Here is a 72,089-nt window from a genome sequence, read left to right as displayed (position 1 = left end):
TTTGCAGATCCTTGCCTCTCTGCAGCCAGAGTTGAGAATGGTTGTTAGCAACCCATGGGATCAGTGATGTCACTCTACCAGTCATGTGACCATGGTTGGCTGCTAGGCCTTTGCATCTTCCTATTGAAGCAGGTCCCCTGCTCCTCCATACCTGTAAGAACCTGGGACTGTTGCCAGCTACAGAGGGTATAGATGTAAGGTAATTAACTGGGGGGTCAAAGAATGCCCTTTCCAGAGACAGTCATTTTGCCCTTTTAATACTTTTAAAAATACTGTGTACAGTTCCTGGATGCTGCAGAGAAAGGTACCACAGAATGGTGATCTCTCTACTGCATTCTCTGATCAAAAGAATGTGTTGTGTTTGCGGTGGATCACTCTTAAAGAGGAAGTAAACTCTCCCACTCTGATGCTTCTTTTCATTTAGTCCATTATAATAAGTAATTATCAAAGTATAGCCACTGTAATCCAGCCCAAATTGCATATTACTTACTGTTTAAAGAAACTTTAAAAAAACTTTTTTTCCAGGGGTTAGGCAGCACCATCTTAAGTATTGTTTTCTGAGTCCACAGTGGAGTGTATTTCGGCCCTTACATTGAGCACTTCCTGTACTGTTAACCAAGCCTCCTTCTCAATCCAACGTTTCTATGGCAACCATGCTTCCTTGTTCATAGCTTACTTGTTTATTTCATAGTATTTACTTGTGCCGATGTCTAATGTTTCCCTTTGTCAGACTTATCAGCTTCAGCTGATAAGACTGCAGTAATGGCCAAGTTTAGACTGTATGTGAGGTCACATGGTGTGTAGGAGGAAGCTCTGAATGATTAGCAAAGTTCAGTGTTGTGCCGCAGGAAGTCCTGATAACAGAAAGATAAGACACAGAGAGTGTGCCTTAAATCAGGGGAGATCTGGGCATGCTCAGTGGCTTCATTATACAGAACAACACTAAGCAACTAAGGCGATATCTACAAGCAGTGTTCATTAGGGTTTTTTATGCTGATTTACATGGGACAAAGTTGTGGGGGAGGGTTTAAAACCACTTTAAGAGGACATTTAACAGGAGGTGATACGTCATTATGTGGCACTGGGCAGTTGCGGCGCAGCCCCATTTAGATGAAAAGGTGGCGTTTGGCAGGTGGTACTTTTGGTTAGTGGTACTGCTTACTGATTGTATGATCATTTGTCCCCTGTTGGCACTAGGGGCGCACTTTCGCTGCCGGAGGCACGTACGCGTGCCCGCTGCTCGCCCCCGGAGCCGATGCGAGTGCCCGGGGGGGGGGGGAGGTGACCGCCGGGCTCCCGCAATTGCTCGTGACACAGTGAGAACCGGGATCTGCATGTGTAAAAACACAGATCCCGGTTCTCTGAGGGGAGAAAGTATGAACAGCGATCTGTCATCTCCCCTGCACAGTCCCCTTCCCCTTCAGTTAGAACACAGAGAGGGAACACAGTTAACCCTTTGATTGTCCCCTAGTATTAACCCCTTTCCTGCCAGTGACATTTTACAGTAATCAGTGCATTTTTATAGCTCCGATCGTTGTATAAATGCCAATGGTCCCAAAAAAGTGTCCGATGTGTCCGCCATAATGTTACAATCCCGATAAAAATCGCAGATTGCCGCCATTACTAGTAAAAGAAAATAATAATAAAAATGTTATAAATCTATCCCCTATTTTGTAGACGCTATAACTTTTGCGCAAAGCAATCAATATATGCTTATTGTGATTTTTATTACCAAAAATATGTAGAAGAATACATATCCACCTAAACTGAGAAAAACATAGCTTCTTTAAAAAAATAAAATGGGGATATTTATTATAACAAAAAGTACAAAATATTGTGTTTTTTTCAAAATTGTCGCTCTTTTTTTGTTTATAGCACAAAAAATATAAACTGCAGAGATGATCAAATACCATCAAAAGAAAGCTCTATTTGTGGGGGAAAAAAGGACATCAATTTTGTTTGGGTACAGCGTCAGACGACGGTGCAATTTTCAGTTAAAGCGACGCAGCGCCGAAGCTCAAAAAATGGCCTGGTCATTCAGCAGCCAAATCTTCCGGGGCTGAAGCAGTTAAGCAATATTTATTTTTTTGAACTGTAATTATTAGGAGAGAATTATCACAGAATAAAATAGAGGATGCAGGTATTGGTAAAATAACTCATCCCTGTTGGTGAATTATATCTCTATTTTATAAATATTGGTACACGATGCATTTTCAACTTTTTCAATTTTTTTGACAATATCGTTTGATGGCTTTAAATGGCAGTATCATATATCGATAAATTAATTTTTTCCACTGCTTGAAAAAAATGTCTTCTCTAGACGATAATCTATATATAACTCTGAGAAATGTTAGATTTCTCTTTATATATTTTTTTTCACACCAGATATTTAAATATTCATAACCTGTCAAGTTGCTAGCTAGCATACAGCATGAACATACACAATAACAGAAATAAGCTGTAAAACCACAATTTCCGTGATAAAACCATTTTAATTCTTAAACCCGGCACTTCATTAGTCCACATGGACTAAGCCATGCCCCCGGAGTATTCCATCAATTACCATCTTCCTCTAAGTGAGAGGCTAGCGCATAATTACCTACTAAGATATACACAGATAACAAGGAAAATATTGCAGTTTTCATGGTGTCCCTTGGTAACCAAAATAATAAAATAAAACGTGTTAAGGCCTCGGTGACATTGAAGTGGTAGTGTCAATTTTTTTTTTTTTCATTTGTCATTTGTTCCGTTTTTTTTTTTTCACATCCCAAAACACCCATCCTACACTTAATCACATTTTGTAAAGCCTTACATACAAAGGCTACCCATAGAGATCCATAACTGCCTCTTTATTGGACCTACTTAACGTTGTCCTGGGCCTTCAAGGTCCTCCAGTTCTGCGCGCTGGTATTAAACGCTGCATTTGTCCGCTTCCAAAGCAATAACCGCGATAGAATGTGTTCTATTTTAAAAGATACGTTTAGGATTTAGTGCTTAGCTGTATGGTTTGGCACCAGAGCCAGGCACAAATATTGGCATCGGAGCATAAACACCTTGACTTGTAGCCTCTCCAAGTTTATCAGTGCCGTGGGAGACATTCGGTAGAGTCTACACAATCTTCCGCAATGAATGAACAGCTTGCCGCTACAGATTAATCTACTTCATGACTCCAGTGAAGTGCAAGGAAAAATATTATCAGAATGTCCCAAGTCCTCATTTAAATAGCAGGCTATTATTAACAGCTTGGGCTGCGATGAATGACTACGCTTGCTTTTTATTTGAGTTTTTATGGGCATTTTTTTTGAAAATTGGTTTACATGTCATATTAGCTTTCATTAGGGCAGTATAGATGATCTGGCTCTAGATAGGAGACGTGCTGGTTCAGCTGTCCTTGTCCTCAATATCTTCAATTCTAGTCCCTACCACCCCATTACAAACATCGAAATTCTACTGATACCTGGAACTGAGATTCAAGGAAAGGAGGAGCCATTGGTTAACATTTGTTACTGTGGTTGCTACAGTTATGTACTATGCTATGAGCATTTTATTTCCGGAGAAGGACAGGCTGTCCATTACAGTGGTAGTAAACCGTGGGATTTTATTTTTACCTACAGGTACAGTAAGCTTATAATAAAGCTTACCTGTAGGTAAAATGGATATCTCCCAAAGGTGCATCATTTAGGAGATCTTCTTACAAGCAGCCGCCAGTGACGTCACCGGCACATGCCCTATGAAGGAACGGCATGCCCATGCTGTTCCTTCAGAGCTGTGTGAAGGCTGAGCATATGCAGGAGTGACATCATCGCGGTTCAGCCAATCAGACGCCGGAGTCCCTTAACCTGGAAAGAAGAACCGGTGAAGATGGAAGCCTCAGCAGCGTTGACAGAGCGCCTCTGGAGGGCTTTGTTTTAAAGTACGTTTTGTGCTAGCAAACAGTTATTACCATAGGTGGCCCGTCCATTAACATGCCCCCCTGTCCATTGCTGCCCCCCCCATCCATGCATCCAGCCCCTTTCAGGACACCGGCACATGGATTCCAATGCGTGGGGGGGCTGTTTTTTGAAGCACCGATTAGAATGAGAGGCTCTAATAGGCTTCAATATAGGGTGGAGCCTCATTGTGCCCATTTGCAGCCTCATTGTGTTCATTTGCAGCCTCATTTTGCCCATTTGCAGCCTCACTGTGCCCATTTGCAGCCTCTCTGTGCCCAGTTGCAGCCTCTCTGTGCCCAGTTGCAGCCTCTCTGTGCCCTTCTTCAGCCGTACCTTTGATTACTAAAACAGCGGGTGTCTCCCGCTGTGTAATGCACTCTGTTCGGCGGCCGTCCATTTTAACGAAGCCCCGCCTCCTCCTCGCCCGTGATAGACAGAACACTGATACAGTTTCCCAGCATTGTATCATTGTTCCTCTATCACGGACAAGGAGGAGGCGGTACTTTGTTACAGTGGACGGCCGAACAGACTGCATAACTCGGCGGGAGACTGTTTCAGTAATCAAAAGTATGGCTGCTGTACGGCTCACTCGAGTATAAGCCGAGGAGGGTGGGGGTTTCAGTCTAAAAAAAAATTAGCTGAAAAACTCGGCTTATACTCAAGTATATACGATATATAAAGCTATGTTCACATTGAAAAGCCAATCCTGTGCAATAAAAATCGAAAAAAAATGATTTTTGCTTGACATGATTGGATGATTGAACTAAATATCCCTTCATTGCATCCGCTAAGATTAGTGAACATTCAATATGCAGTAACAATAAGTAATAAATAAACGTTCTCCTCCATTCCTTTAATCATTTGACTCCTTTGAGTCAGTTGACTCATTCTTGTTCCTCTTTCTTCGCAGAAAAATACATTTTGCCTGCCACTCACCATATCCCTATATCAGCCAGGTTGTGGATAGAAATCTCACCCATCCCTGGAAATGTGCCAATCCAAATGTGAATATATCTCACCACTTGCCATTCTTTAAGGGAGAGATCTGCCCTAAAATAAAAACAATGAAGCAAAAAAATATTTTGAATAAACCAACACTTTCAGGAGCGTCGTTCTCCTGTGTCCCCCGCAGCACTCAGTGGTTGCTCCCACTGACCCCTATGTCATGACTGTGTCCCGTAATGAAGCGGAGGTTGGTGGAAGAAACCAGTGAGTGCTGCAGGGGACACAGGAGATCTAGAATGTGTCCATTTCAGAAACTTCACCCAGCTACTCCTTTTGATTGGGACTACATTCAGCAGCACAGGCAGCAGGAAAAGTAGGTACAGTATATACATTCTATCTTACAGGGGAGGGTTTCAATTCAGAAATTGCTGTCAGATTCACATTGAAGTATCATTTAGTATAACTTAATCAATTTGAAGAACATGTTACCCTAGCATTTTATATTTCTGATTTTTGCGTACTGTAACATGCATTTGTATGTAAATGTATCCTGTCCTCTTTGTATTGCTTCCTATATGTGGAATCCCTGGTGTTTCTGCCAGTCCCTCTGCTTTCCTATTAAAAACTGACCACACTGGGCATGAGAGCACAGCGTGGTCAGTTTTCTGGCTGTGATGAGATTGCAGCCTGATCTCCCCCACTGATCGGATTTGTACTGACAAGTCAGCATCCCCCCGCCCATGCACAGCCATTCACTGGGAAGATTTGTGTCCTGCTGTTGCTCCTCCCCTAGCACTCTGAGCTCAGAGGTTATGAACCTAAACCAAATTTAGGGTCTCCGCTGCGGCATCTATGTCCCCCATTCACTGTGTTCCACTGAGGCTTGGTTCACACTGATGCAGTGCGAATTGATGCGATTTCACTTTTTTCAACCGAATCAATGTAAACAGCCTTCATAGAAAACAATGTATTTTCAGATGATATGCAAATTCATAGAAAACAATGTATTTTCAGATGATATGCAAATTCATAGAGAAAAATTTATTTTCTGGTGATATGCAAATTCATAGAAAACAATGTACTTTCAGATGATATGCAAATCTATGAAGTTTGCATCAGATTTACATCAGTGTGAACCAGGCTTTAGGGTGCAGGTCAGGCTAGGATTCCACCCTGACTCCATATAGTCCACAGAACAACACACCATACAAGCCCAGTATGTAATAGGTGATGGCAGCCTCAGCCTACCTCCATCCCACCACAACTCCCGATATGTTTCGCCCCCGACACGCCCCAACATGTTTCGCTCCACACACAGGGCTTTGTCATGGAGGTAAGCAGAGAACAGAGGTTATAGGATCACTATAAAAAGGGGAAAAAAGGTATTTATCATTTTTTTTAATATGTATACACAAATGTTTTGCCTTACATTTCTATTTTAAACGGTATAGGTTGTTTTACAAGGTGAGGGTTCACATATATTTAACTGCATGAAGAATTATGCTTTGATCCCCATAGCACATCTAAAGCTTCTATAACGTTGTAGGACTTTGGTCATCAGCTTGTTAGCTGTAAATACATACAAATAAATGCTGTCAATGTGACACTAATGGTCTTGGTTTTCCATTTTGGAAAGCATGTGTGTAGGGTCTGTCACTGTTCTTGTACACTCTAGTCACTTAACCATCCCCGAGGACGTGAAAACTAGGTTACATGGACGTCATCTACAGTTATTTAGTTATTACAGTTAAAAAAAGACATGTTTATCAAGTTGAAACCATAATCAAGGAGTACTGTCAGGCAATCCAGAGGGAGGCAAAGACATGAGACCTTTTTAGCAGTAAAGAATTCTTACAAAACCATGTTTCTTTCTCAATATATTCACTGGGTCAATACATTATCATAGGTATTATGGTCTGGGAACCAATTTTCTATGTTCAGTAAAACTAGGGAGACTAGGATCTGCTGTAAAAGAAATGTACAATCAGGTCATGGATAATGGTTGGCAAATTTATTGACAATGGGACATATGGGCTATATCCATATGACCTGTGGCAACCATAAATTTGCATGTTAAATAGCCACTTGTGCTCGTTGTTCTAGTAGCCTATTTTGCAATCCTTTCTTCTTGATAAGGCGGTTCTTTTTCTGGGTGGACTAAAACCGGCCATTGACAGATCGAAATTCGGCCTGTTCAGCAGGAACCATCCAAATTTCCATCCGTCTGTGGGCGGGCTGGTTGTACTGAAGTCAATCTATAAATTTACTTCAGTACAACTAGCCTGTCATGTTTTTTTTTGCCTAATTATTGTTGGTGGCTATAGTCGGCAACAGTGATCATTGTATTCTATAGGTAGGGAAGGTTCCGGTGGCAGAAACAAATAGGGCTGCGGGGGGGGATTCGCCCATCAACACTGACCGTTGAACCCGTGGTTGAAGAAAAGAAAATTGCATAATCTATGACCTGCTTAACTCTAGGTGGTCATGCATAGATGGAAATATCTGTGGTCATAGCTGACAACATTGTAAATATTTAACCTTGTATGTACCGGTTAATACAGTTACCCTTGTCCCTGCCCCCTACCCATCTCTGAGCATTGTCTCTTGTTACTGCCCCCTTAACACACCTCCCATTACCACCCCTTTTGCAGAATACAAAACCAAGTATCATTTTGTGGTGCTAAGTTACTCATATAGAATTTGTTAGGCTACTTTCACGCTTTACAGGCGTTTTAGCGCTAAAAATAAAGCGCCTCTCCTGTCACTCCAGTGTGAAACCCCGAATGTTTTCACACTGGAGCGGTGCTCTTGTGGGAAGTTAAAAAAAAGTCCCGCAAGCAGCATCTTTTGGGGCGCTTTAGCGCCCCTGCCCATTGAAATGCCTGCAAAGCGTTTTGGCTGCGGCGCTACACTGGCGCTATTAACGCCTTTATCAGCTGCTAGCGGGGGTTAAAAGTAGCCCACTTGCAGCCGAATACCGCTGCTAAAACGACAGTAAAGCGTCGCTAAAAATAGCGGCACTTTACCGCCGACACCACCACCACCTCAGTGTGAAAGTGCCCTTAATGATAGCAAAAAGGCAGAAAATAGATCCCCTTCAGCCAGCAACAATAGACCCGACTGCAACAACTGCCCCCCCCCTAGTGAAAATAATTTCTTTACCACCAACAATAGAACAACCTCAGTTGCAATAGATCCACCAACATCCAGCATTAAAGTGTTACTAAACCCAGGACTCTGCATTCACTATATCTGGCCTCACACGGTACACAGAACATGGAAATGCAATTATTTTAGTAAATGTAAACTGCTAAATACCTTTTCTCATCAGCATTTAGAGCAGTCTTGTGACTTCTAGCCCCACACACACTATCAGTTTTTTCTGCTGAATTTTTCCTTCAGGTTTACCAAAACCATGTAGTGCAAGGTCCTGCCTGATTGCATACAAATTGAAACTCCTAAGGTTTGAGCTCATATTATATGGTTTTGGTAAATCTGAAGGAAAAACTCAGCAGAAAAACTGATAGTGTGTATGGGGCTAGTGCCTGTTTAAAACTTGTAGGAGGAATTTCCATTCTCCTCTGACTGTCCTATGAGGCTGCAGGACCCCTGACCCTCTGTCTGGACAGTGCTAATTGGCTTTGTGCTGATCACATGCACCCCCCTAACAAAAAAGAATCTAGCAATACACACCAAACTGAGCATGTGCAGAGTGCTCCCAAGACTCTGTACTATCAGCAGATGGATTGGGGACAGTGGAAGGAGGGGAAGATCAGAGAAGACAGGATCAAACAGCCTTTTTACACAATGCGGAGGATTAACCCTTTAGGTTTCACAGTGAGTATAACAAGCATGCTTTACTGCATATACAGACTGATTTTACTGTTGTGGGTTTAGTAACACTTTAACCACTTAACAACCGCCCATTGCCGATTAACGGCTTCAGGGCGGTTGTTTAACTCTGAGAGGCCGTTAATTAACGGCCTCCCAGAATTCTGCTCTCGCGCGCCCCCTGGGGCGCGCACTCGAGAGCATCCGTGACCACCGGGTCCACAGGACCCGGCGCATCACGAATCACGGTAAACGGCCGCTCAGCGCGGCCGTTTACCACGTGATCGCTCCGTCAAATGACGGAGTGATCACTTGTAAACAAACCGGCGTCATGTTATGACGCCGGTTCCTCCCTCCCCCTCTCTGTACCGATCGGTACAGCGGAGGGGGAAGAGATCGGTGTCAGCAGCGATGTGGGCTGCATCTGCAGTGCCCACATCGCTGCGCACCGAAAATTAACCCCTCAATTCCCTGCCAACACTCTGCAATACCCTGCCATTACTCTGCATTACTCTGCAATACCCCCATTACTCTGCATTACTCTGCAATACCCCCATTACTCTGCAATACCCCCATTACTCTGCATTACCCTGCAACACTCTGCATTACCCTGCAACACTCTGCATTACCCTGCAGCACTCTGCATTACCCTGCAGCACTCTGCATTACCCTGCAGCACTCTGCATTGCCCTGCAACACTCCGCATTGCCCTGCAACACTCCGCATTGCCCTGCAACACTCCGCAATGCCCTGCAACGCTCCGCAACACCTTGCAACACTCCGCAACACCTTGCAACACTCCGCAACACTCCACAATACCCTGCAACACTCTGCAATACCCTGCAACACTCCGCAACACCTTGCAACACTCCGCAATACCCTGCAACACTCCGCAACACCTTGCAACACTCCGCAATACCCTGCAACACTCCGCAACACCTTGCAACACTCTGCAATACCCTGCAACACTCTGCAATACCCTGCAACACTCTGCAACACCTTGCAATACCCTGCAACACCTTGCAATACCCTGCAACACCTTGCAATACCCTGCAACGCCCTGCAACACTCCGCAACGCCCTGCAACACTCCGCAACGCCCTGCAACACTCCGCAATGCCCTGCAACACTCCGCAATGCCCTGCAACACTCTGCAATGCCCTGCAACACTCCGCAACACCTTGCAACACTCTGCAATACCCTTCAACACTCTGCAACGCTTTGCAATACCCTGCAACACTCTGCAATACCCTGCAATACCCTGCAACACCCGCCAATACCCTGCAACACTCTGCAATGCTCTGCAACACCCGCCAATACCCTGCAATGCTCTGCAACACCCGCCAATACCCTGCAACACTCTGCAATGCTCTGCAACACCCGCCAATACCCTGCAATGCAATACTCTGCAACGCCATACTCTGAGATACCCAGCCATAGTCGGTGATACCCTGCAATACCCAGCCATAGACATCCCCCCCCCTCCCGCCGCCCTCCGGTGCTTCTATCGAATCGCTAATACGATCAAAGACAGAATCTTTTTTTAGTTTTATTTTTTTTTTTTTCAGGCTTCCCAGCTTAGAGGTGAGATGTGGGGTCTTATTGACCCCACATCTCACTGTAAAGAGGACCTGTCATGCCATATTCCTATTACAAGGGATGTTTACATTCCTTGTAATAGGAATAAAAGTGATCAAAAAAATTATTTTTGGGGAAAAAAATGTCAAACTAAAATAAATAAAGTAAAATGAACAATAAAAAAAATGTTTTTTTTTTTAAAGCGCCCCTGTCCCCATGTGCTCGCATGCAGAAGCGAACGCATACGTAAGTCCCGCCAACATATGAAAACGGTGTTCAAACCACACATGTGAGGTATCGCTGCGAACGTTAGAGCGAGAGCAATAATTCTAGCCCTAGACCTCCTCTGTAACTCAAAACATATAACCAGTAAAAAAAAATTAAATTGTCGCCTATGGGGATTTTTAAGTAGCGACGTTTGGCGCCATTCCACGAGCGTGTACAATTTTGAAGAGTGACATATTAGGTATCTATTTACTCAGCGTAACTTCATCTTTCACATTATGGAAGAATTGGGCTAACTTTACTGTTTTTTTTTTTTTTTTAAGCCCAAAACTGTTTTTTTTTCCAAAAAAAAGCATTCGAAAAATTACTGCGCAAATACCGTGCGAGATAAAAAGTTGCAAAGACCACCATTGTATTCTCCAGGGTGTTTGCTAAAAAAACATATATAATGTTTTGGAGTTCTATGTAATTTTCTAGCAAATAAATGATGATTTTTACATGTAGGAGAGAAATGTCAGAATTGTCCTGGGTGCTCCAGAACACCTGATGGCGCTCCCTGCATGTTGGGCCTCTGTATGTGGCCACACTGTGTAAAAGTCTCACACATGTGGTATCGCCATACTCGGGAGTAATAGAAGAATGTGTTTTGGGGTGTAATTTGTGGTATGCATATGCTGTGTGTGAGAAATAACCTGATAATATGACAATTTTGTGAAAAAAAAAAAAAGTAAAAAAAATCTTGATTTTGCAAAGAATTGTGGGAAAAAATGACAACTTCAAAAAACTCATCATACCTCTTACTAAATACCTTGGAATGTCTTCTTTCCAAAAAGGGGTAATTTGGGGGGTATTTGTACTTTTCTGGCATGTTAGGGTCTCAAGAATTGAAATAGGCCATCAGTACTTCAGGTGTGATCAATTTTCAGATATTGGCACCATAGCTTGTGGACTCTATAACTTTCACAAAGACCAAATAATATCCACCAATTTGTACTTATTTTTACCAAAGATATGTAGTAGTATAAATTTTGGCCAAAATTTATGAAGAAAAAATTACTAATCTGCTAAATTTTCTAACAGAAACAAAGAAAAATTCATTTTTTTACAGAATTTTCGGTATTTTTTCCTTTATAGCACAAAAAATAAAAAACCCAGCGGTGATTAAATACCACCAAAAGAAAGCTCTATTTGTGTGAAAAAAAGGACAAAAATTTCATATAGGTCCAGTGTTGCATGACTGAGTAATTGTCATTCAAAATGCGAGAGCACCAAAAGCTGAAAATTGGTCTGGTTATTAAGGGTGTTTAAGTGCCCAGTGGTCAAGTGGTTAATAGACCCTCCAGCAAACAGCAACAATAGACTACCCCCACACATCATTAGATCCCCCAGCAGCAATAGATCTCCACCAGAAAGAATAGGCCTCACTCCAGTGACCATAAATGCCCCAGTAAACTCAAATAATAGACCCTCCAGCAGCCAGAAACAATAGTCTCTCTCACAACAATAGATCCCCTCGCAGCAAGATGCCCAAACCCTTTTCCACATTTTGTCATGTTACAACCAAAAACGCAAATGTATTTTATTGGGATTTTATATGATAGACCAACACAAAGTGGCACATAATTGTGAAGAGTAGGGATGAGCCGAACACCCCCTGGTTCGGTTCGCACCAGAACTTTCGAACGGACCCCAAATTCGTACAAACTTTAGAACCCCATTGAAGTCTATGGGACTCGAACGTTCGAAATTAAAAGTGCTAATTTTAACGGCTAATATGCAAGATACTGTCCTAAAAAGGGTTTGGGGACCTGGCTCCTGCCCCAGGGGACATGGGTCAATGCCTAAAATGTTTTTAAAAATGGCCGTTTTGGCGGGAGCACTGATTTTAATGACGATTAAAGTGAAAAAAAAGTGAAATATTCCTTTAAATATGGTGCCTGGGGGGTGTCTGTAGTATGCCTGTGAAGTGCCATGTGTTTCCCGTGTTTAGAACAGTCCCTGCACAAAATGACTTTAAACGGAAATAACATAATTTAAAACTGCTTGCGGTTTTAAAGTTATATCTGGTTCCTGCAATATGATTGAAAATCATTGAGAAAAATGGCATGGGTAGCCCTCCCTGCCCATTACCAGCCCCTTTGGGTCTTGTACGCATATTAAGGGGAACCCCGTACCCATATTAAAAAAAGGAAATGCGTGTGGCCCCCAGGCCCTATATACTCAGAACAGCAGTATACAGGCGGTGCAAACAAGACAGGGACTGTGTAGGTTTGTTGTGTTAAGTTGAATCTGTTTGTAATTTTCAACTGGTACATTTTTAAAGTGTAGCTCCAGTCAAAAAAACTATTTTTAAGCTTTTTGGAAAACATAGGGAAGGGTTATCACCCCTATATAATTTGTTTTGTCGTCCATCTTTTTTCATCTCACTTGCTGTGTTCTCCTTCCGTTTGCAAGTAGGAGATGTTTGTAAGTTGGATGTTTGAAAGTAGGGGCCTGCCCTATATGCTCTGCAGAAATGGCGGAACAATGTGTTGGTTTTGCCACAACATTGTAAGCCCTCAAAGTGACTCTTGGTGGGCGCTGGAGCACCCTGCTATGAACGATTATATCAAGAATTGTAATTACATGCCATTGTTGAACAGTGGTAGAAAAATTTACCTTTGGTGGTTGTGGTGCTGGTGCCACAACACTATAAGTCCTCACAGTTACTCTGGGTGGGCACAGGAACGGGCCCTCCTGTGAAATATTATATCAAGAATTGTAATTACATGTCCCTGTTAAACAGGGGCAGAAAAATTGGGCCTTAGGCACTGGTGCTGGTGCCACGACACTGCAACCTCTCCCATATACTCTAGTTTTATTGCAGGAATTAGCCCTGCTGCAAAGCATTGCATCAAAAATTGTAATTAAATGCCCCTGTTAAACAGGGGCAGAAAAATTGGGCCTTAGGCACTGGTGCTGGTGCCACCACACTGCAACCTCTCCCATATACTCTAGTTTTATTGCAGGAATCAGCCCTGCTGCAAAGCATTGCATCAAAAATTGTAATTAAACGCCCCTGTTCAACAGGGGCAGAAAAATTGGGCCTTAGCACTGGTGCTGGTGCCACCACACTGCAACCTCTCCCATATACTCTAGTTTTATTGCAGGAATTAGCCCTGCTGCAAAGCATTGCATCAAAAATTGTAATTAAACGCCCCTGTTAAACAGGGGCAGAAAAATTGGGCCTTAGGCACTGGTGCTGGTGCCACCACACTGCAACCTCTCCCATATACTCTATTTTTATTGCAGGAATTAGCCCTGCTGCAAAGCATTGCATCAAAAATTGTAATTAAACGCCCCTGTTAAACAGGGGCAGAAAAATTGGGCTGATGGCATCACCCAGAACCAGAAATGTTCTTCCAACATATCAGCGGAGGAGGAAGAGGATAGACAATCAACATAACAGGACAGTCACTCAGCATCAGCATAGGCAGTCTTGAAGGGATGTGATATGAAAAAAAAAAAATATTCGGTTACATCAGCTTCAGGTGCTTGGTAGCTGTGGGTGATCCAAGACTGATTCATCTTGATGAAGGTCAGTCGATCAACTGATTCGGTGGACAGGCACACCCTGTGATCGGTAACAAAGCCACCAGCAGCACTGAAGGTGCGTTCCGAAAGAACGCTGGATGCAGGACAGGCCAGTTAGCTCAATTGCATACTGTGCAATCTCTGGCCAGTGATCCATCCTCAAGACCCAGTAAGCCAGAGGATTTTCAGCGGGAAAGGTGTCCAAGTCTGACCTTGCCCCTAGGTATTCCTGCACCATGTAAATCAGACGCTGGCGATGGTTGCTGGAACCGATCATACCTTGGGGCTGCGGACTAAAAAATTGTCTGAAAGCATCAGACAGACGGCCACCTTCTCCACCGCTCCTTCTGACCGATGCCTCAGCAACACGTTGTCCAGGACCAGGAGTTTGTAACCTCCCAGTCTCTGGGAACGCGTTGCACAGACCTTTCTGCAAGGCCTCCCGGAGATGTCTCATCCTCTGCTCCCTCTGCGATGGCAAGATAAGGACGGCAACCTTACCCTTGTACCGTGGATCAAGGAGAGTGGCCAGCCAGTAATGGTCCCTCTCCTTGATCCGAAGAATACGAGGATCCTTCCGCAGGCTTTGCAGGATCAGGGAGGCCATGCAGCGTAGGTTAGCTAAGGCATTCCGTCCGGAGTCCTCTGGGTCACTAAGGACAACATGATCCGCAGCTACCTCCTCCCAGCCACGTACAAGTCCACGTGTTTCTTGGGACTGTAAATCATCCCTACAAGACTGCTGCTGCTGATGCTGAGTGCCAGCCTCCACCTCCATGCTGACACAATCATCCTCCTCCTCCTCTTCCTCCTCCTCATCCTCTTCCTGTGTGATGGGTGGCACAGCAGGAACACTGTCTGGATAAAGGGGGCCTTGAGAGGCAAGGAAGTCCTCCTCTTCCTGCCTCTGTTCTGCCTCAAGTGCCCTGTCCATTATTCCACGCAGCGTATGCTCCAAGAGGTGGACAAGAGGTACAGTGTCACTGATGCATGCACTGTCACTGCTCACCATCCTTGTGGCCTCCTCAAACGGTGACAGGACAGTGCATGCATCCCTGATCATGCCCCACTGGCGTGGTGAGAAAAAACCGAGCTCCCCTGACCCTGTCCTGGTGCCGTAGTCGCACAGGTACTCATTGATGGCCCTCTGCTGCCTGTGCAGACGCTGCAGCATGGCCAACATTGAGTTTCACCTGGTGGGCATGTCACATGTAAGGCGGTTCTTGGGCAGGTTCAACTCCTTTTGGAGCTCAGCCAGCCGAGCACAGGCATTAAATGATCGGCGGAAATGCACACAGACTTTCCTGGCCTGCTTCAGGACATCCTGTAAGCCGGGGTACCTGCCCAAGAACCGCTGCACCACCAGGTTAAGGACGTGAGCTACACAGGGCACATGGGTCAGTTGTCCCTGTCGGAGGGCAGAGAGGAGGTTGGTGCCATTGTCGCAAACCCCCATTCCTGGCTTAAGCTGGCGTGGGGTCAACCACCTCTCGGCCTGCCCCTGCAGAGCTGACAAAACATAAGCCCCAGTGTGGCTCCTGTCCCCCAAACAAACCAGCGCAAGCACGGCATGGCATTGTTTTGCCTGCCTACTTGCGTAGCCCCTGGAACGCCTACGGAGCACCGCTGGTTCTGAGGACAGAGCACTGGAAGAGGCCATGGAGGAAGAAGAAGAGGAGGGGGTGGAGGAGAGAGGTGTGTCACAACCAATAGTAGCATTTTGGAGGCGTGGTGGCGGAACAACCTTCAACACTACTACACCTTGTCCTGCATCCTTCCCAGCTGCCAGAAGAGTGACCCAATGGGTCGTGAAAGACAGGTAACATCCCTGTTCATGCCTGCTGGACCATGAGTCAGCGGTAATATGCACCTTACCGCTGACTGCCCTGTCCAGCGAGGCAAGGACATTGCCTTCCACATGCCGGTAGAGAGCCGGAATCGCCTTCCGTGAGAAAAAGTGGCGTTTGGGGACCTGCCACTGAGGAACCGCACATTGTACAAACTCACGGAAGGGGGCCGAGTCTACCAACTGAAAAGGCAGCAGTTGAAGTGCTAGCAATTTAGCCAAGCTAGCATTCAACCGCTGGGCATGTGGATGGCTGGGAGTGAACTTCTTTCGCCGGTCCAGCAGCTGGGGCAGGGACATTTGCCTGCTATAATCCGACGTGGGTGTATTGCTAGCAGAGTGCCCGGAAGCACTTGGCTGTGACACACCTAATTCTACACCTTCATTCCTCTCAGAGCAGGTTTCAGAGAGGACTGAAGGTCTAATGGGGTTGGAGATGCCAGCTTATGAGGAGCAAGGAGAGGTCCGCTTTGTTCTTTGGTGTGGGTCTTTGAGGTACGCTTGCCAACGAGCTGCATGGCAGGTCAACATATGTCTGGTCAAGCATGTGGTGCCCAAGCGGCTGATGTTTTGGCCACGCGAGATACGCTTGAGACATATGTTGCAAATAGCAGCGGTGCGATCTGATGCACTCGTCTCAAAAAAGCCCACACCAAAGAACTTTTAGAATAACGCGCAGAGGCAGCGCCCTGCACAGGCGGAGCTCTGCGGTGTGATTCAGTCGGTGTGCTGCCCCTAAGCTGGCCCCCGGAGGGCATCCTGCCTCGTTGGACATGTGCCTCCTCCTCCTCCTCCTCTCTCCTACCAGGCACCCACGTGGAGTCAGTGCCCTCATCATCCCCTCCCTCTTCATCGCTGTAGCAAACCTGGCAATATGCTGCAGCTTGTGGAACATGACTGCCAGATTGCTGTCCTTCTTGAGCATCCCCTCTCTCTGCATTAACGCTACTGCCTTCCTCTAGCTGAGTGTCATCATCAGAGCCTACAAAACACTGGGCATCCTCCTGGTGCATGTACCCAACACTGTGCTCAAAGAGTTCTGGAGACTCCTCAGGAGGACGTGGTGGGTCTAGGGAAGGAGTCACTGATGATGACATTGAGACGAGGGAAGACGATGCGTTGGCAGCTGCTTTGCTAGTACCCTGAGACTGGGTGAGAGAGGATGAGGAGGATGAAGAGGGCTTGGTCATCCACTCTACCAAGTCGTTGGCATGTTGCGGTTCAACATGTCCAGCTGCCGAAAAGAAGGACAAGCGTGTCCCATGGCCACGTGCTGATGACAATGCACCGCGTCCACGACCAGCACTGTTGTCTCTAGACACAGAGCCTGCTTGCCCTCTTTTATCGGCTCGCGCCTGTCTGCCTCTCCTTGAAGGGAGTTGGGTAAAACAGCAGTTGGGTAGTGTATATTGTGCTGGAGGCACACAACACCCACTAACTCCTGCAGATGTCTTTAGTATAGAACACCAGAGATAAAGGGGTATACTGTAATGGAGTCACACAACACCCACTAAGCCCTGCAGATGGCTCTATTAGAGAACAACAATAAAGGGTAGATACAGGTGTATATTGTGCTGGAGGCACAAATCACCCACTAACTCCTGCAGATGCCTTTATTATAGAACACCAGAGATAAAGGGGTATATACAGATGTATACTGTGCTGTGCTGGAGGCACACACAACTTCCAATAACTCCTGCAGATGGCAAGTGGGCTCAAATAGAGAAGAGCTATGTAGGTGGATATAGCGGTGTGTACTGGGTACAGAGCACGCAGACAGCACGCACAAGCTCCTAACACTACTGACTGCAAGCTCTATTATAAAAGATAGATCACTAGCTATATAGGTGAGGTGAATATAGCAGTGTATACTGCGGTCAGGGCACGCAGACAACAACCACTACACAACAGCAAGATCGAAAATCGGCCGATAACGATCGGTGTATACTGTGTTGAAGGTACACAGAACACCCACTAACTGCTTCAGATGCCAACACACTACACAAGGCCGCCGCGCTGGCGGCCTTATATAGTGTGGGGCGTGTACTACACAGCCTGAGCTATGATTGGCCACAGGCATCCTGCCTGTGGCCAATCATGGCTCTCCTCGCTGCTGGCGCTGTGATTGGCCAAGCATGCGGGGTCACAGTGCATGCTTGGCCAATCATGAGCCAGCAATGCACTGCGATGACGCAGTGCATTGTGGGCCGTGAGCGCCACAAGAATTTGGAGCGAATGGCCCATAATGTTCGGAATTCGCCGAACGGGCGAACAGCCGATGTTCGAGTCGAACGTATGTTCGACTCGAACACGAAGCTCATCCCTAGTGAAGAGGAAGAAAAATGATAAATGCCATGGTTTTCATTTTTTTTTTTTACAAATAAATATGTGAAAAGTGTGGTGTGCATTTGTATTAAGACCTTTTACTCTGATACCCCTAACTAAAATCTAGTGGAACCGATTGCCTTCAGAAGTCATCTAATAAAGTATAGTAAATAGCCCATCTCTGTGTAATTTAATCTCAGTATAAATACAGCTGTTCTGTGAAGCCCCCCGAGGTTTGTTAGAAAACCTTAGTGAACAAACAGCATCATGAAGGTCAACAAACACACCAGGGATAAAGTTATGTAGAAGTTTAAAGCAGGGTTAGGTTATATCAAAATATCCCAAGCTTTGAACATCTCACAGAGCACTGTTCAATCCATCATCCAAAAATGGAAAGAGTATGGCACAACTGCAAACCTACCAAGACATGGCCGTCCACCTAAACTGACAGGCCGGGAAAGGGGAGCATTAATCAGAGAAGCAGCCAAGAGGCCCATGGCGACTCTGGAGGAGCTGCAGAGATCCACAGCTCAGGTGGGATAATCTGTCCACAGGACAACTATTAGTCGTGCTCTCCACAAATCTGGTCTTTATGGAAGAGTGGCAAGAAGAAAGCCATTGCTGAAAGAAAGACATAAAAAGTCCTGTTTGCAGTTTGTGAGAAGTTATATGGGGGACACAACTAAAATGTAGAAAAAGGTGCTCTGGTCAGATGAGACCAGAATTGAACTTTTTGGCCTAAAAGCAAAACGCTATGTGTGGCGGAAAACTAGCACTGCACATCACTCTGAACACACCATCCCCACTGTGAAACATGGTGGTGGAAGCATCATGATGTGGAGATGCTTTTCTTCAGCAGGGACAGGGAAGCTGGTCAGAGTTGATGGGAAAATGGATGGAGCCAAATACAGGGCAATCTTGTGGCTCACCTTCCAGCAGGACAAAATCCCTAAACATACAGCCAGAGCTACAATGGAATGCTTTAGTTCAAAACATATTCATGTGTTAGAATGGTCCAGTCAAAGTCCAGACCTAAATCCAACTGAGAATCTGTGGCAAGATTTGAAAATTGCTGTTCACAGACGCTCTCCATCCAATCTGACAGGGCTTGAGCTATTTTGCACAGACGAATGTGCAAAAATGTCACTCTCTAGATGTGCAAAGCTGGTAGAGACATCCCCTGTAATTGCAGTGAAAGTTGGTTCTACAAAAGTATTGACTCAGGGGGGCTGAATACAAATTAACGCCACACGTTTCACATATTTATTTGCAAATGTGAAAAACATTTCTTATTTTCCTTCCACTGCACAATTATCTGCCACTTTGTGTTGGTCTTTCACATAAAATCCCAATAAAATACATAGCATTGGAAAGACACATATAAGGAGAGGCAAAATTGCTGCACACCCTGAATAATATATTCTCCCTCTGGGGTAACTTTCCCAAATATACCTAATAAAATACATTTACATTTTTGGTTGTAACGGGAGAAGGAGTAGAAGAGGACTCCAGTGGCAACCCGTGAAGCTCTAGTGAACTCCATGTCCAAGAGGGTTAAGGCAGTGCTGGAAAATAATGGTGGACATTTTCACTTAGGGGTGTACTCACTTTTGTTGCCAGCGGTTTAGACATTAATGGCTGTGTGTTGCATTATTTTAAGGGGACAGCAAATTTACACTGTTATACAAGCTGTACACTCACTACTTGACATTGTAGCAAAGTGTAATTTCTTCAGTGTTGTCACAGGAAAAGATAGAAGAAAATATTTACAAAAATATGAGGGGTGTACTCACTTTTGTGAGATACTGTATATTAGGTATACTTCAAAGCAGCCTTTCTCAACCTTTTTACCCCAGGGGAACCCTTAAAATAATTGTCAGGTCTCGGGGAACCCCTGATAAAAATTGGGGGGTCAGTGGGAACAATGCCCCTTACTTTGGTGGTCAATGAGAAGAATGACATTTTTTACAGTGATGGTAAGAATAGCCCCTTTACAGAGAGCTATAAAGACTATTGATGTCATACCACTGGCTCCTCCAAGTGGCATTGGCTCAGAAGTATGTAGGGACTATCAAACAGGAAGTAAATCAGCCACAGCTCAAGGAACCCCTAGCCATCTCTAGAGGAACCCTAGGGTTCCACGCAGGGGCAGACTGACAACTCATGGGGCCCCCGGGCAATAGGAGATTATGGGGCCCCCAGGCAATCAGAGTTTATGGGGCCACACAGTATACACAAACACACACACACACAGTATACACAGACATGTTTCTATTGGCTGAGAAGGTACTGGAGAGGTGGGGCAGCTATAATCTCAGGATTTTTAGACCAAATGGATGTCGGTAAGGGACATTTCAGAGACAGATGTAAAAAAAGAAAACACAAATTTTTACATACTGTCCCTGGATTTACTGAGGCTGTCAATCATGATGGGGCCCCCTAGTGGCATGGGGTCCTCGGGCAGTGCCGAGTGCCCCAATGGTCAGCGCGCCCCTGGTTCCACAGAAACCCTGGCTGAGAATGGCTGCTTTAAAGTGTATCCAGGATAGCTAACACAACACAACAACCTCAGTTAGAGCTTCAAACTACAAGCTGAGCAGCTCCCTCTCTTTGCAGTAATTTTTTTGTTAGTAACTGTTGGGTCAATTGGGCTGTGATGTAAGTCATATTATTTAAGTCTGTATTCTTTCGAGATATCACATGCAACATATTTTATTTTAATCGAACCACCTGTTCCAGATAAACTCTGAGTAAGCTCTTCCTCGCTTAGTTTGAAACGAGAGAGATGAGCGAGGTGGTTAGCATGGCGCCAATTAAGAGAGTGCGGATAACGTGTTTGTGTGTTTATAGTCTACTTCACACGAGGCTATAGCAGATAGTAAATAAACTACCGTATATATTGAATGTCAATGAAGTATGGCTTTTATACAAATAACGTTGATTTTGCTTATTAGTTGCTTACCATCAGGTTGAAAAATAACAGATGCTTCAACTAGAAAGTCTTATAGCAGAGCTATACTAAATATTACTGAAACGAAGGAGAGAAAAGCGCTGCTACCTAAGTGCAGTTGTCAAGGAAAGGCGCATTCCTGTGCGCAGATGCAGGATACCAAAAAGCTTGGTCCGTGGTACAAACGCTAGGCAGGCTATTTAAGCTCCCCCTTCTTGACCAGGCCATTTTTTGCGATACGGCACTGTGTCGCTTTAACTGACAATTGCATGGTCGTGCGACGTTGTACCCAAATAAAATAGATATCCTTTTTTCCCCACAAATAGAGATTTCTTTTGGTGGTATTTGATCACCTCTGCGGTTTTTATTTTTTGTGCTATAAACAAAAAAAGACCAACCATTTTGAAAAAAAAACAATATTTTTTAACTTTTTGCTATAATAAATATCCCCCATAAAAATGTAACTAATTTCGTCATCAGTTTAGGCCAATTTGTACTCTTCTACATATTTTTGGTAAAAAAAATAAAAATAAATCGCAATATGTGTATATTGATCGGTTTGCACAAAAGTTATAGCATCTACAAAATAGGGGATAGATTTATGGAATTTTTTTATTTTACTTTATTTTTTTACTAGTAATGGTGGTAATCTGTGATTTTTAGCGGGACTTCGACATTGCAGCGAACAGATTGGACACTTTTGACACTTTTTTGGGACCATTGACATTTATACAGCGATCAGAGCTAAAAATAGCCACTGATTACTGTATACCGTAAATGTCACTGACATGGAAGGGGTTAACACTAGGGGGGCGGTCAAGGGGTTAAGTGTTCCCTAGGGAGGGGTTACTAACTTTGGGGGGAGTGGACTGACTGGGAGTAGAGAGAGATCGCTGTTCCTGATCTCTAGGAACAGATGATCTCTCTCTACTTCCCTGACAGAACAAGTATCTGTCTGTTTACATTGTCAGATCCCCATTCTGTCTCTCTCAGAAGCAATTGCGGGTCGCCAATGTAAATTGTGGCCACAGGCTTAGGCTCCGATGTCACAAGCCCCCTAAAGCGGCCGCCGTACAGCTATGGCAATTCGCGCAGGGGAGCCAACCTGGTCGGCAAGTAGTTAAAATGCCTCATTCATGCCTTTCGTGCCTTTGCCTTGGTCAACATATCTGGAGACTCTCTGCTGTGTTCCTGTGAAAGACTGCCTGGTCGTCGTCGCTGGATTGAGAGATTGAGATGGGGCTCAGGTGGGTATTAGGGGGGCTGCTGCACAGAGAAGGTTTTTACCTTCATGCATTCTATGCAAACCTTGAGCCTTAAAGTGTTACTAAGCCCAGTAATATAAAAATAGTTCATCTGCCCCCCCCACAGTGCACACAGCTTATAAATCTTCTTTTTACATTAAAATATTTCCACTATATACCTTTTTGGATGATCTGTATACCACAATTACATCATAAACTGCACAGTTTCTTCAGTGCCGAGAATTCAGGGTGGAGATTTTCACTGCAGCCTGTATACATGCCCACATGTGTGATGTTAATATCATGTGACCTGGCTATCTCTGAGAACAAGAAACTGTTCTCTCCAGCATAAAAGACACAACTGAGCATGTGCAGGTTGGCTATTGCCTGTGTGTTAGCTGGCTTTCCCCAGATAGAAATTGCAGGGAGGGGAGGATCAGTGCATACAGAATAAAACAGCCTTTTTATACAATGCAGAGGATAAACCCCTTAAGTTCCACAGTGAGTATAACAAGCATGCCATGCTGCATATACAGACTGCTTTTACTGTTGTAGGTTTAGTAACACTTTAAAGTGGTTGTAAACCCTTTCAAACCACTTTGACCTACAGGTAAGCCTAGATTAAGGCTTACCTGTAGGTCCAAGAAATATCTCCTAAACTTACACAGTTTAGGAGATATTTGGCAAAAGACAGGCACTGCTGTCTATGGCGCATGCGCCGTAGACAGCAGCGCGCAGGTGCACTGAGCGCTCCGCTGTTAACAGCGATATGCCGCAAGTGGCGGCTCCCGTGACACCAAGAAGATGGAGGCTCTGTACACAAGGGGACAGCGGTGACTTTGCTGGCTCCTGTGTCAGGTAAGTGACACATAATGGACTACTATGCGATGCATAGTAGTCCATTATGCTTTACCTTTGCAGGGAATCAAAGAGGAAGTAAACCCATCAGGGTTTACTTCCTCTTTAAGAACCATTTTAGACCATTGTAAAAGAAAAAAAAACAATAATTGTGCACTTACATATTTCCATACTATTATATGTGTTTTCTATGGGGGCTATGAGTGCTTTTTTGGACACACATTACACAGACATGGTCCACTGTTGCCACCATCAGGAAGCCCATGCTGAGAGACAATCATCGCTGGAATGCATGTACATAGAAAGCGTCTGACAAAAGGTTTCAGGAAATCAGCAGAACTGAGATGGTTAAAAAAAAAAGTAATTTTGTTTTATTTTTTTTTTTATTTTTTTATGGCAATACACAGTGCTTAAGCAAACTAGGTGTCAATCTTTAGGATTTTTATATGCTGGCTGCACTGCTTTTTATTCCAAAAAATCAACAGACACTCCACTGTGACAAAATCTTTACAAAATCTATCTCAGCGAAAGTGTCTGCACTATCCCAAAAAGGTTCCAAATTAAAAATCTATTCAAAGGCAATTTAAGTATCAGTCGCGGAGAGCTTTTCTTCTTTAAACTTCCAAGTGACTGATATTTAAATTGCCTTTGAAAAGATATTTTAGGCGGAACCTTTTTGGCATACTTCCACTAATGCTTGTGTTGATATATTTAAATATTAGCTTGAAGGGAAGCTTGCCATGAGAGAAACATAGAATCTACCATCTCGACCTCTCCTGAGATTTTTCTTCGATTTTCCTGATCTGCATACTCAGAGACATTTCACTGGAGCCTCTAGGCATACAATGCATAGGTGTGAACCTAGCCTAAGTAATTAAAACATTTCATGTCTGAATTAAAAACTTTGACCCATTCCGAAAACATCAACATACGTCACTACGGGCACCTCTGCAGTTTAAACATTCGATGGGAATTGTTTCCTTTAGAAACCACACAATCACCCTTTATGTCCCCCCATGAGGACTTAGGCCGCGTACACACGCGTGGACTGTTCGCCCAACTTTGTCCGTCAAACAGTTTCAGCAAACAGTCCGCTCAAAATTAGCATGGACGGACATGGCGACACACGACGAACGAACAGTTTGCTGAAACCGCGCGCGATGACGTGAACGGCACGTACGACGGGACGAAAAATACGACGTCCTATACACTGCATTATAACTTTCGGCGTGTAAATCCTTTCTGAGCATGCGCGGAACTTAGTTTGACGAACAAGCCTACACACGAGGGGACTGTTCGCTGAAACAAAGTTTCAGCGGACAGTTTTTCGGAATTTCCGAAAAACCTTGTTCAGCGGACTGTTCGCTGAAACTGTCCGCTGAAATCCCACACACGAGCGGACTGTCCGCCAAAACACTGTTCAGCGGACAAAGTTGGGCGAACAGTCCCCGCGTGTGTACGCGGCCTCAGACTGGGTTCCCCAAGGCATTGAGAGCCACCTATGTTTTGTCCTGTGTGGAGATATGCTCCACATGCATATTCGGAAGGTTGAAAGGTTGCATCATGTATCATTTCTCTTGGTCTTTTCCAACCTCACCATTTTCGCAACCTTTCCTTTTTGCTGACTTTTATCTATATACAGTACTGTGCAAACGTTTTTAGGCAAGTGTGAAAATTTTTTTTAATTGAGAATGCTTTCATAAATAGAAGTATTAAAATGAACTAACCTACTGGAAAGTACATGAACAGAAGATAAATCCAAATCAAATCAAAATTTTGACCACCATTTGCCTTCAAAACAGCATCAATTCTTCTAGGTATATTGCACACAGTTTTTTAAGAAAATCAACAGATAGGTTGTTCAAAACATCTTGGAGAACTAGCCACAGATGTTCTGTGGATGTAGGCTGCCTTAATCCGTTTGTCTCTTCATGTAATCCCAGACAGACCCCATTATGTTGAGGTTAGGGTTCTGTGGAGGCCAAACCATCACTTCCAGGGGGTGGTTGTCCTACTGCAGCCATTTTTTTGCACCCCATTCCTATGTTTTCGTGCATAGTTGAGTCGCTTAGCCTTATTTCCATGTCGGAGATATGGCTTTTGTCCGCAATTCTTCCATGAAAACCACTTCTGGCCAGACTTCTCCAGACAGTAGATGGGTGTACCTGGGTCCTACTGGGTTCTGCCAATTCTGTGCTGATGGCACTGCTGAACATCCTCCGATGTCAAAGGGAAGTAGGGATGATGTGTCTTTCATCGGCTGTATTAAATTTTCTTGGCTGATCACTGCATCTACGGTCCTCAACGTTGCCCATTAATTTGGACTTGAAAGAAGAAATTAAAGTGGTTGTAAACCCTTACAACACACTTTGACCTACAGGTAAGCCTATATTAAGGCTTACCTGTAGGTCCAAGAAATATCTCCTAAACCTACACGGTTTAGGAGATATTTGCCGAAAGACAGGCACCGCTGTCTACAGCGCATGCGCCGTAGACAGCGGTGCGCAGGCGCACTGAGAGTGCCTCCATCAACGGCGATATGCCGCACGTGGAGGCTCCTGTGCGCATGCGCGGGAGTGACGTCATCGTGGCTTCGCCGAATGACAGCGGCAGAGCAGCGAGACCCACCGAGAAGATGGATGCGCCGGACTACAGGGGACAGCGGTGACATCGCTGGCTCCTGTGTCAGGTAAGTGACACATAATGGACTACGATGCAATGCATAGTAGTCCATTATGCTTTACCTTTGCAGGGAATGAAAGAGGAAGTAAACTCATCAGGGTTTACTTCCGCTTTAAAGAGCTTGAGCAGCACATCTTGAAACCCCAGTCTACATTGAAATCTTTGCCTGGGAGACACCTTGCTAATGCAATATAACTACCTTGAGTCTTGTTGCTGTGCTCAGTCTTCCCATGGCGTATGACCTGTGCCATGAATCTGTCTTCCACAACCTCACCTTAATAGCAGAGTTTGGCTGTTCCTCACCCACTGTATTAATTGGTTAGTTCTACACCTGACTCTAACCCTACAAAATCCCTGACATTGTACAAGTACACAAAGTGTGCAAGTATAAGAATTCAAAGGGTAGTCACACCAAATATTGATTTAATTTAGATTTTTATTTTGTTTTCTCACTTTGCATTTTGTAAATTGATAAAAATAAACAATTTGAATATACATTTTGGCGAGCATTCCTACGCTACAGTATTTACTCACATCTGCCTAAAACTTTTGCACAGTACTAATACCACCCACATACAGTACAGCACTATAAGGCTGGTTTCACACAGGCGGTCCAATCAAGTACACCTGTCAGTTTTTCAGGCGAACCTTATCGGACCATCCCAAGCTTTCTATAGAGCAGCGGTTGTCAGCGGACACCCGCTGGCATCCGATCTGATCCTGTCCACCAAAACAGCAGATCTGATGACAGTCAGATGGAAACAGACAGGAGGTCCCGTTTTCATCTGACAGCCCAACAGAGAACAACAAGGCTGTGTCCATGTCCTTGTCATCCGCCTGCTGAGCGGGGAGATCCCCTGCTGAGAAGGTAAATGCAGACAATCCCTGTGTGAAACCAGCCGGAGGGCTCTCCCATGTCTCCTCTTAATTTTCTGGTGAACCCTTTGGCTTCCTCCTTTCTTTGTACACCTTTGAGGACCACCACCCCACGAGCATTCATTTTAAATAGCGGCTAACTGATTAGTAGCAAGCATCACCGTGGCTAAGTAGTTATCACTTCTGCCTAGCAGCACTAAGGTCGTTGGTTCAAATCCCAACCACGACACTACCTACTTTGAGCTTTCATGTGCTCCATGTGGAGTTACTCCAAAGACATGCTTGTAGGTAATTAAGATCTTGTCTAAATCGACCACAGTATGGGAGTTAGGGACCTTGTATTGTAAGCTCCTTAAGGGCAGGGATTGATGTTAATGTACAATATATCTATATAAAGAGCTGCGTAAATTGAAAGCACTACATAAGTACCTGTAATAAATAAAATAGGATGCCTTGTGATTATTGCCGGCCTGGAAATGTATGATTTATTGATTTCTTTTTGACCGCTGTTGCCCTTTAATAACACAAAACCCCGTTTGCACATATTTTTGGCCATATGTGATGGTAAAAAAATATCACTCTGCGATTAAAAACACAAAACGTTTATTTAATACAAGCAATAAAATAAAGAGCCCTGATTAATTTTTAAAACAATTAGCCTAAAATATCGTTGGAATTGCATTCCATTCTTTCCCGCTGCGTTAATGTATAAATATAATTAGCGGGTGTTGGGGGGGAGTGGGGGAGAGAAAAAGCCTCATTTTCGTTCTTGATCTATGTCATCAATTGTGCATTTGAAAATGGAAATCGTAAAAAACCTAAAGCTTTGTTTAATCACAAATGTCAAAATTATTAGCTAATAACTACCACTGCCTAGAAGTGAGTCGAAAGACAAAAGGCCTTCATTTAAATCAGGTTTTTCCGTAACGCTGCCTGGGATTTGAAGGCGTCACGTTGTCAGGCAGAGTGATAAAAGGTCGCGGGCAGAAGAGCCTATGTTTAATGTCACATGATCAATTTGCTTCTTTTTTTTTTTTTTTATGAAAAGGAGTTAAGATCACAACAAACATAATTCAGACGTCTATACTCGCTTGTAAAATAATACACTATTACGTTAGCAGACAGAACTGCGGCAGCTGGTGTTTTTAAGACCTCTGTCGGGTAATTTGGGGTCTAGTAATTGTTTTTTTCAGTTGATTGTTTTCAACATGTTGACTGAACACTGACAAACTGGCAAAGTGACTCCAAACGATAAACAACACCGTCTGAAAATGCTTTTAAAAGGTCAAACAAGCATCCATTTAACCCAGTCTGAAAAGCACGCATTTTCTGTGCCGATGACCCAGTTTTTTTTGTTTTTTTTATATATGTAATTTTATTTTGCCATCCCGACGAATAACAATTATGTATGCATGATAACCTTGCATTTGTGTACTGATTTGCATGCGCCTTTTTGACAACAGCTATTGTTTTGTTGGCGAGCATTATCCACACTTGGAAGATGGCTATTTGGCTGTCACCAAGTAATGTACTCATTTAAGAGTTGGTGAGGTTGCTGAAGCATAACAAATAATGGGGTAAATTTACGAAAGTGTAAGATAATAAGTGTGGCTAATGGAGCATCGGCGTGCAAATATTTGCAGATGCTATTTATTTTTTATGTGCATTATTTTATTTTGGAATATTTTAGCAGCATTAAAAATGCATACGTGCATATTTCTTCCATTAAATATTCACAAAGTGTTTGATTGCAACGTCGCTAATGTAATAAGATGCCAACATGTCAGGATGTTTTGTATACAGAGAGAGCAGAGGTTGCTGTATACCTTGCGTTTATCACTAGAGGGCGTATTTTTTTTAAAACGAAAGGGAATTTTTCATATTTATAAACCCCCACCTATTTAACCACTTGACCTGCGGAAGGTTTTACCCACTTCATGACCAGATAATTTTTTGCTGTTCAGCACTGCGCTACTTTAACTGGCAATTGCACGGTCATGCAACACTGGGCAAATTAAATTTATGGAATTCTTTTCATCCCAAACAGAGCTTTCTTTTGTAGAATGGGTTTTATGAGCATGAACACACCACTTGTTTTATAGCACCCCATCCCGAAATTAGAGAATGAAGAAACAAGAAAAATTGGGACTTTATAGGCGCAAATAAATTGAGAAAGATATCAAATATAATATATAAAAAACTCTTTTATTTTCAAGAACAAATCAAAAAAAATAGTTCATTAAAAAAGGGGAGATACAATAATGGCTAGTACAAATGAGGACAATTTCAACAACACAGCAATATATGATGGACTTTCCAACATGTTTCGGCCATAAATCGGGCTTCCCTTAGGGGATGCTGGCCGTTTTCAATGTACAATGCCTTCTATCAAAAAACAGACAATTGAAACATATCAGGTTGATTCAAATAATCATACATTTACATCTAGTATTATTGATATGCATAAATGTCTCCTCAGTCAGGGTACCACTGCTTATCTATACGTCCTAAGAAAAAGATCAGAGACTGCCGGGGTGGCTGGATGCCCTAGCTACATCAGAAGAACCATGCGTTGCAAGTGACCATAGATGGCAAGCAAAGACCAGCTGAAAAAGGAAAAAGCAATAAATGCCCCTTAATATCTGAAAGAGCGATGGGATATCCTTCCTGACTTTCTTTTGCAAGTTCACCTAAAGGTGAACTTACCCTTTCAATTATTATATAAATGAAAAAAGACTGAACATTTTGAAAAAAAATATATATATTTTCTACTTTCTGTTATAAAACAAATCTAATAAAAAATCAAAATATCGAAATTTATTCTGCTAAAAAAATCCAGCTAAGCAGGGATGTTTTTGGGTATTTGAGTCTTTTTTATTTTTTTAAGTATAAGTTCACCTTTACAGAAAAATCTGTAATGCCCTGTACACATGGTCAGACATTCTGACTACAAAATCCGTCTGATTCTTTCCGACGAATTTTGACCCAAACTTGTCTTGCATACACACGGTCGCACAAAGTTGTCAGAAAATCCAATCATTCAGAATGCGGTGGTGTAGAACACGTACGACGGGACTATAAAGAGGCCAGTAGCCAATAGCTTTTGTAATTTATTTTGAGCATGCGTGGCACTTTGTCTGTCGGAATTATCTACACACGTTCAGAATTTAAACGATTGGATTTTGTTGTTGTAAAATTTTAGATCCAGCTCTCAAACTGAGCTGGATCTAAAATGTGTGTCGGAAATTCAGACGGAAAAAGTCAGATGTAGCCCACACACGATCGGATTTTCCGACAACATGAATGATCGCACATTTTCTGTTGGAAAGTCTGACCATGTATACAGGGCATTAGGTGAACTTACACAGGGCCCCCTCCTCATCCAGGGGCAATCAAAGGGTTAACTGTGTCCCTAACAATGTGTAATGTGTGCTGCTTATACTTTCCGATATAGATGTTTTTCTAACAGCTTTGAAGGGAGAAGAAACAGCCAGATTGCTGTTCACTGTACACAGAGTTCTGTGTTTTTGTAAACGCAGAACTCTATGGTTGATTGGGCACAGGCGGTCAGTAGGTTTTAGTTGAAATCACTGGCTGAAATCTGTTGCCAAACGAATGCAGTGTCCAATCAAAGCACGGGTTGGCAGGGGCAGTCACGTGCACGCCCCAAACCTGGAAGCAAGTACATGTACATCACTGAGCCTGCACCTACCGCCCATCCACAGTATATTTACTGTAAGTAGTCGGTAGGAGGTTAAAGAAAAGAAAAACCTGAACAGATAGGACAAGTGGAAGTGATTCTTCAGTCAGATGTAAGAAGAAACTGTAGCTGCTGACATTTAATACACAGACGCTCAGCTGTCCCAGGGATCCAGTGGCATCCTCACCCCAGTGGGTTTCTTTACCAGCCTTTGGGTCCCGATTACAATCCATGTAAGTGTTAAAATGCAAAATGTGCACATGACATACACTGACATGCAATATAGAGTGCTTTGCAAAATATGTGTTAAAATACAATACCATTTCTGGCTTCTCCTTCTGAAAACTGCCTGGCTGTCATGCTGAGCCAATGGATGCTATATTCTGTATCATTGACCTGCAACAAGTGTGATGATCAAAAGTTCTGACTTCTTCTAGGGCATGGAGTCAATGTTGCACAAATCATTGAAGCCAGTAACGGCCATGGGAACTGCATCAGTTTCAGAAGGAGCTCAATAATGACAGCACTGTTTGTTTGTTGGTGTAGCCAAGTGCTTTGTCAGCTGTGTGCATCTCTCTCTCTCACTTCTCCCCCCTCCCGCTGTGAGAAGTGACAGCGCAGAGACTTCTGTGTGTTGTGCAGCAGTTAATGCAATAGATACTACTTCTTGTTTAGCAGCCTGATCAGCCATCTGTTGCACACTCATAAAAGGGCAACTACACATGCACCACCTTACAGAAGGGCCCCAACAAAATCCGGACAACATTGACAATTAGGCACCAGGTACTTCAAATTCACCTCCAGGGGTACCTCTTTGTCAGAAATGTATACATCCACCCACTCTTGGGGCTGTATTTGGCGTGTGCGCACAAGGATCTTTACTTTTTTGTATTTGTTGATACCAATATTTTAACCCTGTTTGCACCAGTTATAACATTTCTAACATTACATTTAACATTACTTCAGTTCAGTTGATTGCCATCTTATGAGTTAGTGTTCACTTTATCTAGTTCGGTGTCTTTAAACCAGTTCATTTGCCTGTGTAATATTTTATGCATTCCCATAATACATCTACCACCAAGTTGCTTGTGTTCTATTTTAGGTGTTATTATAGAGTGGTAGCATACTAATGTCTAAGTTATGCAGGTGCATGGCAGAACAGAAAACCCATCACATCCAGGGGCTCCTGCAGGGGTAAGTGCTTCATTAGTACAGGTTTCCTTTAAAGGCTAAGATGGAGGAAGTGGGGCACTGCTGAGCTCAATCATCCAGTGGCTTCTTTAACCTTTTGAGGATAAATGTAGATAAATGTTCCTGGGTCCTTTGTCATAGAGTCTCAATGTGCACGTTCCAACAGAAGCTGACAATCTCTAATCCAACATAAAGAACATGACCCCTTCAGAAAGACAGAGGTTAATGGGCAATGATCAAAATTGCTGTACAGAGGTCTCACTTTTGATGCCCTTGATGTTGGCCAGACATATAACAATCTTACAGAATGATTTTTCAAAGAATCAGATAATATGAACAAATTATTGTTATTATAATGCAGGATTTATATAGCACCGACAGTTTATGCAGTGCTTTACATCTTAAGGGCAGTTCGTACAATTAGAATACAATTAATACAGTAGGAAGCAGAGATCCCTGCTCATTAGAGCTTACAATCTAAGAGGGAGGGTCAAGAGATACAAGAGGTAATGGGGGTGGGCTGATCGAATAAATGAATGTGCAGTTGTTAGGTGGGGGCCAGTTAGGCTTCTCTGAAGAGATGAGTTTTCAGGGATCATCTGAAAGTGGACAGAGTAGGAGATAGGGGTAGAGAGTTCCAGAGGATGGGGAAAACTCTGGAGAAGTCCTGGAGGCGAGCGTGGGATGAGGTGACAATACACCTAGAGAGCAGGAGGCCTTGGGAGGAACGAAGAGAAAGAATTGGTTGGTATTTTGAGACTAGGTTAGTGATGTAGCTGGAGGATGAGTTGTGGATGGCATTATAAGTTGTTGTTAGTATCTTGAATTGAATTTGTTGGGTGAGGGGAAGCCAGTGGAAGGATTGGCAGAGAGGGATAGCAGACACTGAAAGGTTTTTAAGGTGGTTGAGCCTGGCAGCAGCATTCAAACCTACTTAAGGGGGGATAGCTTATGTAAGGGTAATCCAATGAGAAGGGATTTGCAGTAGTCGAGGTGAGAGATAACCAGGGAGGGAATTAGAAGCTTTGTGGTGTCATTGGTTAGGAAGGGGCGTATCTTGGAGACATTGCGAAGGTTGAGGCGGTTGAGGCGGTAGGCGATGATGTGAGGATGTGGGTTTGAAAGGAGAAACCAGGATTACACCTATTGCCCTGGCATGGGAGGACAGTTGATAGTTGTGCCGTTGATTTTGAAAGAGAAATCAGGGGAAGAAGTGCAAGGGAGGGGGGAAGATATTATGAGCTCGGTTTTGTATAGATTGAGTTTGAGGAAGTGGTGTGACTGACGGAGTGAGCTGAGGGGTAGAAAGATAGATTTGGGTGTCATCGGCGTAGAAGTGGTATTAAAAGCCATGGGAGGCAATTATCTGACCCAGGGAGGAGGTGAAGATGGAGAATAGGAGAGGTCCAAGAACAGAACCTTGGGGGACCCTGATGGAGAAAGGAAGAGAAGAGAATCTATAAATGATCAATTTTACCAAAATTGATTGATTTCATTGAAATTATTCTGACTGTTCCATACCTCCCAACATTTCGAGATGGGAATGAGGGACACCTACTAGCAAATGTATGTAGGCATATGACACGCCCCCTCCCACACCCCCTTAAAGGAGAATTAACCGAAAAATAGGTTAAATAAATCCACAAGTTGCTTTTTATTTACCACTGCTATTCCTCTATATTGGTTTTTCAAAATGCAACAATTTAGAAATTGGATGAAAGGTTTAGCACTGGGAAACACTTTTTGAAAGATGAAAAGTGCATTTTATATACATCTATATAGATCAGACCAAAATGAGGGACAAATGAGGAGGAAAGAGGGACAGAGGGACATTGCTCCAAATCAGGGACAGTTGGGAGGTATGCTGTTCTGGATGTAAAATCCAACATGAGTATGCCGTTCCTTCAAAGCACATGATGTAACCAGCCGCCAAATAAGTGACTATCTTTTAACCACTTGCCGCCCGCCCTATAGGGAATTGACGGTGGCAAAGTGGTTTCATAATCCTGACCGGACGTCATATGACGTGATCAGGATTATGAGCCGATGCACGCCCCCGGGTGCGCGCATCGCGGCGATCATTGTTGCGGGGTGTCAGTCTGACACCCAGCAACTATGATCTCGGTAAAGAGTCTCCGACGGAGACTCTTTACCATGTGATCAGCCGTGTCCAATCACGGCTGATCACAGTGTAAATGGGAAGAGCCGGTGATCGGCTTTCCCTCACTCGCGTCTGTCAGACGCGAGTAGAGGAGAGCCGATCGGCTGCTCCTCTGACAGGGGGGGTCTGTGCTGATCGATTATCAGCACAGCCCCCCCGAGGATGCCCACACTGGACCACCAGGGACGCCACTAGACCACCAGGGAAAAGGTAATAAAGGCCATAATCCTCCCTAGACCACCAGGGATGCCAGTCAGCACAATGGGTGCCAATCAGTGCCCATAATGGATGCCAATCAGTGCCCACAATGGGCATCACTGATTGGCATGCATTATTGTTTGGCACTGATTGGCATCCATTACTATAACACCGATGCCGCCTATGAGTGCCCACCTGTGCCGCCTATGAGTGCCCACCTGTGCCGCCTGAGTGCCCACCTGTGCCGCCTATGAGTGCCCACCTGTGCTGCCTATGAGTGCCCACCTGTGCCGCCTATGAGTGCCCACCTGTGCCGCCTATCCATGCCCACCTGTGCCGCCTATCCATGCCCACCTGTGCCGCCTATCCATGCCCATCCGTGCCGCCCATCCGTGCCGCCCATCCGTGCCAGCTATCAGTGCCAATTTGTGCCACCTATCAGTGTCCGTCCGTGTTGCCCATCCGTGTCGCCCATCCGTGTCGCCCATCAGTGCCGCCTATCAGTGCCGCCTATCAGTGCCACTTCATTGGTGCCACATTGGTGCCCATCAGTGCCGCCTTATCAGTGCCCATCAGTGTAGCCCCATCAGTGAAGGAGAAAACGTACTTATTTACAAAGTTTTGAAACTGAAACAAAAAAAAACATTTTTTTTTTCAAAATTTTCGGTATTTTTTTATTTGTAGCGCAAAAAATAAAAACCGTAGAGGTGATCAAATACCACCAAAAGAAAGCTCTATTTGTGGGAAAAAAATGATAAAAATTTAATTTGGGTACAGTGTAGCATGACCGCGCAATTGTCATTCAAAGTGCGACAGCGCTGAAAGCTCAAAATTGGTCTGGGCAGGAAGGTGTTTAAGTGCCCTGTATTGAAGTGGTTAAACAGCGCACATTTAGGAAATAATCATTTTACCTACAGGTAAGATTTATTATAAACTTACCTGTAGGTAAAAATCACAAAGCAGAGATTACTACCGCTTTAAGTGTATGGTGCATCAAACAATCTTTTTGATCATATTTGTAAATTGATCAACACTAAGATTGTATATAAAATCATTTTGTGTATGACCACAAAAGAAGCTGATTAAAGATTCAGTTTTCCGGTAGCTAACTAAAATATTATATCCATTTTTGTGGACTAACCTTAAAGTAGAACTAAAGGGGAAACTTTTTTTTTCATTTTGAATAGAGTATGTTGAAGGGTATAACCCCTGTTAGTTTTTTTTAGCTATCTGTGTACCATAGACACAACAGGAAAGAAGCGGAAACTCCTTCAAAAGTGAAAGAATCCCTGATAGTAACCAGAACTAGTGTCTTTATCTGAAGATTTCCCATCTATGTCTGTTCTGGTTACAACCCAAAATTTGGGATTCTCTTTCACTTTCACTCTTGGTGATGATGGTAAACAGGACAGACAGAGAGGTTGAATTGTCCTAACGGGGGCACAGACAGCAATAGAAACCTGGAAGGGGTTCCAAACCCTCTCCTCAAAAAATACAAAAAAAAAAAATACAAAAAAAATACAAGAGTAATAGACCAGCACATACCTTTCAACTAACATGACGTATAGTGACCAATTAATCAACGAATTAACTAATCAATTAATTCCAGTATTCCATAAATTCCAGTGCCATATATTAAAAGAATAGCTATTTAAATGCTTAAGGACAGCCCCATAGCACATTTAAAGTGGAGGACCACCCTGAAAACAAAAAAATATTAAAAATGACAAAAAAAATCAAAAAAAAGAAAATGAAAACATTTTTTTTTTTTTTACTTACCAGAAATGCCTGTTGCTAGGCACATAATCCTAATCTTCCTCTTCCTCCTCCGCGGAGATGTTCTTTCTTCTCTTCTCGTCGCGGCGTCTTCTGGGTAATGTGTCGCGCTGTGTTCTGGGAACTGTGTGTTCCAGAACACAGCGCGTCCCATTCACAAAGCGCTGTGCGACTCGCGCATGCGCAGTAGGAAACGGGCAGTGAAGCCGTAAGGCTCCACTGCCTGTTTCCCTTAGAAGGAATGGCGGCGCCGGGACCCGAGAGCTGAGGGACCGGTCGGCCTCGGGCGGCCGACATCGCGGGTGGCCTGGACAGGTAAGTGTGCTTATTAAGTCAGCAGCTGCAGTGTTTGCAGCTTCTGACTTTTATTTTTAATTTTTTTTTAAACTGCCCTCCTCTTTAAAGTCAACAAGGTGACCCTATATATATGTTGATATATAGATATAGATACAGATATATATTTATATATATATATATATATATATATATATATATATATATATATATATATATATATATATATATATATATATATATATATATATATATAGTTATTACTCACAGCAGAAGTGAGTAGTGATGGACGAACGTTTCGCCCGGCGGTCGTTTCGCGGCGAATTTCCGACTTTCGCCGTCCGCGGGTTCGAACGCCTTTTTCCGTCGTTCGCCCCGGCGGACTTACGTGTTTAATGTATACAAGAACTTTAACCTTTCGTGACACGTTTATCATGTGTTACAGGACAACCAATTGAGACATGACAGCTCATGGACACTTGGACATTCCCCCTAACCTATAAATACACCCGATCCGGTGGCCATTTTACATTCTTTCTTCTGTCACTGTAGGGAAAGGATCCTGTGTGGAGTAGGGACAGAGAAAACGCTAGCTATTTGGTACACAAAAGTTCTTTTCAGGACTGGTATAGGTGTTAGGTCAGCAGCCTGAGTTTCTTTTGTCAGTTTAGATAAAGGGACAGAGCGCTGTATGCTGCTATTTTAGGGACAGCTCAGCCAGATTAGTCTTTCTTCATCATCATCATCATCATCATCATTAGCTGTTACTATCAGGTCCACAAAAGAGCTATTCCAGCTAATCGTTCCAGCCTACTCTTTTTTGCCAATTTGTATAGGGACAGGCAGGAAGCAGTGTGTCAGGCAGTGAGGATAATTTTAAAGACTTGCTGTTACTATTAGTTCCACAAAGGTTCTTTTCAGGACTGGTATCAGTGGTACGGTAATAGGCTTGTACACGTATAATATTCTTTCTTCCAAATATAGAAAGAATATTATACTTGACTGCTGCCCTTCTGCTGCAGTCTGCTAATCATTCACAACTCACTTGTTCCACAAAGCTCTTTATCAGGACTGGTAACTTGGTCTGTCTAGGGTGCTACGGTACATAGGCTTGGGTGCGGTACAGTCTGCTGTTCTGTAAGGACCGCTATCGGTCCACAATACATAGGGTTGCCGTGCACTACTGCTGACCGCTGCCCTATACTGCAGCAGTCCTTCAGCGGTATAGGGACTGACGCACAGTCTGCTAAACACTAATACACAACCTGCTTGGTCCACAAAAGTTCTTATAAGGACTGGTAACTTGGTATAGGGTGCTACGGTACATAGGCCTGAGTGCGTTACAGTCTGCTGTTCTGTAAGGACCGCTATCGGTCCACAATACATAGGGTTGACGTGCACTACTGCTGACCGCTGCCCTATACTGCAGCAGTCCTTCAGCGGTATAGGGACTGACGCACAGTCTGCTAAACACTAACACACAACCTGCTTGGTCCACAAAAGTTTTTATAAGGACTGGTAACTTGGTATAGGGTGCTACGGTACATAGGCCTGAGTGCAGTACAGTCTGCTGTTCTGTAAGGACTGCTATCGGTCCACAATACATAGGGTTGCCGTGCACTACTGCTGACCGCTGCCCTATACTGCAGCAGTCCTTCAGCGGTATAGGGACTGACGCACAGTCTGCTAAACACTAATACACAACCTGCTTGGTCCACAAAAGTTCTTATAAGGACTGGTAACTTGGTATAGGGTGCTACGGTACATAGGCCTGAGTGCGTTACAGTCTGCTGTTCTGTAAGGACCGCTATCGGTCCACAATACATAGGGTTGACGTGCACTACTGCTGACCGCTGCCCTATACTGCAGCAGTCCTTCAGCGGTATAGGGACTGACGCACAGTCTGCTAAACACTAATACACAACCTGCTTGGTCCACAAAAGTTCTTATAAGGACTGGTAACTTGGTATAGGGTGCTACGGTACATAGGCCTGAGTGCGTTACAGTCTGCTGTTCTGTAAGGACCGCTATCGGTCCACAATACATAGGGTTGACGTGCACTACTGCTGACCGCTGCCCTATACTGCAGCAGTCCTTCAGCGGTATAGGGACTGACGCACAGTCTGCTAAACACTAACACACAACCTGCTTGGTCCACAAAAGTTTTTATAAGGACTGGTAACTTGGTATAGGGTGCTACGGTACATAGGCCTGAGTGCAGTACAGTCTGCTGTTCTGTAAGGACTGCTATCGGTCCACAATACATAGGGTTGCCGTGCACTACTGCTGACCGCTGCCCTATACTGCAGCAGTCCTTCAGCGGTATAGGGACTGACGCACAGTCTGCTAAACACTAATACACAACCTGCTTGGTCCACAAAAGTTCTTATAAGGACTGGTAACTTGGTATAGGGTGCTACGGTACATAGGCCTGAGTGCAGTACAGTCTGCTGTTCTGTAAGGACCGCTATCGGTCCACAATACATAGGGTTGCCGTGCACTACTGCTGACCGCTGCCCTATACTGCAGCAGTCCTTCAGCGGTATAGGGATTGACGCACAGTCTGCTAAACACTAACACACAACCTGCTTGGTCCACAAAAGTTTTTATAAGGACTGGTAACTTGGTATAGGGTGCTACGGTACATAGGCCTGAGTGCAGTACAGTCTGCTGTTCTGTAAGGACCGCTATCGGTCCACAATACATAGGGTTGCCGTGCACTACTGCTGACCGCTGCCCTATACTGCAGCAGTCCTTCATTGGTATAGGGACTGACGTACAGTCTGCTAATCACTAACACACAACCTGCTTGGTCCACAAAAGTTCTTATAAGGACTGGTAACTTGGTATAGGGTGCTACGGTACATAGGCCTGAGTGCGTTACAGTCTGCTGTTCTGTAAGGACCGCTATCGGTCCACAATACATAGGGTTGCCGTGCACTACTGCTGACCGCTGCCCTATACTGCAGCAGTCCTTCAGCGGTATAGGGACTGACGCACAGTCTGCTAAACACTAACACACAACCTGCTTGGTCCACAAAAGTTTTTATAAGGACTGGTAACTTGGTATAGGGTGCTACGGTACATAGGCCTGAGTGCAGTACAGTCTGCTGTTCTGTAAGGACCGCTATCGGTCCACAATACATAGGGTTGACGTGCACTACTGCTGACCGCTGCCCTATACTGCAGCAGTCCTTCAGCGGTATAGGGACTAAGAGTTTTGTCACAGGGTGATTTAAAAAATGACAGGCAGAGGAAGAGGCAGGCCCTTCCGCAGGGGTGGTAGGGGTAGGGCAGGAGCAACAGCCTTGAGCCAAAGTGGGAAGTTGCAGAAGGTGCGTTCAATTACTTTAAAGGACGCACCAGACTTGGTTGAGTGGCTCACTCAGCCTTATTCTTCTGCACCCTCCTCATCCTCTCGATCTGCACCCTCTTCTTCACTCTCTGCTATGTGCACCCCCAAAGACACTACCACCAACAACACCACCACCACCACATACCTTCCGCTTGAGTGCAAATGGGGGCCTTCATGCTCCAGTGTTTTAATAGGGACCCCCGTATAAAAAGCATGAGGGTCAAGGACCAGTACTGGGTGGCAACGTACTTAGATCCCCGGTACAAACACAAAATGGCGGAAATGTTACCGCCGTCGCAGAGGGCTGTCAGAATGCAGCACTTCCAGGCCTTGCTTCGAGAAATGCTGCATTCTGCTTTTGCGTGCGCTGGCAGAGGAGCAATTCCCACTCCCAGAGAAGGATTTGCGGGTACCAATCCAACAGCGCCTGCAAGAAGAGGCCGGTTTGAAGATGTGTTGGTGACTTCGGATATGAGGTCATTCTTTCAGCCGACCCATCGACAGGTGTCATCCGGATCCAGCATCAGGGAACGCCTAGACCGTCAGGTGTCCGACTACATTGGGTTAACGGCCGATGTGGACGCTCTGAGGAGTGATGAACCCCTAGACTACTGGGTGGGCAGGCTTGACCTCTGGCCAGAGCTTGCCCAATTTGCAATCGAACTGTTGGCTTGCCCCTCATCCAGTGTCCTGTCCGAAAGGACGTTCAGCGCAGCAGGGGGGATTGTGACCGATAAGCGTACTCGCCTAGCTCACGACAGTGTTAACTACCTCACATTTCTAAAAATGAATGAGGCATGGATCTCGGAGGAATTCAACACATGTGATCAGTAGACCATGTATATGTCTATAAACAATTTTTGGAATCAAGCACACAGACCTTCTTAATTCATTTGGCTCACTTCCCTGACCCAAAAAAGCACACCGTACTATATGCCCCTACCCTCCTCTTTGAAGAGGTTGAGCGGTGTCATATTTCTACTGGGGCTGCTTATTATGAGGGGTTCCCACCATCCCTGTGCTGTGCTGACTTCCTCCTGGGGGTTCTTATTATGAGGGGCTCCCACCATCCCTGTGCTGTGCTGACTTCCTCCTGGGGGTTCTTATTATGAGGGGATCACACCATCCCTGTGCTGTGCTGACTTCCTCCTGGGGCTGCTTACGGTGCTGCTGTCAGCGCTGTATGTCACGGAGCTGCTGTCAGCGCTGTATGTCACGGAGCTGCTGTCAGCGCTGTATGTCACGGAGCTGCTGTCAGCGCTGTATGTCACGGAGCTGCTGTCAGCGCTGTATGTCACGGAGCTGCTGTCAGCGCTGTATGTCACGGAGCTGCTGTCAGCGCTGTATGTCACGGAGCTGCTGTCAGCGCTGTATGTCACGGAGCTGCTGTCAGCGCTGTATGTCACGGTGCTGCTGTCAGCGCTGTATGTCACGGAGCTGCTGTCAGCGCTGTATGTCACGGAGCTGCTGTCAGTGCTGTATGTCACGGAGCTGCTGTCAGCGCTGTATGTCACGGAGCTGCTGTCAGCGCTGTATGTCACGGAGCTGCTGTCAGCGCTGTATGTCACGGTGCTGCTGTCAGCGCTGTATGTCACGGAGCTGCTGTCAGCGCTGTATGTCACGGAGCTGCTGTCAGCGCTGTATGTCACGGAGCTGCTGTCAGCGCTGTATGTCACGGAGCTGCTGTCAGCGCTGTATGTCACGGAGCTGCTGTCAGCGCTGTATGTCACGGTGCTGATGTCAGTGCTCTGTATTACGGTGCTGCTGTCAGTGCTCTGTATCTCCTGCACCCTCTTGTTTGCCTACCCTGGTCCCTGACCTTCCCTCTCCTCCATTGCCTTCATTAGCTCCATAGTCCTGAATTGTCAGAACAATTTCCCAAATAAAAAAAAAATGCTTGTAGTTATCGATCCCAAATTCACCTCATACATGTATTATGCTATTGTCCAGGTGGTGGGACTACGTGCTACCCCCTAATAATTACCCCGTGGCCGCAAATTCGACCTAAAGGTTTGCGAAATTCGCCTCCCATTGAAGTCAATGGAGCCCGCGGCGAACGGTCGTTTTCGCGAACGTTTGTGTCCGTTCGCGTTTCGCGTTCGCGAAACGTCCCGTCGGAAGTTCGTCCATCACTAGAAGTGAGTGCCACACCCTGCATCAAGCGGACGGCACGCTCTGTAATCGCCAAGTCCTTCGGACTCAGCTGACACTGATCGGGGTAAAAGGCCAATCACAGTGGCTCTTTACCACGTGATCAGCTGTGTCCAATGACAGCTGATCACAGTATGAAAACAATCCGGCCATTGGCTTTCCTTTCCTCGTGCTAACAGTTTCAAGAGAGAAGAAAGCCAATAACTGACTTGTGTGAAAGGGACATTGGCACTGATAATCAGGGCACTGATTACCAGTACCCTGATTATAAGTGCAGTCCTACCAGTACCCACCAGTGCTGCCAATCAGTGCTCATCAGTGCCAAATATCAGTGCTGCCAATCAGTGCCCATCAGTGCTTCCTCATTAGTGTCACATATCAGTGCTCCTTATCAGTGCTCAACAGTGCCACCTACCAGTGCCTATCAGGCCCCTTATTAGTGCCACTTATTAGTGCCACCTCTCAGTGCCCATCAGTGCTGCCTATCAGTGCAGCCTCATCAGCGCACATCAGTGCCACCTATCAGTGTCCATCAGTGCAGCAAATCAGTGCCCATCAGTGCAGACTCATCAGCGCACATCAGTGCAGCCTCATCAGCGCACATCAGTGCAGCCTCATCAGTGCACATCAGTGCCACCTATAAGTGTCCATCAGTGCAGCATATCAGTGCCCATCAGTGCAGACTCATCAGCGCACATCAGTGCAGCCTCATCAGCGCACATCAGTGATGGAGAAAAATTACCTGCTTACAAACGATGAAAAGAGTTTAGTTTTTTTTTATTTTCAGTCTTTTTTCTTTTGTTTAGAAAAAGAAAAAAAAAACACCCAGTGGTGACTGAATACTACCAAAAGAAAGCTCTATTTGTGTGAAAATAATGATAAAAATTTCATATGGGTACAGTGTTGCATGACTACACAATTGTCATTCAAAATATGAGAGTTCTAAAAGCTGAAAATTGGCCTGGTCAGGAAGGGGGTATAAGTGCTCAATAGGCAGGTGGTTCATTTGCTGTATACATATTTTTTGAGATGTCTACTGGGTGGTCAGATGACACCTTTGCCTCCTCTCCAGTGCTGGATGGTCCTCGCTGATGCAGAGAGCAGTGTTGCCAGAAGCCCCGGAGTGACATGATGACACACCCCCAGGGGGCATGTCCTTGACACCCGGCCTCTACAGGAAATGATTTGAATGATGCTTCATGGCAGGATCACCAGCGATTACTGTAAAGAATGCTACACATTTAAGCAACTTTTAAAGTGTCATTAACGTGTTAAAGCTTATGTGAAAATTTAGTGATTGAGGTTACATCTACTTTAATATTTTTTTTTTTCCTGACAACAAACTGAAAAAAAAATAAAAAAATGCTTTCCCCCCTCAACGACTTTCATCAGCAATCTGTCTTTTGTTAGGTTTGCTAAAATAAATAAAAACAACCATATTATCTCTTTCTGGGACAATGGATTGTCAGGATGATTTGCCAACATGCCCTTGAAGGTGTTGGACGTTCTGACCCCCGGCATCCTCTCCATCAGGGAGTGCCCCGATCCTGTTACATAACATTGTGCTGAGGTAAATGGAAAAAACACATTTGTGAACAATGTCTGGGGAAGGAAGCTTTGAAGGTGGGTGAAGCTGAGCACTGACAAGTTTATACACAGAGCCGTGTGCTGGTGATAAAAGTAGGCCGAGGAATAAATGCTTGTGTCTAGGAATGTATACTGAAGTTCATATATAGCTTGCCGCACCGAAGAGAACAGAGGTTTATGAGAAAATATTTTAAAGAGGACTGAAAATATCACACACGTCTATTTACAACTATATGACTAAACTAGGAGTTTTTTTTTTTTGCAAGGAGAAAAAGCATGTCCAGAGAATGGGAGCCCACCCACGGCAAGACAAGCTTTATTTTTAGAGACAGGTTCTATCCTCAATCAGTGACTACAAATATAAATGCTGCAAGGGGTGAATGAAGGTCATTCAAAGGACATGGTGACCCAAGCCATAGCCCTAGTCCCAAGATTCACCAAGAGTCCATATGCATCAGTCTTAAAGTGGTTGTAAACCCTTACAAACCACTTTGACCTACAGGTAAACCTAGATTAAGGCTTACCTGTAGGTCCAAGAAATATCTCCTAAACCTACACAGTTTAGGAGATATTTATCAAAAGATAGGCACCGCTGTCTACGGCACATGCGCCGTAGACAGCGGCATGCAGGCGCACTATTGCCGTTAGCAGCATGCCGCTGCTAACGCTGATATGCCGTTAGTGGCGGCTCCCGTGCGCATACGCGGGAGTGACGTCATCGCTGTTCTGGCGTTGTGAGTGGCTGGAGCAGGGATACCCAGAAGAAGATGGAGGCTCCGTACTACAGGGGACATCGGTGACATCGCTGGCTCCTGTGTCAGGTAAGTGACACATAATGGGGTAGTATGCGATGCATAGTAGCCCATTATGCTTTACCTTTGCAGGGAGACAAAGAAGAAGTAAACCCATCAGGGTTTACTTCCTCTTTAATTTGTCATGGCTCGTTGACTGGTGGCTTGAACAAGACAGTCAGTGGCTATAGGCCCCAACAGCTCACAAAAAGAAAACAGTAAGGACCTAATGCTCAGCTCTTTCCCTTGCCCACTTCCTGAGTAGCTCATCACCTTGCCTCTCCCCATCCTTTCCCTTTCCTACATTGTAACCCTGATTGCTCCCTATTCACATATGATCCATAATTTCACCCTATTCTTTTCTACCCCTACCACATTCTTTCCCATTTTCCTGTTCTTGACCTCATCTTGCCCATTCCATTCGGTACATTAAAATAGTGCCAGTTTCCTAAGGGTGCCTCTGTCAAGGCACCCTTAGGAAACTGGGACCAGACTATATATATTTAACCACTTCCTTCCCCGCCCATAGTCAAATGACATGCACAGGAGCTATTGCTCACGCCTGGCGGCCGCGATGTCCACCAGGCGCCCGAAATTGCCAGTAACAGAGCAGAGATGTGAATCTATGTGTGTAAGAACACAGATCCATGTCCTGTCAGGGGAGAGGAGACTGATCGTGTGTTCCCAGAGGAGCACCAATTGGTCTCCTGCTCTTATTTATTTCAGGTACTTATATAGCACCGTCAATTTACACAGCACTTTACATATACATTGTTCATTCACATCAATCTCTACCCTGAAGAAGCTTACACTTTAAGGTTCATAACTCACATTCATACATACTAGGGACAATTTAGACAGGATCCAATTAACCTACCGGCATGTCTTTTGGAGTGTGGGAGGAAACCGGAGTACCTGGAGGAAACACACACAGGCACAGGGAAAACATGCAAACTCCAGGCAGGTAGTGTTGTGGTTGAAAATCGAAGCAGCAACCCTTCTTACTGCTAAGCGAATGTGCTATCCACTACACCACTGTGCCAAACTTGTGAGTCCTCTCCCCCTACAGTTAGAATCACTCCCTAGGTAACACAGTTAACACCTTGATCGCCCCCTAGTGTTAACCCCTTCCCTGCCAGTGACTTTTATACAGTAATCAGTGCATTTTTATAGCACTGTTTGCTGTATAAATGTGAATGGTCCCAAAAGTGTCTGATGTGTTCGTCACAGTCACGATAAAAATCGCAGATCGCCGACATTACTAGTAAAAAAAATTAAATAATAAAAATGACATAAATCTATCCCCTATTTTGTAGACGCTATAACATTTGCACAAACCAATCAATTTACGCTTATTGCGATTTTTTTTAACAAAAATATGTAAAAGAATACATATCGGCCTAAACTGAGGAAAAAAAAAATAAAAAAAAAAAATATATATAATTTTTTTTTTTTTTTATTGGGATATTTATTATAGCAAAAAGCAAAAAAGATTGTGTTTTTAAAAATTGTCGCTCTTCTTTTGTTTATAGCGCAATAAATAAAAACCGCAGAGGTGATTAAATACCACCAAAAGAAAGCTCTATTTGTGGGGAAAAAAATGGGTACAGTGTTGCATGACTGCACATTTTTCAGCGCTGTCGCATTTTCTGAAAACTGAAAATTGGCCTAGGCAGGAAGGGGGTGAAAATGCCCGGTACTGAAGTGGTTAAAGTAAGATTTATTTACTGTGAAACCAAAATTGATCAAAAAGCCAGAAAACAGCAAACATAAACATATATGTGAACTAAGTATATGGAAGCATCTCCCATCTTGGCATTAACCATACATGCGGAAGATCCATCCTCTGGTGTTTACACCACAAGCTTTGGTGACTCATTGGGCATACAGTATGGGTCCATTTGTTCCGGTAAGCCTTCCTGCAATCGGTAGTGGCTGTCTTTGACATTTATTCATGTCTTAAAGGACTATAATTTTCCTATTAGATCCAGTTTTATCACATATGATCACATCTTTTCAGTTTTTGCATTATATGGACTCTTTTCACAGACATTATTACCATATATATGATCATTATTTCTGTTCATAGATTGTGTTATAATCACTAGCTTTGCATTTCTGTCTATTGCTGTGCTGACTGCTGTCTGTTCGGGTGTCAGTGCGATATATTTCTTACATATAAAAGAAATATCCCAAGCTTTAAACATTTCATTTAGCACTGTTTAACCCATCATTCAAAAATGTAAAGAGTATGGCACAACTGCAAACCTACCAAGACATGACCGTCCACCTAAACTGACCGGCCGGGCAAGGAGAGCATTAATCAGAGAAGCAGCCAAGAGGCCCATGGTAACTCTGGAGGAGATGCAGAGATCCACAGCTCAGGTGGGAGAATCTGTCCACAGGACAACTATTCATCGTATACTCCACAAATATGGCCTTTGTGGAAGAGTGGTGAGAAGAAAGCCATTGCTTAAAGAAAGCCATAAGAAGTTCCGTTTTCAGTTTGCGAGAAGCCATATGGGGGGGACAGCAAACATGTGGAAGAAGGTGCTCTGGTCAGATGAGATCGAAATTTAACTTTTTGGTCTAAAATCAGAATGGTATTTGTGATGGAAAACTAACATCACTCTGAACACACCATCCCCACCGTGAAACATGGTGGTGGCAGCATCATGTGGTGGGGATGCTTTTCTTCAGCAGGGACAAGAAAGCTGCTCAGAGTTGATGGGAAGATGGATGGAGCCAAATACCGGGCAATCTTAGCAGAAAACCTGTTAGAGTCTGAAAAAGACTTGAGACTGGGGCAGAGGTTCACCTTTCACATGGGCAAGGGCCCTAAACATACAACTAGAACTACAGTGGAATGGTTTAGATCAAAGCATATTTATGTATTAGAATTGCCCAGTTAAAATCCAGACCTAAATCAAGAGTTTGATTTATTTTGCACAGAAAAATTGGCAAAAATGTCCCTCTCTAGATGTACAAAGCTGGTAGAGACATCCCCAAAAAGACTTGCAGCTGTAATTGCAGTGAAAGGAGGTTCTACAAAGTATTGACTCAGGGGGGCGCCATACAAATGCACACCACACCTTTCACATATTTATTTGTAAAAAAAATTGAAAACCATTTATTATTTTCTTTCCGCTGCACAATTATGTGCCACTTTGTGTTGATCTATCACATAAAATCCCAATAAAACACATTTATGTTTTTGATAATAACATGACAAAATGTGGAAAATGTTAAGGGGTATGAATGCTTTTTCAAGGTACTGTATATGCATAGGTACATTGGGCCAATGCAAGTATGTAAAAAATGCCATACCTGGAATTATTCTTTAAGAGAATGACTACATAAGTGCACTGAGACAATGTGAGCCCCCTCCATTGGCTAACCTATAACTCTCCTTATTTAATAGAAAAACAAAAATATGGAATACCTATACTTTAAAAATATGTGTAGCACCCTTTAGTGGGGGCTAGAGTGAGGATTTTCTAGCAGAGTAGGCACATTTAGGCAGGCCTAGCTGGTGGCTAGGCCTGTTTATTTTCATGCTGGGCTGGGAGTGGCTCAGGGTAGCAGCTGGTGACTCACAGGCAGCATAACTGAGACCTCCCTCTTCTTCCTAGAGCTTGCTGGAAAGATCTGGAAAGAGAGGAGGAGAGGAGAGGTGGAGCTGCCTGGAGTGGTTTAGGGAGCTCTGAACAATCCCCAATCTGGATTGGCAGGGGGCAGGCCTCCTTAAATACCTGGGGTCAGCCCAGTTGGGGAGGAATTGCCTGGTGGAAGAGCTGGAGTGAGAGAGTGTGGAGGCTGTCGGGCCCCATGGGGAGCTCCCCAGTCTTGGGGGGTGGTGACCCTGGGCTGGGGTTCAGGTGCATCCAGGAGTGACGAGATCCCGGAAGAAGAGGCACATGAGGGAGCAAGTAGAGGACAGCGGGAGAGAACACTTCGAAGAGTCTCCAGGGAGAACAACTGGTCACATCCGGGAGGGCTAGTGAGTGAGCACAGTTGGTAGGACTGGGGAGGCATGACTGAGAGAACTTGGAAATTGCAGTTTGAGATGGGTACAGAACCATAAGAGAGGACTGTGGGAAGGGCAGTGGAAAGAGGTCTTTGCAGCCAGGCTCGTTGGCAAGGCCTGAAGAGAGCTATCTGGGAGTAGTAGCTGAATAGAGGACAGCTAGCACCTGAGCTATTTCTACACCACAGGACAGGGCCTTAGGTCCCTGCCCGCAAAAGGCAGTTCATTGAAGCCTGGCTGAAGTAGTATCAGGCCTACCCATGCAGCCTTGCTAGTCTGGATGAGTAACAGTCTGCAGCAAGTGAAGTGCTGGAGAAGAAACGGTGTGCAGCAAGTGTTTGCGCTGGAGAGAAGATTGGAGTGTATATACTGGAGTGTATATAGAAGTCCCACGCAAGTTTGCACTGAATATTTCTAGGCATCCCATAATTCCCCGTTCCCATCCAAATTGAATACCCTCAAATAAAAAACAAACAAAGCTATGGACTGTTCTATGCTATGTCTCTGAGGGACTGAGAGATGGATGTTGGGATGGGCAGGGTGACAGGTGAACCACTACATTCAGCAACTCCTATGGAGGCTTGGCTACATATGAAAGAATTATCAAAAATAGACTGTAACTTAAAATACAATAGCGGAGGGCAGACATTTTTTTTTTATTATTTTGGGCAATATAATTCCCCTATGCTGGCAGAATGTGTCAGACTTTTCTGAGTTGACTTCCATGATGGACACAGAGAGAGGAGCCAGAACCTGTGAGGACCCAGGACTGCTGTGTGCCCAGAATCCCTCTCTGTGTGTTGTGTCTGGATCCCCTGATACCAAGACCACCACATTCACTACTCAGGACAATAGGATTTCTGCAGCGTGAGTCCTTGAACCCTTATGCTCTTATCACTCCTGCTGTTACCATTCTGAGGATGCTTTCCCCTGGCTGTGCTCTGTGAACTGCTTCCCTTTTGCTGTGTCATATTCTCACTCAATGGACTGTTACATTTTCCTACTGCCCTGAGGATCATTTCCCCTTTCTGGGCGATCTAGCTACTGGAGAACTGGTTATCTGTGCTATGCCCATTGATACCCCAATAACTGTGTATCCGTGCTGTGCCAATCGCTATTCTGCAGACTGTAAAGCCATGCTGTGCCCATTGCTACCCCCTGAACTGTTTATCCATGCTTTGCTCATTGCTGCCCCTGTCTGCCTGGATCTCTGCCCTGTTCTGGACTTACCCCTGTTTGCCCTGTGGACTATCCCTTTGCTGTCCCATATTAGAAGCACTCTTCATTACTGTGCCTTCTGTTTGCCCTGTGGACTACCTCCCATTTGCTGTACCATAGTGTTGCCCAGAGGATCACTTTTCATTGCTGGGTCTATTGTTTGCTCTGTGGACTAGTTCTCTCACTGTCTGTACCCCGAGTTTCCCCAATAAATGCCCGCAAGTCGAGTTTCATCTAATCTTCCTTGTGTTCTCTCTCTCTGCTCTCCTATCTTGTCACAGCAATATACACTCTTTAGGAAATCCATCCAGGAAGACTGTAATCGTGGTTCATACGTAACCTGTTCTAATAAAAGCTTACCACCAGGAGCCCCACCACCACCACCATACCACTCTGGAGACGCGCTGGAGTATTTTGTTCATCTTTTCAGGATATCTTAAGCTGGCTCAGGAGATGTGCTAGTCCTTGTACATATGGTCAGAGATTCCGACGGAATGTGTCCTATCCGGCTGTTTTGTCGGATATTCCGACTGTGTGTGGTCTCCATCGGACTGTTTCCATCGGAATATCCGACGGACCAACTTTTCCAACTTGCCGGTAAAATTTTCCGTCAAAATGCTCCGATCGGACATACTCCGATCATGTGTAGCCTACTCCGCCGGACAAAGTGCCACGCATGCTCAGGTCAAATTCCTAGACCAAAGCTATTGGCTACTAGCCTGAACGTAGTCCCGTCGTAACGAAATAACATCATCACGTTATGTACAATCGGATTTTCCGACAACTTTGTCCGACCGTGTGTATACAAAATCACTTCTGGACCTCTTCCGGAATTAATCCGTCGGAGTTACTCAGACGGATTTGGTTGTTGGAGTCTCCGACTGTGTGTACAAGGGCTAAGGTCTTTCTCCATCCTAGGTCTTCTCCAGAGATGGAAGGGCCACACTGATGATGTTTTCAGCCTTCTTTTGTACATTTTTGTTTCATGAGTAATGGCGATGCCTTGCATTCAAAGGATGCCCTCAGTCTTTCTGGTTGAATGAGGCTGGGTATCAAGATTGAGAACATACAGGGTCAGAAAGGAATTACGGACATGGCAAAAAAGGAGATCAGTACTGCAGTATTGTTTTAAAGACTCCTGTGGGGGGACTACTTTTAAGGAACAAAAATGCACAGAGTTGGGCTTAAACAACTGTTTTAATCCAACCCACGCTTTTTTTTTTCCCAAGTAACCAAAAAAGTAGATGAACAAATATTGTTTTTAAATTTCCTTCTCCCTAAAGAGTCAAGCCTCGTTTTACCTAAAACTCTTGGCAGTTGGCCTGCTCTTGGGTAGTGCTACCCTCCATATTGGGTTCCCAGGAGCCTGGAACTTCTGACTCAGTGGATTAATTGTCACAGTTTTGTTCGTTAAAGTCTGGCCCTCGAGAATGACTACAACTTGACTATGATGCATGATACTTATTTATTCTGCAAACCACAGTTAATTCATAATCGGCACCTTTTCTTGAAAGCAAGGACATTTAATACGTGACTGTAAAAAAAAAAAAAAAAAAATGTATACATAAAACATTATAGCTCTGATCCCCACCCCCATGCAAAAAAAAAAAAAGAGAAGTACATACTCTACCTCCAGCTCGGTTCTGTTTAAATTATTTCTCTTGTGAAATTTAAACTTTCATTTGAAATGATTACTTTAGGGCAAATTCAGTGTATTATTACTGTCATTACTAAGTACGCGGATCGGGGCTCAAGGACTGCACAATTATGTTTGATCACCATTTATGGAATTTGACTAAAAGACAGAGAGGAAAGATAAAAAAACACCAAAAAAATAGCAGAAGACAAATGCACTGGGAGAAAGACCTGGGGCCTGGCAGTGGCTGTCAGCACTTTTCTAAGCAGTTTTAGCTAAATATGTCTCCTGGTAATATGTCCATCATTGTTTACTGTAATCCAACTGTAGTCACAAAGGAGATAATTAGTATTAATGTGTTTGGGGGAATTTTGGCGCTTAATTCTGATGTTTAATCATTTTTATTTATTTTGCATTACTGAGGAAAGGCACCCTTTGAAGAGCTGAAGATGCAGTGAAAAAAAAAACTGGAGTTAGAGCAGCTGCAGTCAGTCATGGATTTGAGCTGTCCCTGTTTTAGACCCATATTTCTAAACGGTCTTAGCTTTGGAACATGAATCCCGTATTCTTCCACACTTAGTTATGGTACTAGGTTGTTCTTGTTTTGAAGCTATAACCCTTTATTTTGTGTCTGTAAATGGCTATGGTTCTGAGCTGTCCATGTTTTGGATGCATATTCTTTCTTACCTCTGTAGCTTGTAATGGTTCTAAACTGTCCATGTTTTAGACCTGTATCTCTTCTTCATCTGCAATTCACTATGGCTCTAGGCCATCCTTGTTTTGGACCAATATCCCTTCTGCATTTGGCCACTGTCCTAGGCTGCTCTGGTTTTGGATCTACATTCAAAATTTGAGCGCCTTGGAATGCCCCCAAATGCACTGCGCAATTGCAGTGCATTGCTGTATGATGATTGGCCAAAGCATGCACCTGACCTGCATGCTTTGGCCAATCATAGTGTGCTCTGCTAAGAAAGCCATAATTGGACAAAGGCAGGGTGCCTTTGGCCAATCATGGCTCAGGGCGACTAAGTCCACACCCCACACTATATAAGGCTGCTTACAGACAGATTGATAGCTTGATTTAGATTAAGCAGGCAGGTTATTCAGTTAGTGGCAGTGTATTTGATATATATATATATATATATATATATATATATATATATATATATATATATATATATATATATATATACTCTGCATTGAGCATAGACTATATATTCAGTGTTTACTCTATATTTAGTCAGTGCAGGCAGTGTATTGATATATATACAGTCTCGTGTATATATATATATATATATATATATATATATATATATATATATATATATATATATATACACTTACTCTGCATCCAGTGTAGCCTATATCTACAGTGCATTCAGTGGTGTACTGTTTCTAATACACTTCAGACAGTGTACACAGTATCTAATACAGTGTGTACAGTTTCTAATACACTTCTGCTGGTGTACACAGTACATGATACAGTGCAGCCGTAGTACAGTTTCTACTACTTTTCTGGTGGTGTTCACAGTATCTAGTACAGTGTGTACCGTTTCTACTACACTTCTGGTGGTGTACACAGTACAAAATACAGTGCAGCCATTGTACACTTGCTAATATAGTGCAGGCGGTGTACACAGTATCTAATACAGTGTGTACAGTTTCTAATACACTTCAGGCTGTGTACACAGTATCTAATACAGTGTAGTGTGGTGTTGCAAAACAAAAAATATATCATGTCCGGAAGGCCACCAAGGAGAGGTAGACGCTCACAGGCCACTAAAAGAGGACAAGCAGCCTCTGTGTCCACAGTCAACAGTGGTGGTTGTGGACATAGTGCATCCTCTGCAGCTTGTCATTTTTTTTCTGCTGCTGGGCGTGTTATTGAGCCAGAACATGCAGAAGTGTTGGTGAAGTGGATGACAAAGCCATCCTCATCCTCCTCATCCTCTTTCACCCAGGTTCAGAGTAGTTTGCCTTCCAATGCCGCTGCCAAAGTGGCATTGTCATTATTTCCGTACCCCCACCATCATGCGTGGAGGAGTCCCCAGAATTATTCGACCACAGTGTCAGGAACATGCTGCTGGAGGATGCACAGCAATTTGAAGGCTCTGATGTTGGTTCCCAGGTTGAGGAAGAGAGTAACATGAGCCCAGAGAGAGGGGGTGCCACAGAAGGACAAGAAACTGGCAGTCACGTTCCTCCAGCTGCAGCTTACTGCCAAGTTTGCTCCAGTGACGAGGAGGGAGGGGATGATGAGGTCACTGACTGTACTTGGTTGCCTGAGAGGAGGAGGAGGAGGAGGCACAACTCCAACGATGCAGGATGTCCTCTAGGGAGCAGCTTACAGGCAGCCACCCTATTGCATCACACCGCAGAGTGCCGCAGGTGCAGGGCACTGCTGACTTTTAAAAGAAGGCTGGTATGATTTAATCATACAGGATTAAAGTCTTTTTACACAATACAATGGATTAACCTCTTAAGTTCCACAGTGAGTATAACAAGCATGCTATTCTGCATATACAGATCGATTTTACTCTTGTGGGTTTAGTAACACTTTAAGGACGTGGGTGACCGGCTTCCCGGCCTGCTGCTTAACAACTGCTCTGAAAAGTTGAAATTCATTTGAAAACAAAATAAATTTTAATGGATTTCAACTAAATTCATTACTAGTGATTAATATTCCATGCGGAGATTCCGATACATCCGTATCTCTGAATAACTAAAAATGTGTCTGAATTTGTATTCGAACCGAAACGAATTGCACATGTCTAGTTTGTAGAATGACAATACAAACAGAAATTATGTTCAGTAAAAGTAAAGCTGGCATTCAGTGACTTGACAAATATTGTTTGAAATGTTTTAATTCAAGAAAAAAATCCCACTGTTCCTTCGATTTTCTCATCACTAAACACTGATTTGACACCACTAATGATTAGAAAATCGAACCAATGTACCGAAAAGGAAAATTTTCAAACAAAATTCTACTAATGTATGGCCATGCATGCCAATACATGTGGTATTGGCATGTATTTCAGAGACTGCTGGAACAAGTACAAAGGTATACTTGGTAGTGAAAATGTAGTTACATTGTCTGCCCTTTAATTCAAGACTAAGTATTTTGCTGTTTATGTTAATAAAACTTTTGCCATGCTTTGTTCTGAACACTTCTCTGCGTTGTTTGTCACTGGGAACACTTTGTACTTTATTAGAAAACACATCTGTACTGTTCTATCATCTCTGTTCCATAAACCTTCAAACTGCCCTCAAATGTCAGCATTAAGCTTTTGTTGTATTAGGATTTGTCTGTCTCCTTCTTCTGGTTGGAGAGGGCCTCACTTCCTGATTTTCTCAACCCCCAACTTAATTGGAGACCTTATCACAGAGATGAAAACGTGTAGTTTACTGAGAAACAAATCCTAAAGTATGTAGCATTTATTTTTTTTTATTTTTTTTTACTTTATTGACATTTATATCAGATGGGATTAAAAGCAAATAAGAAAAAATACGAAAAAAATCGTAATTTTTATTTTGCATATTATTAATGTGCTATCTATTATGCATGCTGTCTGCTCTACTACAAAAGACAATTCTATTCCCAGAAGCAGGGGTTCAGAGGATGGAAGCTGAACAAAGATGCCAGGGATTGCTTTTGTCTTTGATTCTTGTCTTCTTACGGCGAAAAAAAAAAAAAAAATACAAATAAAATAAATAATAAAATACATTAATATATAAAAGGCAACGATCGCCTATGATGCAAAGCAAGAAAACAAGCGGAGAATATTTTGTACAAATAGAGACATTCTCCAAAAGAGATAAGCTAATAGTCTAGACAAAAGACCATGTTGACTTCTTTGGATTATGATAACAAAAGATCCCCTTCACGGGAAAAAAAATGAAAAAAAAGAAGAAAAAAAATGGTTGCATGCAGAGCAGAGGCAAGCACACCACACCAACAAGGATCAGCAAAACAGCAACAAACCAGCAGGGAATATAGAAAGACAAAAAGTAATTTCCTTACTGCTCATGAAGAAAATTAATAATATTAAGATCTTACCACTAAGTACGGTGATTTAGTGGTTAGCACTTCTTCCATTTCAGCATTGGGGTCATCAGTTTGAATCCCAACCATGGCATTACCAGAATGGAGTTTGCATGTTTTCTGTGTGCTTGTTGGTTTTAGTACAGTTTACACCAGTGGCGGCTAGTGCTTCTTTTTTTGGGGAGGGGTACAAACACACCCCCCTGCCAGCCCAGCTCGCCAGCCCTGCTCACAAGCCCGCTCGCCCCGCACTTACCCCGTCCAGGTCTCAGGTGGCTTCGGTAGCTTCCCTGGCTTCTCCTCCTGGCCCATCCAGTCTCAGGACCCGCTTCCTATCCTGATTGTCCGGGAGGAGAAGCAGGAAGACCATAGCGAATTTTGATTCCCTATTGTCACAAGTGGATGACCTCACTGACCCACTTGTGAGCCCAACCTTTTTGAGGCCAATTAAAGCCTCCTGCTCTAATCATGTGCTTCTGGAAACCCCCTCCCCCACAGAACTCTATGCGTCCGGTGCCCTTTATGGAGAATAGGGGGACGGTGCCCCTTATGGATGGGCCGCCACTTGTTTCCACTCCAAAACCATGCTGGTAGGTTAAAGGTGTATACATGCAAGGTAGATTTTACAGGCTCCTTGCATAAATGAACAGTGCTATATGTAGCACCTTCTAATGTGTTCTACTAGTGTGGGAGTAGAAAAAAGCATATTCTGGCTAGAAATTACCTGAGACATTAAATTGGGTCAGGGTTACTAGAGGACAGGCCTGGATGACTCATCCTGGTAGCTCTTTGGTGCCTCCCCCTTGTGTCTGGAAGGTTGGAGAATTTTCTAGAACTAGAGGGTGGGGGTTAGGAGGAGCTGCCATGAATATTTATGGGGCCTTAGCCAAACCCCAGAAGTGGTCTGGCAGGAGACTGAGACAACCCCATAAATAGGTATTGGCCATTCCAGCAGGGGAGTCGGGTGGAAGATGAAGATGGAGTGCTGAGGAGATGACCCAGGACATTAGAAACTCCTATGGGGATAGTGCTACATATAAATACCTATAATACAGACATAAGATAATCATAATAGAAAAAAAATGTATTCCAACAATTTAAAACAGTTGCGTTCACCTTTCTCATAAAATGGCCCATACAGACAATGGTCTCTAGTAGAATACATTGTGTTCAATTTTTAAAAATATTGCTAAACCTACACACCTAGTCTTGCCGACCCTGAAGTCTGGCTGAAATATTCCCATTCTGTTTTAATTTCCACATCCTGGATAGTTTTCTGGACATGCCGGATGTTAGGGGCATTACAGGAGCGAGAACGCTTCCTTGTTGAAAAGCTGCATATGTGTAGTACGCTCTCTCTCCCCCTATCACAGCCGTGGCTGAGCAAGTCTTAAAGTGGTTCTAAAGGCTGAAGGTATTCTATGCATTAAGGATAAAAAAAATGTTCTGCATGCAGTTCCTCCTCCCCAGCCCCCCTTATACTTACCTGAGCCCAATCTTGATCCAGCAATGTGCATCTGTCTGCTCTCTCCCTGCCATTGGCTCCTGCTGCAGTCAGTCACAGCCAGTGACAAGGAAGTAGAGGGCATGGCCAAGTCCTGCTTTCTGTTTCAATAGACGCAGACAGCGAGGCTCGAGAGTGAACTCACAAGAGTACCCCCAAAGCAGACGGCTTGTAGAACAGAGCAGAGCATTGGCTGTGAGTGCTGATTGGATACTGGTTTTCCAGCATGCTCGTTTGATAGAAGCCAGTCCCGAGACCAGCTTTTGTCGGACAGGAAGCTGTACACATGAGCCAAAACTCAGACAGTCCCTGCTGAACCAACAAATTTTGGACAATTTTTGGTCAGTGTGTACCCAGCTTAAAGGAAAGAAGACAGGTATTTAAATTTTTTTAATCCTCAGCAAGTGTATGGGGATCTGGATTTTACCACCCCAAAAAATACTATGCCTTATGGGACTTGGAGTTTAGCAACAGCTGGAGGTCCGCTAATTGCATATCCCTGATATATATATATATATATATATATATATATATATATATATATATTATATATATATATATATATATATATATATATATATATATATATATATATATATATATATCAGGGCTTCTGCTGTAGTAAAGGGTAAATACCCCAAAGAGATGAAAAAGAAATTTAAAGCTCAGCGCTGCTCCTATAATACATATATAGTATCATATACTATTGTGATGAACTAAAGTGCTATTCTAGTGCAAATAAAGTGCATACAGTATTGCCAAACATTAATAAATATCAAAGTCCATCAAAATATAAGGAAATATATTAACACATAACATGTGTTGCTGGTGACTTCATGTGCCGATATAGTGCCGATGTGCCGATATAGTGCTAATAAATAGTGCTAATAAATAAATAAAGTTCATCAAATCTGAGGTGCGTGGAAAACAGAACTCAGTGACTCGGTGACTGTGCTTCCTTCCTGGGTCCCCACTCACCAGATAGAACAGATAAAAGAGCCTGTAAATAACAATGACTACTATCCACCGGGTGGGTTGGTGTGTTGTATTTGCATGGACTGAGTTCTCCTATCCTCCTCCACTGAGTTTGAGGTCCTCCACACTTTCCACAGTTAGCGACCATTCAAACAAAGTTAGGACAAAACGGAGGAAAGGAACATATAGTGTATGGTCAGATGAAACCAAAATCTAACTTTTTGCCCACAATGCAAAACGATATGTTTGGCGTAAAAGCAACACAGCTCATCACCCTCAACACACCATCCCCACTGTTGGGCCTGCTTTTCTTCAGCAGGGACCGGAAAGATGGTTAAAATTGAGGGGAAGATGGATGCAGCCAAATACAGGACCATTCTGGATGAAAACCTGTTGGAGTCTGCAAAAGACCTGAAACTGGGATGGAGATTTATCTTCCAACAAGACAATGATCCCAAACATACAGTAAATCTACAAAGGAATGGTTCACAAATAAACGTATCCAGGTGTTAGAATGGCCAAGTCAAAGTCCAGACCTGAATCCAATCGAGAATCTGTGGAAAGAGCTGAAAACTGCTGTTCACAAACGCTCTCCATCCAACCTCACTGAGCTTGAGCTGTTTTGCAAGGAAGAATGGGCAAGAATTTCAGTCTCTCGATGTGCAAAACTGATAGAGACATACCCCAAGCGACTTGCAGCTGTAATCGCAGCAAAAGGTGGCTCTACAAATTATTAACGCAAGGGGGCCGAATTATTTTGCACGCCCCACTTTTCATTTTTTTATTAGTTAAAAAAGTTTCAAAAATCCAATAGATTTCGTTCCACTTCACAATCGTGTCCCACTTGTTGGTGATTCTTCACAAAAAATAAAATTTTTATATCTTTATGTTTGAAGCCTGAAATGTGGCAAAAGGTTGAAAAGTTCAAGGGGGCCGAATACTTTCGCAAGGCACTGTAGGAGCAGCGCTGAGTTTTAAATTTCTTTTTCATTTCTTCAGGATCCAATTTTCAATATTTCTAAAATTCTGAAACAATATACAGAAAACATATATAAGGTACATTGTATGCCTACACCCGAAAGGATCTGAGGGAAACTATAATCCAAAATAAAACGTTCAATCTATGATGTCTAGATCAAAGACTAAAAATGGGATTGCCATTGGGAAAATGGCATCAAGGAGGTGAATGACAAGAATAAAGGAGTGGATAGAAACTATCAATCATACACTATACAGATCCGAATGTCACAAAAGTTATATGTGTAAATCCAAAAAGGGGAGGTATCAGTTAAACCGAGTGCAGGTGAAAAATGGTAGGTGGGATCTGCCACCCCTCCTTAAAAGAAGCCGAGATGCCAGATAAAGCACATATATGGATCCTATCTAGGTCCGCAATGATAGTAATCAATAATGATTAGGAGTGCCCGTAGGGTTGTCCACGTGGTGGATCCAAGTATGGCGATCCCATTTTTAGTCCTTGATCTAGACACCATAGATTGAACGTTTTATTTTGGATTTGAGTTTCCCTCAGAACCTTTAGGGTGTAGGCATACAATACACCTTAAATATGTTTTCTGGATATTGTTTTAGAGTTTTAGAAATATTGAACATTGGATCCTGAAGAAGTCGCCTGGGTGAAACACGTGGGTCCAAATCTGTAGGATTTATCCAGATGCAGATAATTGTATTGTATGGCAATGTGTACAATATAATATACTTTTTATGAAGATTACATTCTTTGCATTTTTAATGTTTGTTGTGGATAAATAAAAATATATTGATTTTAATTATGGTACATAGTAATTGACTTTTAAACACATTAAAAATCCCCATCTCCCAGTGTCTTTCCTAATTCTCTATAAAATATATAAGCCCAAAGGTTACCAATCTGCCTAGCAGCAAACACAGTGTCAGTCAATTGATTAGGATACAGGTAACCCCTGCAGAGAACCACAGTGTGTAAGGGCCCATTCACACTAGGAACGTTGTGTGAATCGCACAGGAATGCTGTGCATTTCCTGTGCACGCTGTGCAGTTCCTGTGCGATTCACATGCAGTTCTGTGCAGAGCGATGTCAGCCCATTCATTTTGAATAAAAATTCAAAAAAAGTGTAAAAATAAAAAAAAATTAAGTAAAATAAAAATAATAATACATTTTTTTTTTTAAAACGACCCTGTCCCCGGTAGCTCGCACTCAGAAGTGAATGCACACGCAAGTCCCTCCCACATATGTAAACGCCGTTCAAACCACACATGTGAGGTATCGCCACGTGCGCTAGAACGAGAGCAACAATTCTAGACCTCCTCTGTAACTCTAAACTGGTAACCTGTAAACATTTTCAAAGCGTCGCCTGAAATGACACGTTGCAATGACCGCCATTTTATTCCCCAGGGTATCTGCTAAAAAAAAATATATAATGTTTGGGGGTTCTGAGTAATTTTCTAGCAAAAAAGAATGATGATTTTACATGTAGGAGAGAAGTGCCAGAATAGGCCCGGTATTGAAGTGGTTAAGTTTGTTTCTGTGTCGCATAACAAGAAAATGTACAAAACTTCCATTTGCTATGCTTGTACCAGAAACATAATTTTATTAATATATTAAATGGGACAATGTATAGAATAAAATGCTTCTGTCTATAGATTCCATAGAATTTTTTATTTTTATTTTTCAAAACAACATTGCTAAAATAAACCTTTGTTCAACCATATATGTAAAATGTATGTATTGCATGTATTACTTTGACAAATGTATTGCCAAATAGGCCCATCCCTTGTGCATGAGCGAGTGTTCAAAATCCAGATTCACATCAGAAAGTGCGAGTGTTAGTCTTTTAGTAAATAGCCCCCCTATGTAATCACTTTTCATGCCTATGCTTTATAGCCCCTTAATCTATGAAATAGAATCTAGCACTCGCCCGTGTTATGAGTATTATTTTTTTTCCCCTCTATTCACATTCCAAAGGCTGCCTAATAATTTGTCCATCTTTAAAATAAACAGTGGGCCTGAACCAGAAATCTAACTCCTCTATATTGGGAATTCACTCTGCTCTGTAGTTGCGTTGTTCAGCGTTAACTATCCATGAAAGCAAATCAACATCATGTTACAATCCTGCGATTCTCAATCAGCGAAGGTTGTAACTCCTGACCCCGATCGAGGTAGCTGACTGCTCCTAGAGCTGCATAAACATGGAAATTGCTGTTATAATTCATATTTAGAGGATAAGCCGTAAGCAAAGGCATTGGCAGAGGAAAATACACAGCAACATAATAACTACAACCGTTCCCTGGGTATAGAACAGATTACAGAAAGAAGGGGGGCTTTTTTAAAGGGTTAGTTCACTTTTTCCAAAAAGCTGCATTTGCAGGTAAGGCCGCGTACACACGGGCGGACTGTATGGCCTACTTAGTCCATCATACAATCCGACGGACAGTCCGTCATACTTTCGAATGAACGGACTTGACCACACACGGATGCACAAACAGTCCGTCGAAAGCTTGCGCGATGACGTGTACAGCACGTACGACGGGACTAGAAATAGGAAGTCCAATACACAGCAATGCACCCTTCCGCCGTGTAAATCCTTTCTGAGCATGCGCCATTCTTAGTCTGTCGAACTAGCCTACTCACGAGCGGATTGTCCGCTGAAACCAAAGTATGACGGACAGAATTACGGAAATTCCGAAATACTTAGTACGCCAGACTGCACGCTGAAAAAGTCCGCTGAAGCCCACACACGAGCGGACTGTCCGCTGAAATGTGTTTCGGTGGACTAAGTAGGCCATACAGTCCGCCCGTGTGTACGCGGCCTAAGGGGCACCTGTAGATGAAAACACACTGTGGAGTTCTGACCAAAGTTAAATAATGCCCTTGCTTAGGTATAGGCCATTTACTTACCTTCTGAAGCCTGGCCAAAAAAATCCCAGAGATAGCATCATCTCATCCTTCTCATTACTAAGAAGGGCGAAACATGCCAATGGTGTGGTCGGCATGGAGTCTAGGCTGAGGCTGCTTCCACTCTTTACACCAGGGTTTTGTGTGATGTACGGCCCCTGCAACCTCTTTTCCTTCCTCATTGACTTCTATGGAGCTGAGACAAGCTCTTTTCCTGTCTGCATTCCCGGGCAGTTGTCAGCATGTAAGGGACTACTAGAGCCTAAAGTGGCACTGGTAATTTCTTTGTATGGGATTATCTCATCATGCCTTGTTTCTAGGGTATTACTAAGACACTCCCAGCCAATTCAAATCCCCTCACATGCACTCTCTCACCTACGGAGAACATTGTGGACCACATGTCAGAAACCATGAAATCAGGCCGAGACAGAAGTACAGTTAAATCACACTTGTTTAATAATAAAAGTAAAAAGAACAAACGTAGGCAAAACATAGCCAAAGTTCAGTAAGTTCAGTAAGAATGGATAGTCAGCTAAGCCAGAAGTCAGGGATCAATGTAGTGGAACAGCAAGCAGAATCTGGAGCCAGAAGGGATGTCAGCAAAGCAAGTCTTGAACAGGATCGCAGGAGTTTCTGTGATGTTGACCAAGGCAAAGGCAGAGATCCTCTGGACTGGATGGCTTAAGTAGGCAGCAGGATATCATCAACAGCTGAGTAACTGTGAAGGGATAGGCGTTGGAAATTAGCTGACAGCTGAGCGGCAAGCTCTGAGAAGGAAGGGTTGAGCCCAGCCTTGACACCATATATGCATGTGGGTTTGAGAGCTCACTCGTTTGATGTTGGTGGTGAGCAGTAATGGCTGGGAGTGTCTTAGCAAAATCCTAGCAACAAGGCAGAACTTGATGATACCATCTCTGGGAGTTTTTTGGCCAGGCTTTAGAAGGTACAGAAATAGCCTACACCTATAGCAAGAACATTATCCAACTTTAGTCAAAACTGCACTGATTGTTTTTATCTACAGGCACGCCTTAAGTTTTTGGTAAAGGTGAACTAATCCTTTAAAATAGAATTTTGGGTTGTTTATTTTCAGAAATCATACTTACCTTAGTCTGATGCTGCATCTGTCCCCCGCTGGCTTTAAGACTGAGAACTGTCAGTCACCAGTTCTATGCTCTGTCCCCCACGCTGACTGGAGCGTTGGACTGTGCAGGGGGCAGGAGCGGCTTGCTCAGGCTGTCAGTTGCTTGCTGACAGGCTGATCCAGGTGCTGGTCCAGGCTTCTAGGTGGACACAGACCACGTGGTCACGATCTTTCCTGAGCCTGGACCGGCTCTATGATGTCAGCTGAAAACGCGTCACAAAAGTGCAATAAGAACTGCACTCCTGTGATCACACAGGAGAATACGGCAAGATATAGTTTTCAGGTATCCAAGGGGGTTCTGCTTTAGAAGATAGTTGTGGCTTCCTGCTTAAAGTACAACTCTAGTGTAGCTGCCTCCCCCCTCCCCTTACCCATCATCTCCCCCACCTTGCCCCTAGGAATCCTCCCTACAGTCAATTTTAAACATTTCCGGAAGAAGAAGTTCTGGGCCTCTGTCTTGCGTAAGCAAGTCAAGGTTTTGTGGTCATATTGTAACTGGGCTTTTTTGTGGCATTGGCACCGCCTTTCTTTCTGGCAACCCAACCATGCAACTAATTTTTGTTCAAGTTTTGTCGTATTATGCTCCTTAAGAACCACACCATCTTTTTCCAGAGCAGCCTATAGTTCTCCTGAGGTTACTTGTGGGTTTTTCTTTGTATCCCGAACAATGCTTCTGGCAGTTCTGCAAACTTTTTTTGATCTGTCTGACCTTGGTTTGGTATCAAGAGATCCACAAATTCACCACTTCTTAATAAATGATTGAACAGTACTGACTGGCATATTCAAGGCTTTAGATATCTTTTTATATGCTTTTCCATTTTTATAAAGTTCCATTTCCTTGTTACACAGGTCTTTTGAAAGTTTTTTTCTGCTCCCCATGGTTTAGTATCTTGCCTGCTCGGTGCATTCACATGAGAGCTAACACACTCATTGACTATTTATACACAGACACTAATTGCAATTTAAAGACACAGATGTTGGGAATTAGGCTTTAATTGTCATTTTAACCTGTGTGTGGCTGGCCCTACCATGGGTCCTGCTTGGTCCATTGGACAAGCGTGAGGGTGCTCGCACACAGTCTAACACCGGCTGTTGAACACCCGAGCACACATGAAGAGCTCAGGTGTGTGTGCTTCTGGGGGCGGGGTACCCACAGGAGACAGAGAGCAATGAAAGATCCCTTCCCCACTGACTCAGCAGCCGATGTTTGGGCGCAGCTTGCGAGGTTTGCATTTCTGGTGAATGCGTGAGCAGGGCTGTCTTTAATATTGATTGGACCCTGGGCAAAAATAAATTTTGACCCCCCCTATGCAGTTTCGCTCTCAACCTGCTTTTAGACATACAATAAAAAGCAGCTAGACTCAAAATCAGTTTACTGAATCAGATCAAACAGTGATTGGTTGCCAGAGGTTACAGTGTATCATTACCACTCATTGACTGGTTGCTAGAGGTTACAGCACATCATTACTGCTTGTTGATTGTTTGCTAGAGATTACTGTACATCAATACTGCTCACTGATTGGTTGCTGTAGTTTACTGCACATCATCTCCTCACTACCTGAACACCATAGACTGTGGAGGTGAGGGGGCCCATTAATAGACAGAAAACTCATAGGGATCCTAGGACTCTTGGGCTCAGTGGTAGCGCTGGGGGGGGGGGGGGTGATCAATGTGATCAATGATTTTTTTTATACTGACTACCAATATAAAGAGGAGTTTCAACACTGGCCACACCAATGTAATAGGGGTTTACACTGGCCACTAATGTAATAGAAGTATTCACAGTAACCACCAATGTAAGGACGAATTTACACTAAAAAGGGGGCATTCACACTGGCCACCAGTTTGAATGAAAGGATTCTACACAAGCACCAATGTAATGAGAAGATTTACACTGACCACCAATGTAACTGAGACATTTGGCCTGTGTTTGCCATTTGTGTGTGTTGGGAAAGCATGCAAAATCGCTTTCCTGACACCACAGAAACATGCAGGTAGCAGATACACAGCAGTGCCATTAATTGTTAATGACACCCTCAAGCATCTGCTGACATGTGTCTTGGCACTGTGTGATTTTGGAAAAGGGTTTGGGAGCTTACTCCGCATTTGTAGCGCATAGAGCACCCCATTGAAATGAATGGGCTGCCCTACACGTGAACTACATCTTTTTCCACCCGGTCAGTACACCTTTGCATCCTAAAACCCGTGCTAACCTCCACACCCCAAACCTCCCCCATCCTGTCCACTCCAATCCCCCTTGCCTTCAACTCTACCTGCCTCCTCTGCTCATCTTTGCACCCACCTTATTTACCCCCATACATCCCTTTCCTTCCTCACCTTGCACCCCAAACTGTAATTCCTTCTTTGCCTACTTCTGCACACCCCAAACTACCCTCCCACACACATTTGCTTACCTTTGCAGAACAGGCGGATGGTAGGCTTAATCACCACAGTTGTAGGTAGGACTTTCAAACATGGCCCTTTATCTCCCCAGTGGGCAGCACTCAGTATAGGTGATGGTGGCTATGACCCCATCACTATTTACATATCAATGTCGGTATTTACTTGTAAACACAGGGTTTGCAGGTGAGTCATCTGTACACAACAATAGGGAAGAGATGGGCAGCATTAGTAGCAGAACTTCACACTAAGATATCAGGACACATCACAGGACTAAAACCTCAAGGGACGAGGGAATTTAAACTGGGATAGTTGCCAAGTATGAGGCATCTGCTTTGGGCCCCACAACAATGACAGGGCTCAGGGCAGCTGCTCCTTTTGCCCTGGCTTAAAAATGGCCCTGTGCGTGAGGCTAGGCATTGAAGGCTGTGAGAGTACTGGGAGAGAGCAATAGAGAGGTAATATAAGTTAGTTCTGTGTGACAGGACACAAAGGGTGTCCATCATTTTTTCTAGTGATGGCTGCTGATCTGCTGGATAGCCAAATGTTGCATAACCTGACCTAGCCCTAGCTTGCCATTATACTACTCTAGTCCACCCCTATACTGCCCTAGCCTGTCTATATACTAGCTTAGGCTGTCCATATACTACCCTAGCCTGCCCCTATACTGCCCTAGCCTGTCTATATACTACCCTAGCCTGTCTATATACTACCCTAGCCTCTATATTTACTACCTTAGCTTACTTGCCTACACCTATTCTGCCCTAGCCTGTCCATTTACTACCCTAGCCTGTCTATATACTACCGACACTGTCTATATACTACCGAGACTGTCTATATACTACCCTAGCCTGTCTATATACTACCGAGACTGTCTATATACTACCCTAGCCTGTCTGCATACTACTCTAGCCTGTCCGTATACTACCCTAGCCTGTCTATATACTACTGAGACTGTCTATATACTACCCTAGCCTGTCTATATACTACTTTAGCCTGTCCATATACTACCCTAGCCTGTCTATATACTACCGAGACTGTCTATATACTACCCTAGCCTGTCTATATACTACCGAGACTGTCTATATACTACCCTAGCCTTTCTATATACTACTTTAGCCTGTCCATATACTACCCTAGCCTGTCTATATACTACCGAGACTGTCTATATACTACCCTAGCCTGTCTATATACTACGGAGACTGTCTATATACTACCCTAGCCTGTCTATATACTAGACATGTGGAGTTTGTTTTGTTCCGAATGAATATTCAAACACATTTTCCTTTTTCAGAGATGCGGATATATACGAATACCTCAATTACAATATAAACAAATTTTACCGAATGCTCCAAATAACGAAAAAAAATCAACTGAATTTTGGAAATTCAGGATCCAAATTTGAATTTAATTTTACATCAAACTTCAGTCGAATTCTAACTGTACACATATTGCTTGAATCAAAGCCTGCGGGTGTTATTAGATTACCATTTCATAACGCTGTTTTAGTTAAGCCAAAGGTGATCTCAAGAGTCATTGCAATCATTTGTTGAAGATTTTTCTTTTGTTTGTTCACTTTGACACATTGGAATAAAAAAAATATAAAGTTTTCGATTCTACCGATTTGAAATTTATTGATATGAACGCTTTGAATCAGAAAAAAAACGGTAAATTCTAAGAAATTTGAAACTAAATAACTAGATTAACGAATCGAAATAAAATGAAACAAATTTTTTTGTCATGCACGTGTCTACTATATACTACCATAACCTGCCCCTATACTGCCCTAGCCTGTCCATATGCTACCCTAGCCTTCCCCTATACTGCCCTAGCCCAGTGATTATGCTCAACTACACTGCAAAGTGCATGAGCATCATGGGAAATGTAGTTCCAAAACATCTGGGGTGCCAAGGTTTGCCACCACTGCCCTAGCCTGTCCATTGAACGTAATGGTATGTCATATAATTTTGCATATAGACAAGGTGCTGTTGCATGTAAATCTGACTTCCTGATACATTTAATTTTAGTTTTTTCACGTACATATGTGTGCAGATAATCATTGGGACATGTGATTTTAGTGGGACATATGTGGGGGACATGTTTGTATTATTAGGGACATGTGTTTTTATTATTTGGGGACATGTATGTTTTGGGGACATGTGTGGGGACATTGTGTTTATACTGTGTGGTGTGTTTACTGTGTGGGGACATGTGTGTATTACACTAGACTGGTGATCAGTGAGTAAAAAGCTGTAAAAAACAGCTCATACTCACTGATCATCAGCCGGCTGCAGCGATCCGCTCTCCTCTCCTCAGCGATGACTTCTGTGTGAGGAGAGGAGGAGCCGATTGCCTAGCAACCGGCTGTTTGTTTACATCACATGACGGCCGTGATTGGACACGGCCGTCATGTGATCAGGAGGGCCAATAACAGAGCCCTCCTGCCGATCTGAGATGCGCCGTGTCCGGGTGACACGGGCGCATCGGGATCGCGCCGCTGCGCGGGCACGCGCGCGGGCACGTGCGCGCGCGATCCCGCTCCTTCTGATGGACGTTCCTGAACGTCCTATCAGGAGTAGACGGCTCCCACCCGTCCGTATATGTGCATTGGCCGGGTGGGAAGTGGTTAAGGACCTTGCTATCTGCACTGGTGCGTAGTCATGTTTTAACAGGAAGGTGCCATCCCCAAACTGTTCCCACAAAGTTGGGAGCATGACATGTTCCAAAATGTCTTGATATGCTGACGTCTTAAGAGTTTCCTTCACTGAAACTAAGGGGCCAAGCTCAATCCCTGAAAAACAACCCCACACTATAATCCCTCCTCCATCAAATGATTTGGACCATTGCAAAAAGCATGGTCCATGAAGACATGGATTAGCAAGTTTGGGTTGGAGGAACTTAATTGGCCTAACTTCAACCCAATAGAACACCTTTGGGATGAATTAGAGCGGAGAATGCGAGCCACACCGTCTCGTCCAACATTCTTCCAACTTCTGGAAGAATGGTCAAACATTCCCATAGACACACTCCTAAACCTTGTGGACAGTCTTCCCAGAAGAGTTGAAGCTGTTTTGGCTGCAAAGGGTGGGCCAACTCAATATTGAACCCTACGGATTAAGACTGGGATGTCATTAAAGATCATGCGCGTGTAATAAGGCAGGTGCCCCAATACTTTTGACAATATCGTTTGTTTTGCAAATGTTTGCAAACAAAATCCTCTGGTTTTACTGTAAACTGTTAGACGGAGCCAATTTGTTTTCTTTTTTGCAGCCTGGCTGGTAAGTGTGGTGGGAAATCTTTGTAATGTGTCTCGTCCTTTTATGTGCACCTTGCTGTAAAGGCCAGTTATTGGGGTGGTTATCCCCAAGACCCCCCCCCCCCAGGGTGTACACCTGACGGATGTACTGGCAGGTTACAAGGGGTAGCCTGATGAGGATCCCAAGTCTGAAATGCCCTGGTAGGCCAAGGCAACCACTCAACGTCTGGGCAGGAATGGATTAAAGAGTGCATATGCTCCCCTAACATCTAATTAGGTGTACACATGGAGGACCATGTCTTTTTAGGAAGCTCTCCATAGTGTAAAGGGCAGCAGCGTGGTATATATATCGCACTTTGTGATTCGAGCAACAAAAACCAGACCTTGTAGGAGATGGGGAAAATATTGGTCACATGGTATTTGGCTTCAGTTCATATAACAGGTTCACTTTAAGCACAGATGCGGGGTTTCCTGGATTTTTCTTTTCTGGGGTGGCACTTTAAATGTTTCCTTCCGTTACATCCAGGTCCATATAAAGAGGTCAGTGTCTTCATTTCAGCCAACGTTGTTATTTTTACCAAAAATTATGCAAAATATTGCAGTCCTTTTACTATATCTTTGGGCTGTTAAAGTCAATATTGATGCAACACAAAACTGTATTTAGTTCACATTAGCTGTCGGCTGCATGCAGATGTACATTGAACTTTGTTGCCCTTTATTTTTTCCCTGACTGTTTATGAATAGGGCTATTCAGACTCATTTTTTAGATTATGTTGTGAAAGGAAGCTGTAGAAAGACTGAAATTAATTGGCTTTTTTTTTTTCTGCAGTTGTTTGTTGTTTGTTTGTGTTGCTCTTTACCTCTTATGACCTTGGTTGTGTTTACTGATGGTTGCTCCGTTAGGTGGAGCTAGTGGGACATTTTCAGGTATATAAAAACAGTTGTAAGTTGATTTTTAGTATTTTTTATTATTTGATTTTTCATTTAAAGTCACGCTAAACTCAGGTTTAAAAGATTCAATTTCATTTATGTATTCTGAACACTAAAACGTCTCTTCTCAGCCTCCAAAACTCCAATGTTTTTTGCTGCTGTGATTTGACTTCTTGTTAGAGGGTGGCTATGTTTGTTCTCCATGGTCCTACTGTATGTAGGATGGTAGCCACTAGGGATGAGCTTCGAGTTCGAGTCGAACTCATGTTCGACTCGAACAGTGCCTGTTCACCTGTTCAGCGAACAGTGAACAATTTGGGCTGTTCGCGGCAGATTCGAAAAGCCGGAACACCCTATACAAGTCTATGGGAGAAATCTAAAGTGATAATTTTAAAGGCTAATATGCAAGTTACTGTCCTAAAAAGTGTTTGGGTACCCGGGTCCTGCCCCAGGGGACATGGATCAATGCAAAAAAAAGTTTAAAAAACTGCCGTTTTTTCAGGAGCAGTGATTTTAATAATGATTAAAGTGAAACAATAAAAGTGTAATATTCTTTTAAATTTCGTACCTGGGGGGTGTCTATAGTATGCCTGTGAAGGGGCGCATGTTTCCCGTGCTTAGAACTGTCCCTGCACAAAGTGTCATTTTGCAAGGAAAAAAAGTATTTTAAAATCACTTTGAATTGTCGGCTCCCGTAATACAGAGAACACTCAATGAGTGTTCGCTGTATTACGGAGCCGACAATTCATTCATTGATTAAAAAAAAAAAAAAACGTGGGGTTCCCCTAAATTCAATTACCAGGCCCTTCAGGCATGGTATGGATATTAAGGGGAACCCCGCGTCAAATGTAAAAACAAATTGACGTGGGGGTCCCCAAAAAATCCATACCAGACCCTTTATCTGAGCACGCAACCTGGCAGGCCGCAGGAAAAGAGGGGGGGACGAGAGAGCGCCCCCCCTTCTGAACCGTACCAGGCCACATGCCCTCAACATTGGGAGGATGCTTTGGGGGTCTGTGACCCCTCAAAGCACCATGTCCCCATGTTGATGGGAACAAGGGCCTCATCCCCACAACCCTGGCCGGTGGTTGTGGGGGTCTGCGGGCAGGGGGCTTCCGCAGGAAACGCAGGTTTCCGTTACATCAGAGGGAGGCGGGGTCACCCATACGTCATGGGGGAACCCCTGGCTTCCCTCACCAGCGTCAGAGGGGGCGTATACCCCGTACACCCTATAGTTACCAACTGCACAACCCAAAGGGGATCCAAATATTTTTGCTGCATATTGCAGCTGAATAGCGGCGGAAGGGGCGGAGAGGAGAACCGCTCTCACGCTAACAGGCAGGGAGGGGGAGATGGGGAGAGACTCACAGGAGAGAGCGGGATAACTGAGGCACTTAACCTGACTACTGTGGTCAGCACAGACAGAACACAGGAACAGGCAGGATCAACCAGGTATAACACAACATAGGAAGGGAAAAATTACATGGCACAAGCATTGTGCTATAGATCATGCCTTAAAGTAACAGGATTTATTTTCTATTTATTTTTTTATTTTCTAGGGTTACAACCACTTTAAGTAGCAGATGTGTATGGAATATTTTTGGACAATTAGCATATGGTTAAGGGTCGGTTCACACTGGTTCAACACGACTTACAGTGCGATTTTGCAAGACGACTTGGAGGCGACTTGAACGCAACTTCAGGCCAGGCGACTTTGGCTGTGGCCAATCACAGAATATTCAGCTCTCTGGGAGGGAGGGGTTTGCTTCCCTCCTAGACCGCGATATTGTGTCAATGTCGCCGCTTTTATCAGCGAGATCGACACCTCAGGAGCCAGCGCCTGTGTTTGGTATGAATTATGAGGGGGAACTCCACACCAAATTTTAAATAAAAAACCCGGCATGGGTTCCCCTCCAGAGGGATACCAGGCCCTTAGGTCTGGTATGGATTTTAAGTGATTTTGTGAATGAGTATAGGTTACATCGTACCCCTACCCATTCACCTGGTGCAAAAAAAGTGTCAATATAAAAAACACACTACACAGGTTTTTACTATGCAGGGGCACACAGCGAGGTGATCGCACCCACGCCGTGTTGCTAGGACACGGTGCAACCCAGATAAAGCGCCCGCGGCTCTTTAACCATGTGATCGGCTGTGTCCAATCACAGTCAGTCACATGTAAACATGGAGATGCCGGTAATCGTCTCTCCTCACCTCACACTGACAGAGTGTGAGGAGAGGAGAGCTGATCAGCGACATCTCCTCACAGGGGGACAGCTAGGGAAGTAGTCAGGGCATTGATCATCAGTGCCCTGATTACAATATAGAAATAAAGTGTAAAAATACAGTACCCACCAGTGCCAGCATACAGTGCCCACCAATGCCAGTGATCAGTGCCCACCAGTGGCAGAAATCAGTGCCAACACTGTCCACAAGTGCCACAAATCAGTGCCCATTAGCCATGCCAGTCAGTACTGGCAATTAGTGCCGCCTATCAATGGCCATTAGTGCCACCCATCATTGCCCATTAGTGCCCATCTGTACCACCTATCCATGCTGCCTATCCATGCCACCTATCCATGCCCACCAGTGCCGCCTATCAGTGCCCGCCACTGCTGCCTATCAGTGCCGCCTATTAGTGCCCATCAGTGCCACCTAACAGTGCCCATCAGTGCCGCCTATCAGTGCTCAACAGTGCCACATATTAGTGCCACCTATCAGTGCAAATAAGTGCGGAATATTAGTGCCTCCTCATAAGTGCCACCTCATCAGTGCCCATAAATTCTGCCCCATCAGTACCTATAACTGTCACCTTATCAATGCCCACCATTTCAGCCTATCAGTGGCCATTGGTGCCACGTCATCAGTGCACATCAGTGAAGGCAAACAATTACTTAGTTACAAAATTTTCTCAGATAAAAATGTCAAAAAACATATTTTTCCAAAATGTTTGGTCTTTTTCTCTTTTTTTGTAAAAAATAAAAAACTCAGCAGTGATTA

Source organism: Lithobates pipiens, unplaced genomic scaffold, assembly GCF_037356315.1.
Source record: "Lithobates pipiens isolate NorthernLeopardFrog02 unplaced genomic scaffold, aLitPip1_a1.2 Scaffold_23, whole genome shotgun sequence".
In the NCBI taxonomy this organism is placed as follows: Eukaryota; Metazoa; Chordata; class Amphibia; order Anura; family Ranidae; genus Lithobates; species Lithobates pipiens.
The sequence above is the reverse complement of the archived record's forward strand: the minus strand, read 5'-3'. Positions refer to the sequence as shown.